Genomic DNA, 72,089 nt, shown 5'->3' with positions numbered 1-72,089 from the left:
CCTGACAAAGTCTTTTTGGGTTGAATGTATCTGCCGCCCTCTACCAGCTCCTTTCACCTGTGAATGTGGTTCTTAATGTTTTAAACAAAATATTAATTAAGAAACTCTGTAACATGCTACTGGAAACATGAATACTGCTAGTCCATACAGTGCCTTTGTGCAAAATTAGAAAAATATGTACCCTTTCTCATGACAAAAAAAAGGTTTTAATTAGATGATCTTTAAAAATAATAACAGTAATAATGAGACACGAAGATTTTTATATCAAAAATTTGAAATTAAATAATAGAAAATTCAAATTTTAATCACAGTAAATGAGTACTTTAAGTCATTTGGATTAAAATAATTTTTGTAAAATAATTACTAGACCTGTTAATTTTTAAGTTTCAATGAAATATAATTTATATATAAAAGTTCACCCATTATAACTACAATTTAGTGTTTTATTTAATAAATATATACAATTGTGCAATCATCATCACAATCCAATCTTAAGACATTTTCATCCCCAACAAGTTCCCTCTTGCATGTTTGTAGTCAATCCATGTCTCCACTCTCAGGCTCAGGCAACCACTGGTTTTCTTTCTGTCTTTCTGAAATATATAAATGCAATCATACAATATGTAGTTTTTTTGCAGGTGGCTACTTTCATGTAAGATAGATATCCACAAATTTTTCTCTAAAGGGCCAAATAATAATTTTTGTAGGCCTTGTAAGCTATATGGTTTCTGTTGGAACTCTGCCACTGTAATGCCAAATTTCAGGGTGAGAGCATTCAGGCACCATTAAGTAGGATTTTAGCTGTAGGTTTTTGACAGACACCCTTGATAAGATTGAGGAAATATCCTTCTATTTCTAGAATCTGAACATTTTTTCAGATGAATGAGTGCTGAATTTTATCAGACATTTTGTATTTGACTATTAAGATTATCATTTGGATTTTACCTATTTTTCTATTAATATTGATTATAATACTAATTGATTTGTTTAAGGTCATACCAATCTTGCATTCCTGGAATAAATTGAGCTTGGTCATGCTATATAATCTTTTTTATATGAAACTGAATTTAATTACTAATCCTTTGCTAAGGATTCTGTAGTATGTGTTCATGAGGGATATTGGGCTATTGTTTTGTTTTGTTTTCCCTTGTGATGGTTTTGTCAATATCAGGATAAAACTGGCCTTAAGGATTGGATTGGAAAATGATTCCTTCTCCTTTTTTATAGTGTTTATGGAGGATTAGTACTGCTTTAGTTTAGTTTTTAATACTTGATAGAAATTAACAGTGAAGCCATATGTTCCTCAGGTTTTCCTTATAGGAAGATTAAAAAAAAAACACAACTAGTTCAGTTTCTTTTCTTGCTTTAGGTCTATTCATTTTATTTTCTCTCCAGTCAGTTTTTGTTATTTGTGTATTTTCAAGGATTTGGATTTATTATCTAAATTTGTTAGAATAAATTCATTCATAGTGTTTCTTTATAATCCTTTTCATTTTGGTGGGATTAGTAGTGATGTATGTCTTTCAACCTTGATTTTAATATTTGTCTTCTCCTTCTTTTCCTCATCTGATTAGCTAAAAAACCTGTTAATTTATTTTGTCTTCTAAAGAACCATCTCTTAGTTTCATGATTTTTAAAATTGTTTTTCTTTTTGCTGTTTCTTTCATTTCAGTTTTGATCTTTACTATTTTTTTTTCCTTCTGGCTGCTTTTCTTCTGCTCGCTCCTCTTTTTTAGTTCCTTAAGAATCATAGGTTATTGATTTGAGACATTTCTTATTTTCTAATACAGACATTTAAATATCTAAATTGCTCTGTAAGGACTACATTAGCTGCAGCACATAAATTATGATATATTTTGTTTTTGTTTTAATTCAGTTCAAAATATTTTCTAAGTTCCCTTTATCTTTGACTGATTAATGGGCTATTTAGAAGTGTGTTACTTAATTTCAATGCAATCCCTACCAAACTACCAATGGCATTCTTCACAGAATTAGAACAAAAAAATTTTCAATCTGTATGGAAACACAAAAGACCCCGAATAACCAAAACAATCTTGAGAAAGAAAAACAGAGCTGGAGGAATCAGGCTACTTGACTTCAAACTATACTACAAAGCTACAGTAATCAAGGCAGTATGGTACTGGCACAAAAACAGAAATATAGATCAATGGTACAGGATAGAAAGCCCAGAGATAAACCCATGCACATATGGTCACCTAATTTATGATGAAGGAGGCAAGAACATGAAATGGATAAAAGACAGCCTCTTCAATAAGTGGTGCTGGGAAAACTGGACAGCTAAATGTAAAAGAATGAAATTAGAACACTATCTAACACCATACACAAAAATAAACTCAAAATGGATTAAAGACCTAAAGGTAAGACCAGACACTATAAAACTCTTAGAGGAAAACATAGGAAGAACACTCTTTGACATAAACCACAGCAAGATCTTTTTTGACCCTCCTCCTAGAGTAATGAAAATAAAAAAAATAAATAAACAAATGGGACCCAATGAAACTTAAAAGCTTTTGCACAACAAAGGAGACCATAAACAAGACCAAAATCAACCCTCAGAATGGGAGGAAATATTTTCAAATGAAGCAATGGACAAAGGATTAATCTCTAAAATATACAAACAGCTCATGGAGTTCAATATCAAAAAAACAAACAACACAATTAAAAAATGGGTGGAAGACCTACATAGACATTTCACCAAAGGAGACATACAGATGGCCAAGAGGCACATGAAAAGATGCTGAACTTCATTAATTATTAGAGAAATGCAAACAAAACTACAATGAGGTATCAACTCACACCAGTCAGAATGGCCATCAACAAAAAATCTATAAACAGGGCTTCCCTGGTGGCGCAGTGGTTGGGAGTCTACCTGCCGATACAGGGGACACGGATTCGTGCCCTGGTCCAGGAAGATCCCACATGCCGCAGCGGCTGGGCCCGTGCGCCATGGCCGCTGAGCCTGTGCGTCCGGAGCCTGTGCTCTGCAAAGGGAAAGGCCACAGCAGTGAGAGGCGCACGTACCGCAAAAAAAAAAAAAATCTATAAACAATAAATGCTAGAGAGGGTGTGGAGAAAAAGGAACCCTTTTGCACTGTTGGTGGGAATGTAAATTGATACAACCACTATGGAGAACAGTATGGAGGTTCCTTAAAAAACTAAAAATAGAACTACCATATGACCCAGCAATCCCACTACTGGGCATATACCCAGAGAAAACCATAATTCAAAAGGACATATGTACTGCAGTGTTCATTGCAGCACTATTTACAATAACCAGGACATGGAAACAACCTAAATGTTCAATGATAGATGAATGGATAAAGAAGATGTGGTACATATATACAATGGAATATTGCTCTGCCATAAAAGGGAATGAAATTGGGTTATTTGTAGATGTGGATGGACCTAGAGTCTGTTACACAGAATGAAGTAAGCCAGAAAGAGAAAAACAAATATCGTATATTATCACATATATGTGGAATCTAGAAAAATCATAAAGATGAACCTATTTGTAGAGCAGGAATAGAGATGTAGATGTAGAGACCAGACATGTGGTCACGGTGGGGCAGGGGAGGGTGGGATGAACTAGGTGATTAGGTTTGACATAAATACATTACCATGTGTAAAATAGCTAGTGAGAACCTGCTGTATAGCACAGGGACCTCAGCTTGGTGTTCTGTGTCGACCTTGATGGGTGGAGTGGAGGCCCAAGAGGAAGGGGATATAGGTATACATATAGCTGATTCACTTCATTGTACAACAGAAACTAACACAACCTTGTAAAGCAATTTTACTCCAATAAAAAAATATTGTTGGAGATTTATCAAGTTCCTTTCTGTTATATATATATATGTATATAATTTAATTCCACTGTGGTCAGAAAACATACTTTGTGTGCTTTAAATACTTCTGAATTTATCAAAACTAGCTGAGAATGTTGTTCAGTCTTCTAAGTACTTGATGATTTTCTGCTTAGGTTTTCTGTCAATTATTAAGAGTAGAGCAATGATATCTCCAATTATTATCATTGAATAATTTGTTTCTCCTTTCAATTTTGTCAATTTTTGATTTATGCATTTTGGAGCTCTGTTGTTAGGTGCATACATATTTATAATTATTATATCTTACTGATGAATTGACTCTTCTGTCATTAAGCAATGATCTTTGACTCTATTGATATTGCCTGTCTTAAAGTCTACCTTTCTGTGTTAAAAATATAGCCACTTCTGTTCACTTACCATTATCATTTGTATGATATAAATTTTTTAATCTTTTAAAAATTTTAACAATTTTTGTCATTGAATCTAAATTGTTGCTTGGACAAATAACATATAGTTGAGCTTATTAAAAAAATTAGTTTGATAATCTCTGCCTTTGGATGGTTTGGTGCATTTATATTTATTATAATTTTTGCTATTGTTGGATTTACATCTACCATTTTGCTATTTGTTTCCCATGTGTCTCATGTACTTTTTCTTTGTTCTTCCTTATTGCCTTTTTTGTGTGCTAAATAGATATATTATAATGTCTCATTTAATATTTTTACTATATTTTTAGAGTTAGTGGTTGTTCTGAGATTATAATATGCATTTTAATTTTGCACAAGCTACTTTAGGTTAATACTAAATTTTGGTAAAAATAGAGACTTTATTTCAAGCAAATTCCATTTCATCTCCCTACTTTGTGCTATTGTTTTCCAATATATCACATTTATCTAAAATTCCAACAAAACCATGGTATTTTATGCATTCAACAACATTATGTCAATATTTTTCCTTTTTATTGTGTAGTCTGATTTACAGCAATGATAGTTTTGTGTTTTCTTCAAATCATATTTTAACTTTGAATGTTAAATTATTAGTGATAAGCATTTAATTTTTAAAATATTTACTAAGCATATTTTATATGCTTAATTAGCAACCTTTATACCCATTTTTAATTTTTAGTTTTTGTTTTCCTTTCCATCTCTACATTAAAAAATACAGAAATATTTGGTGTAGAATAAACTAATCAAGACATCATAATTTTCTTTACCTTTGTCCATTCATTCAAAATAGTCCATTCATTGTTATTACATTTGTTAAAATTCCCAATCTTACTGTCTTTCAGAAAGGTAAAACATTTTACTTGAATGTCTCATCATTTAATATAAAAATTATATGGCTAGGTAATTGGACCTGCAAAAATAATTTTCCCTTTTATTTGATCATGTCATAACAGTAATTTAACACCTCTTCAAGTGTAATATATTTTATAAATATTTCTTAGTTTAGACTAGACCCATCAATTTCTCTCTTTCTGAATTTCTAAGAATTTTATTACTTTATTAACCTGGTTATTAACATGGTACATGTTATTAATTTTCCCTTTTATGCTCATTTTTCTAATTTTAATCATCATCCCCATCATCAGCACCATCATTATTATTAACAATTTTTCAACCTTTAAAAATTTTTTCACATGCATTACATTTTAAGACACTTTTCTTTGATATGGATATAAGTGATTTTCAAAATATTTAAGAATCTGTAAATCATGAACAGTGACCAAGCAGAATGGAGGCTGGCCATAAACAACTGAAAACCATACTAAGGGAACTGGTGGAATATCAGCCAGGGGGTCATTACTATTATAATTTTAATTTTGTAGATCTGTTTATTGAAAAAAATCTAGAGTCCTTTGTCTATGCCTGAGAGAAGATTGAAAGTGAAAAGATAAATAAGAAAAACATAGTCCTCACTCCCATGGGTCTGTATACTTGTTGTGAAGACATAAATAATGGTTAATACTCTCATTTTTATCTTATTTCCAGACTTGGTATAATGACTTCTAAATAATAGACAATAAAAATATTTGTGATTGCTGGCAGTAATGATAATGATGGCATTCTTAAGAGTTAGGTAGATCCTGAAGAAGACAGTGTCCGTATCAATAAGTGTTTTGAAAATGTACCATCTGAACCTGACACTTTCTCTGCATTTATAAAAATAGAAGAGAACAATAAAGATAAAGTCGCAAAAGTGAGATTTGTTTTCTCATTAAATGTCTCATCTCTGAGGAATTAGTAAAAAATAGAAATTTCATTAGAAAGAGCATGAAACCTTGTTTTCCCAAATGGATTCCACTTACCACCCACATTATTAGATAGGAATGCCTGCTGAGAAGTGGTATTACTTCCTCAGCTTCTATTCATATTTGTAAAGATAATTAAGCTGTGTCAAATATTTATGTAAGACCATTAGAATGCTCATTTTTGAAATATTGCCCTAAATAATCATTAAATATTGTTAGTAGGCATCTTCATTCTGATCCAAACTGAAGTGCTTTAAGTATTAATTAGATATTCAGTACCTAGTTAAACTAAATTAAAAATCCATTTCAAATTAAAATCTAGAGGTACTAAAAATATTGCAGAAGCACAAATATAATACTATTGTGGAAATGGGACAGCGAAGTGCTTTCTGGGGCAGGGACTTTAGTGTGGCAGATGGATTTTCTGGCAAATCTTTATCTTTTCATTCAATAAGCACCTTTTTTCATGAAAACTCTATTGTGCTAGGATCAGTGGTAGTCATTTCCAATCACAGGTGTTGTGTTACATGTGCCCCATTTCAGTGTTCAGGAGAGTGGTGCCTGCACATCTGGTATCAGCTCCAATTTATGAACGTTGTTGTGTCATCACAGTATGCCGTTAAACTTTAGGAAGATTTTTTGCTCTTTTTTCTATTTGAAGAATAAAGGCTCTATTCCAGGCCTGAGGGGGCAAGATTGTGGTATTTGGAGTCATAAGACCTTGTTTCAAGTGTTTGCTTTGCCATTTGATAGCTCTTGGACAAGACATTTGCTTGGAGTTTTTTTTTTTTTTTAACCAAGTGGGGAAAGCAGTCAAATCCACTTACTGCCAACTAAGAGGTGCTATGATGATGATATAACAAGTATTAAACCTAGGTAAATGTATTACATTACTTAAATGGCATTATTTATTATGTTATTAACTGCAATGATTACATGTTATTCAGTCACCTATCATCTCATTTAATTTTCATATTTCCCCGAAGTAGGCATTATCAATCATGGTCTAGAGATGGTGGAAACTGAAGCTCAGAGAGCTTAAGAGACTTGCTCAAGTGTAGCAGCAGAGCCAGGACTTAAAACCAGGGTTTTTAATCCTAAAATCCATCCCCTGCTCTACAGATGTATACTCGCCAAGACATTTATTGTCAATCCTGGCTGATGGCAGGAAGCAGAGATTGTGTTTGTGAGATTTAAAGAAGACTTGCTTTAAGGAAAATTAATTTCCTTAAAGAACTTTAGTTTCCTAAGGTATGGAAAAACAACAATTAGAGAATGAGAATGTTTTTGTGCTCAGATGACTAACATGACATGGGCTTGGGCATTTAAGAGGCTATTTTCTCATATAAAAAATTATGTGCATCTGTAAACATGGGTGCCATATTCTATTTTTTTGTGCATACTATGCTACCATAAGCCTGTGACAGATGAACTGATTTTACTGTTTTTCACTAGTTCATCTATACCCTCCTGAATGGGGAAGAAATATTTCTCAAAGTAGATTATAAGTTTTGTTTTCCCAGTATTGGGTATTGGGTGGTGAGGACAATATGAAAGCGTAGTTATATTAGTTTTCTATTGTTGCTGCAACAAATTGCCACAACCTTAGTGGCTTAAAACAATGCACCTTTATTCTCTTATACTTCTGGAGTTCAGATGTCCTCAAACAGGCTCATTGGTCTGAAGACATGGTGTTATCCAGGCTGGCTCCTCTTGGAGAACATTGGTAGAACACTAGGGGAGAACATGTTGCCTTGTCTTTTCCACTTTCTAGAGATCACCTACATTCCTTGGCTCATGACCCCTTCCTTCATCTTCAATGCCATCAGCATAGCATCTTCAGTTCTCTTTCTTTCCCAGTTCTTCTCTTGTTATTTCACCTTCTCTACTTCTGACCCTCTTGTATCCTTCTTTTTTTAAAAAAATACTTATTTATTTATTTTGGCTGCCCTGGGTCTTAGTTATGGCATGCGGTATCTTCGTTGTCATATGCAGGGAGTTAGTTGCGGAATACAGGATCTAGTTCCCTGACCAGGGATCAAACCTGGGTCCCCTGCATTAGGAGCATGGAGCCTTAACCACTGGACCTCCAGGGAAGGCCCCCTTTTGCATCCTTCTTATAAGTACCCATATGAGTACATCATTAGGCCCACCTGGAATATAATAGCTAACTCCCATCTCAAGACTCTTAATCACAGCTGCAAAGTCTCTTTTGCCATGTGAGGTAACATATTCACAGGTCCTGGTGATTAGGACATGGACATTTTTTTCTTCTTGGTGGAGGGGTGTATTATTCAGCCCAAAATAGTAGTTTTTATTTTTATTTTGAAATTGCTTTCAAAATCTTTTAGTTTGGGTATAGAATTTCCACTGTCCAACAGATAAGAATGTCAAGTGCTAAAATTGTTAATTACATATTGTTTTGTACTAGTAAAAAGAGGACTCAAGGTTACATCTCTCTGAAGGAAAAAGGAAAGTCTCTTTTCTAATGGGTCGCAGATCTTAGAAAATCTTTTCTTGCTATTTTGGTGAAATATGGCATAGATGCTGATGGATTAAATATAGTCATTTAGATATGATGAGTTTGGGCTTATTACATTTATTATTTGTAAATACACTATAAAAATGGATTTTCCATTCTTTTTAAAATTGAAGTATAATTGATTTACAATATTATATTAGTTGCAGGTATACAGGATAGTGATTTAGTATTTTTACAGAATACACTACATAAAAGTTATTGCAAGATAATGACTATAATTTCCTGTTACAAAATATATCCTTGTTGCTCTTTATACATAATAGTTTTATCTATTTTATACTTAATAGTTTGTATATCTTAATCCCATATCCCTATCTTGCCCCTCCCCCCACTTTTCTCTCCACACTGGTAATCACTACTTTGTTTTTTTATTAAGTTTTTTTTTTTTAACCTTTTTATTGGAATATAATTGCTTTACAATGGTATGTTAGTTTCAGCTTCACAACAAAATGAATCAGTCATATATATACATATATTCCCATATCTCCCCCCGCCTGCGTCTCGCTCCCTCCCACCCTCTCCATCCCACCCCTCCAGGCGGTCACAAAGCACCGAGCTGATCTCCCTGTGCTATGCGGCTGCTTCCCACTAGCTATCTACCTTACGTTTGGTAGTGTATATATGTCCATGCCTCTTTATCGCTTTGTCACCGTTTACCCTTCCCCCTCCCCATAGCCTCAAGTCCATTCTCTAGTAAGTCTGTGTCTTTATTCCTGTTTCACCCCTAGGTTTTTCATGACATTTTTTTTTTAAATTCCATATATATGTGTTAGCATATGGTATTTGTCTCTCTCTTTCTGACTTACTTCACTCTGTATGACAGACTCTAGGTCTATCCACCTCATTACAAATAGCTCAATTTCGTCTCTTTTTATGGCTGAGTAATATTCCATTGTATATATGTGCCACATCTTCTTTATCCATTCATCCGATGATGGACACTTAGGTTGTTTCCATCTCTGGGCTATTGTAAATAGAGCTGCAATGAACATTTTGGTACATGACTCTTTTTGAATTATGGTTTTCTCAGGGTATATGCCCAGTAGTGGGATTGCTGGGTCATATGGTAGTTCTATTTGTAGCTTTTTAAGGAACCTCCATACTGTTCTCCACAGTGGCTGTATCAATTTACATTCCCACCAACAGTGTAAGAGGGTTCCCTTTTCTCCACACCCTCTCCAGCATTTATTGTTTCTAGATTTTTTGATGATGGCCATTCTGACTGGTGTGAGATGATATCTCATTGTAGTTTTGATTTGCATTTCTCTCATGATTAGTGATGTTGAGCATTCTTTCATGTGTTTGTTGACAATCTGTATATCTTCTTTGGAGAAATGTCTATTTAGGTCTTCTGCCCATTTTTGGATTGGGTTGTTTGTTTTTTTGTTATTAAGCTGCATGAGCTGCTTATAAATTTTGGAGATCAATCCTTTGTCAGTTGCTTCATTTGCAAATATTTTCTCCCATTCTGAGGGTTGTCTTTTGGTCTTCTTTATGGTTTCCTTTGCTGCGCAAAAGTTTTTAAGTTTCATTAGGTCCCATTTGTTTACTCTTGTTTTTATTTCCATTTCTCTAGGAGGTGGGTCAAAAAGGACCTTGCTGTGATTTATGTCATAGAGTGTTCTGCCTATGTTTTCCTCTAAGAGTTTGATAGTTTCTGGCCTTACATTTAGGTCTTTAATCCATTTTGAGCTTATTTTTGTGTACGGTGTTAAGGAGTGATCTAATTTCATACTTTTACATGTAGCTGTCCAGTTTTCCCAGCACCACTTATTGAATAGGCTGTCCTTTCTCCACTGTACATTTCTGCCTCCTTTGTCAAAGATAAGGTGACCATATGTGCGTGGGTTTATCTCTGGGCTTTCTATCCTGTTCCATTGATCTATCTTTCTGTTTTTGTGCCAGTACCATACCGTCTTGATAACTGTAGCTTTGTAGTATAGTCTGAAGTCTGGGAGCCTGATTCCTCCAGTTCCTTCTTTCGTTCTCAAGATTGCTTTGGCTATTCGGGGTCTTTTGTGTTTCCATACAAATTGCAAAATTTTTTGTTCTAGTTCTGTGAAAAATGCCAGTGGTAGTTTGATAGGGATTGCATTGAATCTATAGATTGCTTTCGGTAGTAGAGTCATTTTCACAATGTTGATTCTTCCAATCCAAGAACATGGTATATCTCTCCATCTATTTGTATCATCTTTAATTTCTTTCATCAGTGTCTTATAATTTTCTGCATACAGGTCTTTTGTCTCCTTAGGTAGGTTTATTCCTAGATATTTTATTCTTTTTGTTGCAATGGTAAATGGGAGTGTTTTCTTGATTTCACTTTCAGATTTTTCATCATTAGTATATAGGAATGCCAGAGATTTCTGTGCATTAATTTTGTATCCTGCCACTTTACCAAATTCATTGATTAGCTCTAGTAGTTTTCTGGTAGCATCTTTAGGGTTCTCTATGTATAGGATCATGTCATCTGCAAACAGTGACAGCTTTACTTCTTCTTTTCCGATTTGGATTCCTTTTATTTCCTTTTCTTCTCTGATTGCTGTGGCTAAAACTTCCAAAACTATGTTGAATAAGAGTGGTGAGAGTGGGCAACCTTGTCTTGTTCCTGATCTTAGTGGAAATGCTTTCAGTTTTTCACCATTGAGGATGATGTTTGCTGTGGGCTTGTCATATATGGCCTTTATTATGTTGAGGAAAGTTCCCTCTATGCCTACTTTCTGCAGGGTTTTTATCATAAATGGGTGTTGAATTTTGTCAAAAGCTTTCTCTGCATCTATTGAGATGATCATATGGTTTTTCTCCTTCAGTTTGTTAATATGGTTTATCACATTGATAGATTTGCGTATATTGAAGAATCCTTGCATTCCTGGAATAAACCCCACTTGATCATGGTGTATGATCTTTTTAATGTGCTGTTGGATTCTGTTTGCTAGTATTTTGTTGAAGATTTTTGCATCTATGTTCATCAGTGATATTGGCCTGTAGTTTTCTTTCTTTGTGACCTCCTTGTCTGGTTTTGGTATCAAGGTGATGGTGGCCTCGTAGAAGGAGTTTGGGAGTGTTCCTCCCTCTGCTATATTTTGGAAGAGTTTGAGAAGGATAGGTGTTAGCTCTTCTCTAAATGTTTGATAGAATTCGCCTGTGAAGCCATCTGGTCCTGGGCTTTTGTTTGTTGGAAGATTTTTAATCACAGTTTCAATTTCAGTGCTTGTGATTGGTCTGTTCATATTTTCTATTTCTTCCTGATTCAGTCTTGGCAGGTTGTGCCTTTCTAAGAATTTGTCCATTTCTTCCAGATTGTCCATTTTATTGGCATAGAGTTGCTTGTAGTAATCTCTCATGATCTCTTTTATTTCTGCAGTGTCAGTTGTTACCTCTCCTTTTTCATTTCTAATTCTATTGATTTGGGTCTTCTCCCTTTTTTTCTTGATGAGTCTGGCTAGTGGTTTATCTATTTTGTTTATCTTCTCAAAGAACCAGCTTTTAGTTTTATTGATCTTTGCTATTGTTTCCTTCATTTCTTTTTCATTTATTTCTGATCTGATTTTTATGATTTCTTTCCTTCTGCTAGCTTTGGGGTTTTTTTGTTCTTCTTTCTCTAATTGCTTGAGGTGCAAGGTTAGGTTGTTTATTCGAGATGCTTCCTGCTTCTTAAGGTGGGCTTGTATTGCTATAAACTTCCCCCTTAGAACTGCTTTTGCTGCATCCCACAGGTTTTGGGTCGTTGTGTCTCCATTGTCATTTGTTTCTAGGTATTTTTTGATTTCCTCTTTGATTTCTTCAGTGATATCTTCATTATTAAGTAGTGTATTGTTTAGCCTCCATGTGTTTGTATTTTTTACAGATCTTTTCCTGTAATTGATATCTAGTCTCATGGCGTTGTGGTCAGAAAAGATACTTGATACAATTTCAATTTTCTTAAATTTACCAAGGCTTGATTTGTGACCCAAGATATGATCTATCCTGGAGAATGTTCCATGAGCACTTGAGAAAAATGTGTATTCTGTTGTTTTTGGATGGAATGTCCTATAAATATCAATTAACTCCATCTTGTTTAATGTATCATTTAAAGCTTGTGTTTCCTTATTTATTTTCATTTTGGATGATCTGTCCATTGGTGAAAGTGGGGTGTTAAAGTCCCCTACTATGAATGTGTTACTGTCGATTTCCCCTTTTATGGTTGTCAGTATTTGCCTTATGTATTGAGGTGCACCTATGTTGGGTGCATAAATATTTACAATTGTTATATCTTCCTCTTGGATTGATCCCTTGATCATTATGTAGTGTCCTTCTTTGTCTCTTCTAATAGTCTTTGTTTTAAAGTCTATTTTGTCTGATATGAGAATTGCTACTCCAGCTTTCTTTTGGTTTCCACTTGCATGAAATACCTTTTTCCATCCCCTTACTTTCAGTCTGTATGTGTCTCTAGGTCTGAAGTGGGTCTCTTGTAGACAGCAAATATATGGGTCTTGTTTTTGTATCCATTCAGCCAATCTGTGTCTTTTGGTGGGAGCATTTAGTCCATTTACATTTAAGGTAATTATCGATATGTGTGTTCCTATTCCCATTTTCTTCATTGTTTTGGGTTTGTTATTGTAGGTCCTTTCCTTCTTTTGTGTTTCTTGCCTAGAGAAGTTCCTTTAGCAGTTGTTGTAAACTTTGTTTTTTATATCTGTGAGTCTGCTTCTGTTTTGCTATATACACTCATTTGCTTTACTTTTTAGATTCCACATAAAAGTAATATCACACCATATTTGTTTTTCTCTGACTAACTTCCTAAGTATAATATTCTCTAGGTCCATCTACATTGCTGCAAATGGCAGAATTTCATTCTTTTTTATGGCTGAGGAATATTCCATTATATGTGTGTACATATATATATATATATATACACATACATATACACACACCCACACACACACACATATATATATATATATATGTATATGATGTATCACATTGATTGATTTGTGAATATTGAACCATCCTTGTGTCCCTGGAATAAATACAACTTTATCACTGTGTGGTGTCATTCTTTTTATATATTGTTGGATTCAGCTTGCTAATATTTTGTCACAGATATTTGTATCTATATTCATCACAGATATTGGCATGTAATTTTCTTTTTTTTTCTAGTGTTTTTGTCTAGATTTGGTATCAAGGTACTTTATGACCACCTAGAGGGGTGGGATAGGGAGGATGGGAGGGAGATGCAAGAGGGAGGAGATATGGGGATATATGTATAAATATAGCTGATTCACTTTGGTATCAGGGTAATGGTGGCCTTTTACAATGAACTGGGGAGTGTTCTATCCTCTTCAATTTTTTGTAATACTTTGAGAATGGTAGGTATTAATTTTTGTATATATGGTTGGTAGTATTCCCTTGTGAAGCCATCCAATCCTGCACTTTTGTTTCTTTTTTTTTGAAGGATTTTTTAATTACTAATTCAATTTCATTACTAGTGTTTGGTCTCTTCAAATTATCTATTTCTTCTTGATTCAGTCTTGGAAGGCTGTATATTTCTAGAAATTTGTCTATTTTTTCTAGGTTATCCAGTTTGTTGGCATTTAACTGTTCATAGTATCCTCTTATCAATTTTTGTATCTCTGTGGTATCAGTTGTTATTTCTCCTATTTCATTTCTTACTTTGTTTATTTGGGTCCTCTCTCTCATCTTCTTGGTGAGCCTAATTAAAAGTATATCAATTTTGGTTATCTTTACAAAAAAACATCTCTTAGTTTTATTGATCTTTTTTATAATTTTTTTTAAATCTCTATTTTATGCATTTCCTCTCTGATTTTACTATTTCCTTCCTTGTGCTGACTTTGGGCTATGCTTTTTCTCCTTTTTCTAATTCCTTTAGATGGTATGTTAGGTTGTTTGAGATTTTTCTTGTTTCTTGAGGGAGGACTTAGTCACCATAAACTTCCCTCTTAGAACTACTTTTGCTGCATTCCATAGATTTTAGGGTGTTTTGTTTCCACTTTCATTTGTCTTGAGGTATTTTCTGATTTCCTCTTTAATTTCTTCATTGACCCACTGGTTTTTTTAGTAGCATGTTTTTTATTCTCCACATGTTTTGTTCTTTTCCAATTTTTCTTTCTGTGGTTTATTTCTAGTTTCATAGTGCTGCCAGAAAACATGCTTGATATAACTTCTATCCTCTTAAATTTGTTGACACTTGTTTTGTGGCATAGCACATGATCTATCCTGGAGAGCATTCCATGTGCATTTGAAAATAATGTGCATTCTGTTGTTTTGGGGTGGAATATCCTATAGATATCTATTAAGTCTAACGGTGCTATTTTGCCATTTCAGACTACTCTTGCCTTATTGATCTTCCTTCTGGATGATCTGTCTCTCGATGTCAGTGCGATGTTAAAGTCTTCTAATATTTGTGTATTATTGTCAATTTCTCCCTTTATATTTGCTAGCATTTGCTATATATATTTAGGTACTCCTGTGTTAGGTGACAATGTTAACAAGTGTAATCCTCCTCTTGTATAAATCCCTTAATTGTTATATAATATCTTCTTTGTTTTTTGTTATAACCTGTGTTTTAAAGTCTGTTTTATCTGATATAAACATAGCTACCCCACTTTCTAGTCATCTCTCTTTGCATGAAATATTTTATATCCCCTCACTTTCAAACTCTGTGTGTCTTTAGTGAGTCTTTTGTAGGTAGTATATTGAAGGGTCCTGTTCTTTTTATCCAATTAGTCACCCTATGTCTTTTGCTTGCAGCATTTAATCTATTGACAGTTAAAGTAATTAATGATAGTTATGTACTTATAGCCAATTTATTACTTGTTTTCTGGTTGTTTTTATGGTTCTTCTCTGTTACTTCTTTTTGTTTCTTCCCTTGGAGTTTGATGATTTTCTTTAATAGTATGCTTATGTTCCTTTCATTTGGTTTTTGTGTATCTATTGTAGGTTTTTGATTTGTGTTTACCATGGGATTCATGTATGTTGACCTACAACTATATCTACTTGTTTTAAACTCATTGTCATTAAAGTTTAAACACACTCTAAGTGATCTACATTTTTTACTCCCCTCTCTCACATTTTGTTTTTGATGTCATATTTTACTTCTTCATGTTTAAACCTTAACTGTTTATTGCAATTATAGTTGCTTTTACAACTTTTGTCTTTCAGTCTTCGTACTTGCTTATAAACATGGTTGATTGATCCTCAGTCCTTACTTTATATTTGCTTTTCATAATAAGATTTTCACTGTCCTATAAATTCTTACTTCTTTTCCATTTAGAGAAGACCCTTTAACATTTCTCTTTTTTTTAAATATTTCTTTTAGGGTAGGTTTCATACCGATAATAATCTTTTAGTTTTTGCTTGTCTGAGAATATCTTTATCTCTCCTTCTATTCTAAATAATAATCTTTCTGGGTAGAGTATTTTAGGTTGCAGGTTTTTCCCTTTCAGTACTTTGAATAGATGGTCATGCCTCTCTCTTGTGACCTGCAAAGTTTCTGCAGAGAAATCAGCTGATAGCCTTATGAGGATTCCCTTGTATATGACTGTTTTCCTCTTACTGACTTCAGAATTCTCTAAATTTTGCCATTTTAATTATAATATATCTTGGTTTGGGTCTGTTTGGGTTTATCTTGTTTGGGGTCCTCTGTGTTTTCTGTACCTGGATATCTGTTTCCTTCTTCAGGTTTGGGAGTTTCAGTCATAATTTCCTCAAATAATTTTTGATCCCCTTCTCTCTCTCATCTCTTTCTGGAACTCCAATAATGGGAATGTTGGTACACAAAGTTATCACAGATATCTCTTAAATTGTTTTCATTAAAAAAAAATTGTTTTTCTTTTTTTGCTGTTCTGATTGGGTGATTTCCATTATTCTATCTTCCAGATCACTTATGCATTCTTCTGTATCACTTTGTATGTTATTCATTCCTTCTAGTATTTTTCTTTTTAATTTCAGTTAGTGAATTATTTATTTCTGATTGGGTATTTTTTATATTTTCTAGTTCCTTTTTAAAACTTTCACAGTGGACACCCATTCATTTTCCTATCTTGGTTAACATTTTTATTATTAATGCTTTGAATTTTTTTATCTGTTAAATTGTGTCTTTCTCTTTTACTATTATTTTTTTGGGGGGATTTTCTCTTGCTTTTTCAATTGAGAGCAATTCTTCTGCCTTTTCATTTTGCTTAACTTTCTCTGTCTCTATGAATTTACGTGAAACAGTTGCCTATTGCAACCTTCAAATAATGCTTTTACATGGGAACATCCCTATACATACTGTGTATGCCTAATGTGCTTGATGGTAGAGCTGGATTTGAAGTGGAAACAAGTCACACCTTACCTCAGGGTGTGCAGGCAGCTATCAACTTGGTAGGGGGTGAGGCTGGAGATAGAGGGAGCTAGTGCTGTCACCAGGTGTGAGGTGGGACTTCCCCTCTGCTTAGTGACCATCACTGCCCTTGGGAGGTGGGGTCTGATCTCAAGTTGCTGGAGCAGAAGCCCTGAGGGTCTGGCCTGAGCTGGTTCTGCTCCCTTTAAGTGTGTGCTTTCCCTTCTCCCAGCATCGGGATACTTGCCCCAGAAAGGAGGAGGTCTGAAGCACATGGACCTATGTGGGCTCTTGCTTCATGTTGGCTGCAGACTGAGGTCTGAGCTTTCTCTGATGCACTGCTTGTGCATTTGTTTCCACAGTTATGCCAACAATTGTTTCCATTGCTCCACTTAGACACAGCCTTGACTGCAACCGTCCTTTCTCACTCACATCTCATTATTGTCCTTAGCCTCTGTTGCCCCCATCCTATTGTGATGTCACACTGCAGAGCTGGTGGGGCCTGTGTGGACCCACAGTGAGAATCAGGATGAGGTGTGCTAAAGTGGCCAACTGCAGAGATCAGAGTTGCTTTTGATGCACTACTTGAGTAAGCACCAACAATGGCTGCTGCCTCCACACCCAGACTATGACCCAGCACCAGGTCACCTTTACATCCTATAGTTAAGTATTTTCCTCGATAGTGACTACCTCAGATTCAGTGCTGTCCTGTGCCATGGAGTGAGAAGGGCTGGAGTGTTCATTCAGGTCAGGCTTAGGTGCATGGCAAGGTGGTCACCGGAAACCTGTCAGCCTCCAGGGTGGACCTCTTTCCACCCTGACTCTGGGTCAAGCCAGCACGGGCACACACCTCACAAATGGAGTCCAGGATTCCCATGGCCCTCCTGTTAGTCTCAGTGGTATTCAACCATCCAAAGGGGCTTGTCTTCCCTGTGTAGGACACCAGGACTGGGGTGCCCAATCTGTAGTTCTCACTCCTCAATCCCCATGGCAGGTGTTCACTTAGGCATCCTCTCATTTCCCCTGAGTCACCTCCCAGGGGCACAGGTCCTGTCCCAATCTTCCCTTGTTACCTGATTACATGTGATATTTCTTATAGTCTTGATTGTACAGGAGTCCTTCTGCCAGTTTCCAGTTAGTTTTCAGTGTGAGTTGTTCCACATATAGATGTATTTTTTATGTGTTTGTGGTGGAGGTGAGCTCCTTGCCCTCTTACTCCACCATCTTGATTGATCTCTGATTTTCCATTCTTTACCACACACTCCAACAGTCTTAGATGATATTGAATTAATCACACAATGAATAAACAGCAAAGGTGTTTTTTAAAAATCATTATCAAAATACATTAAAGTTTTCAAGATTCCTTCACCATTGTCAAAGATTAAAGACAGATACAGAATTTTTAATCTATTTGTGTTGTAATAAGAGAAACAGAAAATATAATTTAAAATAAAAGTGTTACTAATTGACAATTGTGTAATGTTTTATTTTTTATTTTTTCTTTGTCCTTTAACTTAGTCCATCCTCAGGTAGCATATCTTTTCAGTTCTGGGTAACACTTTCAAATAAGAAAAAAACATAAGCATAACCTGACTTACAAGATATGCTGAGATCATGTTTCCTATTGAAATTTCTATTTTACAGGGTGTTTTTTTAAATCTTTAACTTACAAAGTATGGTTTTCCACCTCATGCCTTTGTTTCTGGTAATAACAAAGCTAAGATGTCTCCCAACATAAGGATACTTGTTCCTTCCTTACCTCTGCACTCTGTCTAAAAAGAATGGCTGGGTCAGGCTATTCACATGGAATCCTACTGACTTAGACAGAAGATGCTCCTATATCAAGGAAAGACTTTCCCTTTCCTGGAATTTTTCTACCTCAAATCCTGGTATACACATTCTCCAGTTTGTCATTTCTCCTTAGGGCTTCAACCATGGTCTGTACATATGTACATGCGGTTAATTTTCACCCATAAATGTTAATCCAGTTTATCTGTATTACTCTTAGCATAAATTAATTATCATTAATTTCAAACAGAATTTTTTAAATATTTATTTTTTTAATTTATTTTCTTTAAAAAAACTAGTCTTTGGCTGCATTGGGTCTTAGTTGCGGCATGTGGGATCTTTACTGAGGTGTGCAGTCTCTTCATGTCAGCACTCGGCCTTCTCTGTAGTTGTGGCATGTGGGTTTTCTCTCTCTAGTTGTGGTGCACAGGCTCCACAGTGCATGGGCTCTGTAGTTTGTGGCACACGGGCTCTCTCTTTGAGGCATGTGAGCTCAATAGTTGTGGTGTGCAGGCTTAGTTGCCCCACAGCATATGGGATCTTAATTCCCTAACCAGGGATTGAACCTGCATCCCCTGCATTGGAAGGTGGATTCTTTACCACTGGACCACCAGGGAAGTCCCTCAAACAGATTTTTAATAGTGACATACAATTTGTTTATATTGTCCTAGTCAGCACTCTTCATGTTTTATTAAAATATATATATACCATTTTTTTCCAAACTATGACCATTCATCAGCAGATAATTTGCTTAGAAAATAGAAGCAACCAGATGCAAACTGTACACAATGAGCTCACATACACCAGCTTCTTTTTGTCTCTTCATTTGTGAATTATGCCCCCTCATTTCTAGGCAATATTGTGTCATTGCTTATTTTGTCTTACTTCTGTAATTCATTATATTCCTATGATTTCCTTGTCTTTTATAATTTAGACTAGTCAAGTCTCAACCATCTTAAAAATCAAACAAAAAATAACAATATTGGAGATTAAGAACATGTGCTCATAAGTCAGGAAATCTAGATCTGAATCCAGACTCCACAATTGGGCAATTGATCTAACCTTGACAATTTTCTTAGCTCATCTGTGCCTCTGTTTCCTTTATCTGTAAAACTGGGTAATTATGCTATATTTTGTAAGAATCTTGAAAAGGATTAAATAAAATGATGTATATAAAGGGTCTGAGATGTGGTTAACACTCAGAAAGTTAGTAGTTTTAGATACTATCCTTATTACCCAGCCCATATTAAACACTCGGCAAATGTTTGCTGTGCTGTTGTCATCCTGCTCACCCAAATGCCCTCCTATAGTTAGAGTAATCTGTAAATAAAAGTCTATTCATGTTTCTCTTCATTAGTTTATTATTGCCCTTGGGAAACAGTCTCTGCATGATTTGATGCCTTACTACCTCTCAGGCTCATCTCATGCCACTCCATGCACTTGGATTCTATGCCCCAGCAGTACTGGAGCTTACTGAATCTGTTTCTTATTTTAGTATTTTTAAAGCATATAAACAGTGGAGTAAGGACTGATTCACTTCATGCAAACTGTTATTTGTATCTTTACTGTTATTAACATCACCAGGCTTTGCTACCTGTCACCTGTTTTCCTCAGTTGCAAGCCATTCCCTTCTCTTCTCTTCTCTTCTCTTCTCTTCTCTTCTCTCCCTTCTCTTCTCAGAATGCCCATTTAAAAAATATTTATTTATTTTCCTTATTTTTTTGGCTGCATCAGGTCTTTTTATTTAAAAATATTAATTAAGAGACTTTATTTTTTAGGGCAGGTCTAGGTTTATAGAAAATTGAGCAGATAGTACAGAAAATTCCTATATACCCCTCAGAGTTACCCTTATTATTAATATCTTGCATTAGTTTGGTACACTTGTTACAATTTATGAACCAATATTGATACGTTGTTATTAACTAAAATCCACAGTTTACATCAAGGTTTACTCTCTGTGTTGTACTGTTCTATGGATTTTGACAAATGCATGAAGTCATGTATCTGTAGTTAACAGTTTTTTTTTTAAACATCTTTATTGACGTATAATTGCTTTACAATGGTGTGTTCGTTTCTGCTTTATAACAAAGTGAATCAGTTATACATATACATATGCTCCCATAACTCTTCCCTCTTCTGTCTCCCTCCCTCCAACCCTCCCTATCCCACCCCTCTAGGTGGTCACAAACCACCGAGCTGATATCCCTGTGCTATGCAGCTGCTTCCCACTAGCTATCTATTTTATGTTTGGTAGTGTATATATGTCCATGCCACTCTCTAACTTTGTCACAGCTTACCCTTACCCCTCCCCATATCCTCAAGTCCATTCTCTAGTGGGTCTGTGTCTTTATTCCTGTCTTATCCCTAGGTTCTTCATGACCTTTTTTTTTTCTTAGATTCCATATATATGTGTTAGCATACGGTATTTTTTTTTTCTCTTTCTGACTTACTTCATTCTGTATGACAGACTCTAGGTTCATCCACCTCACTACAAGTATCTCAATTTCACTTCTTTTTATGGCTGAGTAATATTCCATTGTATATATGTGCCACATCTTCTTTATCCCCCAGAATGGGAGAAGATATTTGCAAATGAAGCAACTGACAAAGGATTAATCTCCAAAATTTACAAGCAGCTCATGCAGCTCAATAACAAAAAACAAACAACCCAATCCAAAAATGGGCAGAAGACTTAAATAGACATTCCTCCAAAGAAGATATACAGATTGTCAACAAACACATGAAAGAATGCTCAACATCATTAACCATTAGGGAAATGCAAATCAAAACTACAATGAGATATCATCTCACACCAGACAGAATGGCCATCATCAAAAAATCTAGAAACAATAAATGCTGGCAAGGGTGTGGAGAAAAGGGAACACTCTTGCACTGCTGGTGGGAATGTGAATTGGTACAACCACTATGGAGAACAGTATGGAGGTTCCTTAAAAAACTACAAATAGAACTACCATATGACCCATTAATCCCACTACTGGGCATATACCCTGAGAAAACCACAATTCAGAAAGAGTCATGTACCAAAATGTTCATTGCCGCTCTATTTACAATAGCCAGGACATGGAAGCAACCTAAGTGTCCATCATCGGATGAATGCATCAGGTCTTAGTTGCAGGCACACGGAATCTTTGGTGAGGCACATGGGATCTTTCCTTATTGCCTGTACTCTCTTCTTTGCAGCTCTCGGGCTTCTCTTTAGTTGTGGCGTGCGGGTTTTCTCTCTCTAGTTGTGGCACGTGGGCTCTGTAGTTAGAGCGTATGGGTGTAGTTTCCCTGTGGCATGTGGGATCTTAGTTCCCCAACCAGAGATTGAACCCACATACCCTGCTTTGGAAGGCAGATTCTTTACCACTGGACCACCAGGGAAGTCCCATGCCCATTGTTAAAATTAGGTTGATTTCAACTTCTGATAGTCTCCCCCACTGAAAAAAATCCTTGTATATTCTTAAAAAAGAAGAGAGAAGTGATCATCTGTTAAGGAATTATGTCTCCTACAGATTTCTGACATTTAAAATTTTTTTCCAGCTTTATTGAGATGTAATTGACAAATAACATAGTGTAAATTTAAGGTATATAATGTGATGATTTGATATACATATATACTGTGAAACGATTATTACAGTAAGATAAGTTAATGTATTCTTCACCTCACAAAGTTACTTGTTTTGCCCCTATGTCTGGTGTATCCCTCACTCCTTTGTTTGCTTGATTTACTGAATTACTACTTAATACTGGACTCAGGTATGAGCTCCTACCTGGAATCCTTCCTTGTCTCTCTCCCAATGGCTGTGACATATTCCTCTAAGTGCACCTATATCACTTTGTGTTTAACTAACAAAGCACACAGTCAGCCTCTGTATCCACAGGTTCTGCATTTGCAGATTCAACAAACCATGGGTCACAATATTTGGTAAAAAAGTTCCAGAAAGTTCCAAAAAGCAAAACTAGAATTTGCTACATTCAGGTGACTATTTACATAGTATTTACATTGCATTAAGCATTATAAGTAATCTAGAGATGATTTAAAGTATATGGGAGGATGTGTGTAAGTTATATGAATATACTACACCATTTTATATAAGGCACTTGAGCATAATGTATTTGGTATCTGTGGGGGGTCTCAGAACTAATCCCCCAAGGAAACTGAAGGATGACTGTATATCATATCATTTTGTGTCTGGATGCTTTCCTTACTAGACTGTAAGCAGACTGAAAAAAAAATTGTTTTTTCTCATCTTTGCACCCCCTGCTTCCAGAACTTTGTCTGTCATGCTTACAGAATGAAGTAAGTAATAATTCAGAATTATGATGAATGAATAAATGAGTCACTTGTGGGTAGGAAAGAACTCCAAGGAGGCTGAGTATAGAGTAAGGACTAAAGAGAACAGGAATTCTTCCATTTCTTAAGTGTCTATCCACCTTTTCTCTGAGTCACCCTGTGTCTGACAATTTCACAGTGGCCAAAAGGCATATGAAGGTTACTTGTGATTTCTAACTTAAAAGTGGTAAAAAGTATATGTTTCCTATAGCAGCAAATACTTTCTTTCCAGTGTAATAATATCACTTTGTGGTTTGCTACCAGGGATTTTATGCTGCTATGTGAATTCTTCATTCTCTTTTTTTTTTTTTTCTGGTTTAAAGTCTCATAAGGACACATATTTGTTGGGAAACATGAAATTGAGTTATAATTGCTTTCTCATGCTGCCAGATTCTCTTTAGGACCTTAAAACAGATCTATAATATTAACCTGAGGTGGAAAAAGGAAGCAATTATTCTGTTAGTCCAGGCTAAGAAACTGTAGCAGAAAACAAAGCCAGCTAAGCATTTTGAATTAACTCAAATTCCACTGAAGACCTCATAATAAGCAATGAGAGGGCACAATTTTATAAGTGTATTTGTGTAGCTTCTATCTATTCTAATTAAGGAAACCTAATCCTATGAGGACCTGTAAGATTGGGTTAAGTTGTGAAGCCAAAAATTCCTCTCTTTCTCTTTCTCTCTCATAAAGCATTTCCTAATGAATAAATATTCTCCTCCTCACCTTCATTTTTCTTTCTTCTTGTCTTTTAAATAATAAAACCCAAGGAAAACTCATTCAACTAATAAAATATGAATATGGAATGTTAGAAGTTATTTCTGGTGATTATCTCCTCATCTACCTCATGCAAAGATTCCTGCTGGCGTCAATTACACAGTGAAACCTCTGTGATGTTTGACCAATTGTGACTTCCATGGACTCTACTGGGAATAAAAAAAAAAGTTTAAGTTAAACTTAAAAGTTTAAAAAAATGCTGGTAATAATGTTCTAGTGTATGAAGACCTTTTTGTGGTAACTCTCTTTTGGGTCTTACAGTTTGTTGAAGAAACACAGGGAAAGAAAATGACAATGAATCTCCAGGGATGAAAGGAGATTTCTTACAACTTGGGATAGATGAGATTTTAGCACATGTCACTTTGCGAGTGTCGTCGCTGAAGAATGAGCTCATCCTTTATTGATGGTGAACTCTGAGGCACCTTTAATGGCTGAAGAACTTCTCTCCTGTCTTCTTCCTACTTGTCCTAGATTCTTGCTGCTATATTCTTTTCACAAGGAAACATTTATCTGGAACTAAAGAAAGTCAGCAGTTGTAGTTAAGAGAGACATTTAAGCTTTACATCAATAATTATTTGAATATCATTGGGTTGAATCTAACATTGTGCAGAAATTTTTCATTTTATTTTATGAGTTATCGTTAATCCCACTGTTGATGGAAATGTGTTCATATCTTTATTTCTTGCTAAGAGAGGGGGTAGATTTTAGCATTAAGTAGAGTAATTAAATAATCTATACAATAATTTTTGTATGTATGATGGTAAAACATGGATAAAAATTTAATGTGTAATATATCCTGTTACTCTATTGCTTTAAAACATCTAAACTGATTTTTAATAAATGCATTAATAAAATATTTTACTGTATTAGGTTTTTAATTTCAAAAAACTAAAATAATTATGATTTATTATTTTAAAATAAGTAGTACAACATATTAGAAATAACATAAGCTTGATTGCAAACACCTGGGTGTTAATCTGATTCTGCCACATGGCCAGTAACAAGTGACTTTTCTTTTGGAGCCTCATATTTCTTAAGGTAAAATGGAAACAATACTGATCATGCCTCAGACTGTTGCACAGGGCTGTGGTACAGACCAAATGCAATTGTGTGTGGCAAAAGTGTACTTATATTGAGTTATTATTATTATTCTTTCAAATAATAAAGATAAAATACTGGAGATATGTTTGTTTGAAGAATTGCAGTTGTATTTTCAGATAACAAAATTAAGCAGTGTCTCCAACAAGATTAGCTCCTAAAATGTGGCCTGAGAGGCCACCTGACATCCTACAATTGTGAATCAATGGCTGGTTCAATTTATTATAATGTATCTTAGGGAGAAGTATTTTTTCCCTTATTTTTATACCAGACTCTGTGGAGATTACAATCCCATTTCTCAAAGATTTTATGATAAAACCTGTTGCTGGGGAGTGATTTCTTTTCAGAAAATAGTGTAAGAAGATAAAATAATAATAGCACAGAAACTGGTTTTAAAACCAAACATCTTCATGGTTTAGTCTGTTTTTAAAATAAAACTGTAGTGTGATAAATACCAGTTTGGAAAATAAGAATAACTGAGAAATACCTCTAAGCCTTATTTAAAAAGCCAATTGTAGAATGTCAGAGAGGATCCAATTAACAGCCCTTAGCAAAATTTCTAACAATCTTTAATTATCTATCCCTTTTTCAGTTTCCCACAACCCCCCTAGTTCATCTCTCCTAAACTCTCTCTTTCAATCACAAATCTGCAAATCTTTGTCTCTGACATAAAGCATGAAGTTTCTCATCTGGCTTTCTTTTGTCTCCAACTCTCACATTTTTATTATGAATATCCATTTGGCAACTGTGATTTTTTATTTTCTCCTTTACCACCATCTTCATCTCTTTTTCTTCTCTCCCTCTCTCTTTCTCTCCCTCTCTGTCTCCCTTAAGACTTTTCCTTGCTAAATCAAATTGCTACTGAATACACAGATGTTCTCAATGCCCTCTTATGGATTTCTGAAGCTTTATACTTTAATGATGGAATTACCTCACATAATACGTCTAAACCAAAGTGGTTATATGATAGCCATCCCACTCCATTGCCATGACTCACTGTGATTAACCTTTTGTCTGATAAATTTGGAATTGCCTTGAAACAAATATAAAGATAGATGAGGATACAATCAAATTTAATCAAGTTATAGTGTCTTCCTAAATGATATTTTATTATATAATCAAATTATTTATATTTATTTATTTATTTTTATAATAATTATTATATTTTAAATGATATAAATCAAATTATTCTGAAAAATGAAGATGCTACACAGCCATATTTACTACCTAAGTGAGGCATCCTTTTCCAGGTCAGTGCAGAAAACTTTAAGAAAAACCATAGTGTATTTCATATTCCACACTGTTTGTTTTTAAACTTGCTTCATAAAAACATAAACACTATGTTTGAAATAAAAGTATGTTATATTTGCATAGTAAACCAAACAAAGCATTTGGTTTAATTATATATAAATGTAATAAATCACTAAAAATTATTTCTTTTATCTTTTAATTACCTACATGAGCCAGGCTCAAATTATTTTAACCTACCTAATATTGTTCAGTGTTCTGAGCGACTTACAATTTTACCTCTAAAAAACTATCTTTAATATCACTTTCAAAGACCTGAAATAAAAACTCATAGTTATTAATATATACATATGTATGATAAATGTATTTGTCACAGATACATACATATATGTTTGTCAAACACACACATACCCTCATATATATAGTCTTTTCAAAAATGATGCTGGGACAATTTGATGTCTGTTTGCAAATATATGAACTTCATCCTGCACCTCATGTGTTATGTAGATATAAACTCATAATGGATAATAGACCAAGATTTAAAACATTGAACCATAAAACTTGTAGAAGAAAAGAGTAGAAAATGTGTATGTTCTTAGGTTAGAGAATGAGTTTTTAGATACAATGCTAAAAGCATGAACCATTAAAAAAAAAGTAATTTGGAGTTTATAGAAATCTAAAACTTTTGCTTTGTAAAAGTCACCATGGAGACAATGAAAAAGACATGTCACAGACACTTACAAATCATATTTTGACAAATAATTTTTACCCAGAATCTATAAATAATATTCTCTATAATAAAACAACCCAATTTTATAAATGGACGAAGAGACATTTCACTAAAGAAGATATATGAATGGCAAGTAATTATATGAAAGTTTCTCAACATCATTAGTCACTAGGGAAATAGATATTAAAACCACACTAATATTTCACTACACATCTTTTAGAATGGCTAGTAAAAAACAAAAACAAACCCCCCAAATTTGACAATTCCAAGTGCTAGTAAGTATGTGAAACTAAAATTCTCACACTTTGCTGGTAGAAATGAAAATGGTACAGTCACTTCGGAAAAGAGCTTGACCGTTTTTTATAAAGTTAAGCAGCCACATACTGTATGACCCAGAAATCCCACTTTTATGTATTTATCCAAGAGAAATGAAAACTTATGTTTGCACAAAACCTGTGTATAAAGGTTTATAGCAGTTCAATTCATAAGACAAAATAAACAGGAACATTTCAGAACAACTCAGGTGTCATTCAATTGGTTAATGGATAAACAAACTGTGGTATGTCTATGAATGAACTACAACTCAGAAAAAAAATCTAGAGAATTGTGTGATGACAGAAAGTGAGGGAATTCTTGAACAACATAAAAAAGAGATATGAGTATGTTGAAAGGGCATAAAAGCCACACCTAATAGCCAAAGAACAATATGTGCAATAAAATAAGTAGTAATATTGGATTGTAACCCAAAGAATAATGTAAATATCTTTGAGTTCAAACTGATATAAAAGTAACTGAATAAATTAATTAGTGCAGGGTGGATAGTCTTTACAGAAAAAAAAATCTAATGAATAAATGCAGAAGGAATAAAGGAAATAGAAAATCTCCATTAGAACACCATGGAAACATCATGGCAGCAAACAAGATCCAAAAATGGATGCTAAAATTAGTGGACAAAAATTTAAGGACAAAGAGTATATTTGCATTATTTCAAAGTATTTTTCACAAAACAAATATTGATTGCAAGGGGAAACATAGTAATTTTACACTGGAAAAATATGCCAGACACTGCCTTAACCAAATGATCAAATTTAAAGTCAGCACAATTTAACATATCAACATCATGCACCTCCAGAAAACATGCACTAATAAAGGCACTTTGCATCAGTGTTATTCTTTCCAGTAATGCATAACCTCAGTCTAATTATGAGGGAACATAAGACAAACCTAAATTAAGAAAACTTTTACAAAATAATTGATCAGTACTCTTCAGAAGTCCCAAGATTATGAAAGACAAGGAAAGACTGAGGAACTGTCACAGATCAGATGAGACTAAGGAAACATGATGACTGGTTGCAAGAGAACATTAATAAAAAGCTGGTGAAATCCAAATAAAGCCTGTACTTTAATTCATAGTAATGTACTAATGTTAATTATTAGTTTTGACAACTGTGCTATGGTTATGTAAAGTGTTATCTTTAGGAAAGGCTGTTTCACCATTCAAACACTGTACTACTGTAATTGTTCTGTAAGTCTAAAATTATTTGTTTCAAAATTTAAAAGGAGTCAGAAAATATTCATAATCATTAAATTAGTATTTCCTTTTCTAAGATTGTCTTCAAAACAAATAACTTAAAGGATTATAATCTATTAGCAGAGATGCTGATAAATAATACAAATGTGCAATCAACAACATAGCAAGGCTATTTATGAAACTGCTTTAGAACTAAGAGAAAAATGAAATGAAAAATGTGAAAGAAACCATTTCACTTGATGGTGCCAAATAGAAGTATCCTCTTCCTTCTCCTAAATGTCAGCTGACATTTTGTATAACTCCTTGTTTCCTTCTACACTCTGACTGACACATAAACAATTAACTCAGCATAGAACACTGACCCCCAAACAACCAATCCATTAACTGGTTTGCGAAAATTAGATTATATCTTGAGGCTCTGAGTTGAGTCATTGGGAACTAACTTACAGTAAGGGGTCACCAGAAAAGGCATCTAGTGTGAAGACTTATACAGAGTGGAAGTGGGTGCCTCCTGGAAATGGCATTTGAAGTAGGTTGCTTCTCCAAATCTAAAGGGACAGGAAAAGACAAATACAAAAGAGCCTTGGAGGAGCTTCAAGATGGCGGAAGACTAAGACTCGGAGATCACCTTCCTCCCCACAAGTACATCAGAAATACATCTACATGTAGAACAACTCCTACAGTACACCCACTGAACTCTGGCAGAAGACCTCAGACCTCCCAAAAGGAGAGAAACTCCCCACGTACCTGGGTAGGGCAAAAGAAAAAAGAATAAACAGAGACAAAAGAATAGGGACGGGACCTGCACCAGTGGGAGGGAGCTGTGAAGGAGGAAAGGTTTCCACACACTAGGAAGCCCCTTCGCGGGCGGAGACTGGGGGTGGCAGAGCGGGGAAGGTTCGGAGTCATGGAGGAGAGTTTGGCAACAGGGGTGCGGAGGGCAAAGCTGAGAGATTCCCGCACAGAGGATCAGTGCCGACCTGCACTCACAAGTCCGAGAAGCTTGTATGCTCATCCGCCGGGACGGGTCAGGGCTGCGAGCTGAGGCTCAGGCTTCAGAGGTCAGATCCCAGGGAGAGGACTGGAGTTGGCTGTGTGAACACAGTCTGAAGGGGCTGGTGCACCGCGACTAGCCGGGAGGGAGTCCGGGAAAAAGTCTGGAGCTGCCAAAGAGGCAAGAGACTTTTTCTTGCCTCTTTGTTTCCTGGTGCACAAGGAGAGGGGATTAATAGCACAGCTTAAAGGAGCTCCAGAGATGGGCGCAAGACGTGGCTATCAGCATGGACCCCAGAGAGGGCATGAGATGCTAAGGCTGCTGCTGCCACCACCAAGAAGGCTGTGTACAAGCACAGGTCACTATCCACACCTCCGCTCCCGGGAGCCTGTGCAGCCCGCCACTGCCAGGGTCCTGTGATCCAGGGACAACTTCCCCTGGAGAACGCATGGCACATCTCAGGCTGGTGCAATGTCACACTGGCCTCTGCCACCGCAGGCTCGCTCCGCATCCGTACCCCTCCCTTATCCCGGCCTGAGAGAGCCAGAGCCCCCAAATCAGCTGCTTCCTTAACCCTGCCCTGTCTGAGCGAGGAACAGACACCCTCAGGCAACCTACATGCAGAGGCAGGTCCAAATTCAAAGCTGAAAACTGGGAGCTGTGCGAACAAAGAAGAGAAAGGAAAATCTCTCCCAGCAGCCTCAGGAGCAGTGGATTAAATCTCCACAATCAACTTGATGTACCTGCATCTGTGGATTACCTGAATAGACAACGAATCATCCCAAATTGAGGAGGTGGACTTGGGAACAAGGATACATATATGTTTCTCCCTTTTTCTCTTTTTGTGAGTGTATATGTATATGCTTCTGTGTGTGATTTTGTCTGTATAGCTTTTCTTTTAACATTTGTCCTAGGGCTCTGTCCGTTTTTTTATTACTTAAAATTTTTTTTCTTAATAATTATTTTTTATTTTAATAAATTTATTTTATTTTACCTTCTTCTTTCTTTCCTTCCTTTTTTCCTGCATTTTATTCTGAACCATGTGGAGGACAGGCTCTTGGTGCTGCAGCCAGGCATCAGGGCTGTGCCCCTGAGGTGGGAGAGCCAAGTTCAGGACACTGGTCCACAGGAGACCTACCAGCTCCACATAATATCAAATGGGGAAAATATTCCAGAGATCTCCATCTCAACGCCAAGACCCAATCCACTCAATGACCAGCAAGGTATAGTGCTGGACACCCTATGCCAAACAACTAGCAGGACAGGAACACAACCCCATCCATTAGCACAGAGTCTGCCTAAAATCATAATAAGTCCACAGACACCCCAAAACACACCACCAGATGTGGACTTGCCCACCAGAAAGACAAGATCCAGCCTCATCCACCAGAACAAAGGTACTAGTCGCCTCAACCAGGAAGCCTACACAACCCACTGAACCAACCTTAGCCACTGGGGACAGACACCAAAAACTACAGGAACTATGAACCTGCAGCCTGTTAACAGGGGACCCCAAACATGTAAGTTAAGCAAAATGAAAAGACAGAGAAACACATAGCAGATGAAGGAGCAAGGCAAAAACCCACCAGACCTTAAAAATGAAGAGGAAATAGGCAGTCTACCTGAAAAAGAATTCAGAGTAATGATAGTAAAGATGAACCAAAATCTTTGAAAAAGAGTGGAGAAAATACAAGAAATGTTTAACAGGAACCTAGAAGAACTAAACAGCAAACAAACAGTGATGAGCAACACAATAAATGAAATTAAAAATTCTCTAGAAGTGATCAATAGCAGAATAACTGAGGCAGAAGCACGGATAAGTGATCTGGAAGATAAAATAGTGGAAATAACTACCACAGAGCAGAATGAAGGAAAAAGAATGAAAAGAATTGAGGACAGTCTCAGAGACCTCTTGAACAACATTATATGCACCAACATTCGAATTATAGGGGCTCCAGAAGAAGAAGAGACAAAGAAAGGGATTGAGAAAACATTTGAAGAGGTTCTAGTTGAAAACTTCCCTAAAATGAGAAAGGAAATAGTTAATCAAGTCCGGGAAACACAGACAGTCCCATACAGGATAAAACCAAGGAGAAACACACAAAGAAACATATTAATCAAAATAACAAAAATTAAATACAAAGAAAACATATTAAAGCAGCAAAGGAAAAACAACAAATAACATACAAGGGCATCCCCATAAGGTTAACAGCTGACCTTTCAGCAGAAACTCTGCAAGCCAGAAGGGACTGGCAGGACATATTTAAAGTGATGAGGGAGAAAACGTACACCAAAGATTACTCTACCCAGCAAGGATGTCATTCACATTTGACAGAGAAATTAAGAACTTTACAGACAAGCAAAAGCTCAGAGAATTCAGCACCACCAAACCAGCTCTACAACAAATGCTAAAGGAACTTCTCTAGGCAGGAAACACAAGAGAATGGAAAGACCTACAATAATAAACTCAAAACAATTAAGAAAATGGTAAAAGGAATATACATATCGATAATTACCTTAAATGTAAATGGATTAAATGCTCCAACCAAAAGACATAGATTGGCTGAATGGATACAGAAACAAGACCCATATATGTGCTGTCTACAAGAGACCCACTTCAGACCTAGGGACACATACAGATTGAAAGTGATAGGATGGAAAAAGATATTCCGTGCAAATGGAGATCAAAAGAAAGTTGGAGTAGCAATTCTCATATCAAACAAAATAGACTTTAAAACAAAGACTATTAGAAGAGACAAACAAGGACACTATATAATGATCAAGGGCTCAACCCAAGAAGAATATATAAACATTGTAAATACTTATGCACCCAACATAGGAGCACTTCAATATATAAGGCAAATACTAACAGCCATATAAGGGGAAATCGACAGTAACACAATCACAGTAGGGGACTTAAACACCCCACTTTCACCAATGGACAGATCATCCAAAATGAAAATAAATAAGGAAACACAAGCTTTAAATGATACATTAAACAAGATGAACTTAATTGACATTTATAGGACATTCTATCCAAAAACAACAGATTACACATTCTTCTCAAGTGCTCATGGAACATTCTCCAGTATAGATCATATTGTGGGTCACAAATCAAGCCTTGGTAAAATTAAGAAAAGTGAAATCATATCAGGTATCTTTTCTGACCGCAATGCTATGACACTAGATGTCAATTACAGAAAAAATCTGTAAGAAATACAAACACATGGAGGCTAAACAACACACTACTTAATAACCAAATGATCACTGAAGAAATCAAAGTGGAAATCAAAAAATGCCTAGAAAAAAATGACAATGAAAACACGACAACCCAAAACCTATGGGTTGTAGCAAAAACAGTTCTAAGAAGGAAGCTTATAGCTATACAATCCTACCTTACGAAACAAGAAACGTCTCAAATAAACAACCTAACATTACACCTAAAGCAATTAGAGAAAGAAGAGCAAGAAAATCCCCAAAGTTATCAGAAGGAAAGAAATCATAAAGCTCAGATCAGAAATATATGAAAAATAAATGAAGGAAATGATAGCAAAGATCAATAAAACTAAAAGCTGGTTCTTTGAGAAGAAAAACAAAATACATAAACCATTAGCCAGACTCATCAAGAAAAAAGGGGAGAAGACTCAAATCAATAGAATTAGAAATGAAAAAGGAGAAGTAACAACTGACATGGCAGAAATACAAAAGATCATGAGAAATTACTAAAAGCAACTCTATGCCAATAAAATAGACAACTTGGAAGAAATGTACAAATTCTTAGAAATGCACAACCTTCTGAGACTGAACCAGGAAGAAATAGAAAATATGAACAGACCAATCACAAGCACTGAAATTGAAACTGTGATTAAAAATCTTCCAACGAACAAAAGACCAGGACAAAATGGCTTCACAGGCGAATTCTATCAAACATTTAGAGAAGAGCTAACATGTGTCTCTCTCAAACTCTTTCAAAATATAGCAGAGGGAGGAATACTCCCAAACTCATTCTACGAGGCCACCATCACCTTGATACCAAAACCAGACAGAGATGTTACAAAGAAAGAAAAATTCAGGCCAATATCACTGATGAACATAGAAGCAAAAATCCTCAACAAAATAGTAGCAAACAGAATCCAACAGCACATTAAAAGGATCACACACTATGATCAAGTGGGGTTTATCCCAGGAATGCAAGGATTCTTCAATATACGCAAATCAATCAATGTGATACACCATATTATAAAAATGAAGGAAAAAAACCATAGATCATCTCAATAAATGCAGAGAAAGCTTTCAACAAAATTCAACACCAATTTATGATAAAAACCCTCCAGAAAGTAGGCATAGAGGGAACTTTCCTCAACATAATAAAGGCCATCAATGACAAACCCACAGCCAACATCATCCTCAATGGTGAAAAACTGAAAGCATTTCCACTAAGATCAGGAACAAGGTTGCCCACTCTCACCACTATTATTTAACATAGTTTTGGAAATTTTAGCAACAGCAATCAGAGAAGAAAAAGAAACAAAAGGAAACCAAATTGGAAAAGAAGAAGTAAAGCTGTCACTGTTTGCAGATGACATGATACTACACATAGAGAATCCTAAAGATGCTACCAGAAAACTACTATGCTAATTAATGAATTTGCTAAAGTAGCAGGATACAAAATTAATGCACAGTAATCTCTTGCATTCGTTTACATTAATGATGAAAAATCTGAAAGGGAAATTAAGAAAACACTCCCATTTACCATTGCAACAGAAAGAATAAAATATCTAGGAATAAACCTACCTAAGGAGACAAAAGACCTGTATGCAGAAAATTTTAAGACACTGATGAAAGAAATTAAAGATGAAACATACAGATGGAGAGATATACCATGTTTTTGGATTGGAAGAATCAACATTGTGAAAATGACTCTACTACCCAAAGCAATCTACAGATACAATGCAATCTGTATCAAACTACCACTGGCATTTTTCACAGAAGTAGAAGAAAAAATTTCACAATTTGTATGGAAACACAAAAGACCCCGAATAGTCAAAGCAATCTTGAGAAAGAAAAACAGAGCTGGAGGAATCAGGCTCCCTGACTTCAGACTATACTACAAAGCTACAGTAATCAAGACAGTATGGTACTGGCACAGAAACAGAAATATAGAGCAATGGCACAGGATAGAAAGCACAGAAATAAACCCATGCACATATGGTCACCTTATCTATGATAAAGGAGGCAAGAATATACAGTGGAGAAAAGACAGCCTCTTCAATAAGTGGTGCTGGGAAAACTGGACAGGTACATGTAAAAGTATGAGATTAGAACACTCCCTAACACCATACACCAAAATAAACTGAAAATTGATTAAAGACCTAAATGTAAGGCCAGTCACCATAGAACTCTTAGAGGAAAACATAGGCAGAACACCCTATGACATAAAAAAACAGCAAGATCCTTTTTGACCCACCTCCTAGAGAAATGGAAATAAAAACAAAAATAAAGAAATGGGGACCTAATGAAACTTAAAAGCTTTTGCACAGCAAAGGAAACCATAAACAAGACGAAAAGACCCTCAGAATGGGAGAAAATATTTGCAAATGAAGCCACTGACAAAGGATTAATCTCCAAAATTCACAAGCAGCTCAATATTAAAAAAACAAACAACCCAATCCAAAAATGGGCAGAAGACCTAAATAGACATTTCTTCAAAGAAGATATACAAATTGCCAACAGACACATGAAGGAATGCTCAACATCATTAACCATTAGGGAAATGCAAATCAAAACTACAATGAGATATCATCTCACACCGGTCAGAATGGCCATTATAAAAATATCTACAAACAATAAATGCTGGAGAGGGTGTGGAGAAAAGTGAACCCTCTTGCACTGTTGGTAGGAATGTAAATTGATACAACCACTATGGTGAACAGTATGGACGTTCCTTAAAAAACTGAAAATAGGGCTTCCCTGGTGGTGCAGTTGTTGAGAATCTGCCTACTAATGCAGGGGACACGGGTTCGAGCCCTGGTCTGGGAAGATCCCACATGCCATGGAGCAGCTAGGCCCGTGAGCCACAACTACTGAGCCTGCGTGTCTGGAGCCTGTGCTCTGCAACAAGAGAAGCCACGACAGTGAGAGACCCGTGCACTGCGATGAAGAGTTGCCCCCGCTTGCCACAACTAGAGAAAGCCCTGGCACAGAAACAAAGACCCAACACAGCCAAAAATAAAAATAAATAAATTAAAAAGAAAGCTCAACATATAAGAAGAAAACAAAAAAACTGAAAATAGAACTACCATATGACACAGCAATCCCACTACTGGGCATATATCCTGAGAAAACCATAATTCAAAAAGAGTCATGTTCTAAAATGTTCATTTCAGCTCTATTTACAATAGTCAGGACATGGAAGCAACCGAAGTGTCCATCAACAGATGAATGGATAAATGGAATGTGGCAAATATATACAATGGAATATTACTCAGCCATAAAAAGGAACAACACTGAGTTATTTTTAGTGAGGTGGATGGACCTAGAGACTGTCATACAGAGTGAAGTTAGTCAGAAAGAGAGAAACAAATACCGTATGCTAACACATATATATATGGAATCTAAAAAAAACCAAAATGGTCATGAAGAACCTAGGGGCAAGATGGGAATAAAGATGCAGGCCTACTAGAGCATGGACTTGAGGATACAGGGAGGGGTAAGGGTAAGATGGGACAAAGTGAGAGAGTTGCATGGACATATATACACTACCAAACTTAAAATAGATAGCTAGTGGGAAGTAGCCGCATAGTACAGGGAGATCAGCTCGGTGCTTTGTGACCACCTAGTGGGGTGGGATGGGGAGGGTGGGAAGGAGGGAGATGCAGGAGGTATGAGATATGAGGACATATGTATATGTGTAGCTGATTCACTTTGTTATAAAGCAGAAACTAACACACCATTGTAAAGCAATTATTCTCCAATAAAGATGTTAAAAAAACCAAAAGAGCCTTGAGGTCAGCTGGAGAATAAACATTCCTAGCATTGGACAGTGAGACTGTATAATCCTTGTGAAAGGATGAGAGTCCTTGTTGACTAGAAAGTCTGGCCTATTGGTTAGAATTGCCTGGTAGTTGGGAAGGACAATTCAAAGAGCTGCCATTGCTTGATTAAAATATCTTGTAAATCTTCAAATTCCCTTTGCTTTGGTTTTATATTTGCTGAGCAACCTTCTGATCTTAATTTGCTTTCCCATGGAGGCTTCTCTTACAGGTGGTGAATGTTCTTTTTGGCTGACAGAAACATTACTCATGGTAAATTAACAAATTGTCATTCTGATTTATTGATTAATCTCTACTCAGCTTGGTCAGTGTGAATCATTAGCTTTGATCGCCTCTACCTAAACTAATGGTTAAGGACTCTGAATTCCGTGAGATGAATAGCCAGATCCAATTCACCATCTTGGAGGCCTGCACTGACAACCAGATAGGAACACACCTGTTAGGCTGCTAATTAATTCTTCAGCAAATGTTTGATGGGTACTTCCTACATGTTAAGAACTACTCTCAATGCCAGATACTCTGCTGTAAACAAAGCAGAAATGCACCTTGGCTCAGAAAACTTATATTTTAGAAGAAAAGAGACAGACAATAATTTGTAAAAGTAAAGAAATATATATATATATATATATACACAGAAATAAATAGATATGAAAAACATCATATGGTGATAGGTGCTCTCAAGAAAATTAAAATAAGGTGATATGGTAGAAAGTAACTGGGTGGCAATTTTCTGAAAGGCAGAATCATGAAGGAGTTAATAATGAACTTCGGATATGGGATCAAATTTATTTCCATTATTTACAAGTGTCTGACCATAGGCAGTTTTCTTAGACTCTGTGCCTTAGTCTCTTCATCTGAAAATGAGGTTGATAGCTATAGGATCTGCTTGCAATTTTTATTTATTTATTTATTTGATTTTTTTTTTGCAATACACGTGCCTCTCACTGTTGTGGCCTCTCCTGTTGCTGAGCACAGGCTCCATACACGCAGGCTCAGCGGCCATGGCTCACAGGCCTAGCCGCTCCGCAGCATGTGGGATCTTCCCAGACCAGGGCACAAACCCGTGTCCCCTGCATCGGCAGGCAGACTCTCAACCACTGCGCCACCAGGGAATCCCACAATTTTTAAATTAATGTTAAATGAGTTAAAAATTAAAAATAGAACTACCATATGATCCAGCAATTCCACTTTTGGGTATTTATCCAAAGAAAATGACGACACCAACTTGATAAGCTATCTGCACCCCCATGTTCATTGCAGCATTATTCACAATAGCCAAGATATGGAAACAGCCTAACTGTCCATTGAGAGATAAATGGATAAAAAAGATGTAATACATATATATGTAAAGTATAACTATCTATCTATCTATAAATATATATGTATATCTATATATCTACAGGTATATAGATACATAGATGTGAGATATCATATATATAAAAGATTTCATTTTATATATATTCCATTCCATATATGGAATATTATTAAGCCATAAAAAAGAATGAAATCTTGTCATTTGCAACACCATGGACAGACCTCCAGATCTTATGCCGAGTAAAATAAATCAGACAGGGAAAAGAGAGATACCATGTGATCTCTCTTATATGTGGAAAAAAAAAAACAACTCATAGATACAGTGAACAGATTGGTGGTTGCCAGAGGCAGGGGTTAGGGAGATGGGAGAAATGGGTGAAAAGGTTATAAATTTATGAATAAAAATGTGTGTAAAGCACTTCGATGCTAGGCACTTGGTACGTGCTGTAAAAGTGTTGGTTGCCATTTTGTTCCTATTTTTATTTAAAGACATTTTGTTGAGATTTAAATGAGCAGAAAGGCCAACCACCTGAACAAAGTGGGACATTCCAGAGGAGAAAGCTGGTGCAAAGGCCCAAAGACAAAAGTGCCCTTGACCCAGTTAAGAATTGGATTAAAGGCTGGAGTGGCTGGAGGGCCATAGAGGATGGCGGAGTGGTCAAAGGGAAAGTCTCTGTCGTAGGCAGAGCTGGGTCAAGAAGGGCTCCTAAGCAGAGGAAGGGATTTGTTTTGTAAAAAAAATTGCACTTGTGTTGCTTGGAGACTAGGTAGAGAATTGCAGAGTGAATATAAGAGCAAAGAGACCAGTCAGGGGACTATGCTAATAGCCAGGTGGGAGGATGTATTATGTTCACTTCAAAACCAACACGTGTAGGGAAATTTACCGTGAAGCACCTCTGCATGTAAGTTATTTAGCAATGAAAAGGGAAAAACAGAAACAGACAAAATCTCTGCTCTCCTGGAGCATTCATTACATTATAAATCTTAACTTCGGGCAAGAAAACTTTCTTTTCTTTATCTCTCCCCTTTTCCTGAGGCCCATCCAAAACTAAACAAGTGATATTTTAGGTTAACCCAGGCTTGTAATTTCTATCTCCCTCAGAGATGCTTATAACATATTGATGCCATTCTTCCCATTTGAAAGGATTTTTAATCATCTCTTCAATCTGTAGAATGATTGCATAGGGATCAGTTCTGGATTTTGTCACATCAATCACTCTGGTGATCTATAAAAATGTGTGCATTTATGTCTGGATCAAGAGTTGGCTGTGTGTATACAATATGCCATTACTAATATAAGGTAGAAATGTATAGGCTCTCTACTCCATGGCTCATCTGTTCTTGTGCACTATAGCTACAATTTGCATAGCTTACTTGAGTTGGAAAGACTTCTAACAAAATAAAATCTAGTTGGCATAGGTATCTTTAGGTATGTTTAACAGGGAGTCAAGGTGATCTTGCTTTTTCTTTAAATGATCATACCTGGAACCTAGACTCATTCTACTAATGATTTCTAATGTTGTTCTGACATCTAAAACCAGAATTTTTAAACGCTTGGCCTGTCTGCCTGATTATTTCCATCCCACCAAACTGTGCATTCAACTCTGGTGGTTTTCTTTGCACTTACACCAGAAAAAAAACTCTCTCTATATATCTATATATAGATATATTTCTGGGGACTTTTTTCCCTGTTAGATGTAATTTTTCAAGAGTCTGAACATTTCCTAAATATTTGAAAAATATATTTAATGTATAAGAAGAGAGTCATAAACACATTACTTTCCTCTCTGGGGAGAGATGGTATAAGCTAGAAAATGCTGAGATTGCCTTGTCTCCCTGAATTCTCTTCTTCACACAGATCTTACAGGTTCTACATCTTCTGAATTTAAAAACATATATTGTATGACATCACTTATATGTGGGATCTAAAAAAAATGACACAAATGAACTTATTTACAAAGCAGAAATAGACTCACAGACAGAGGGCAGGCTTGTGGTTACCAAGGGAGAAAAGCGGGGAGTGAATTGGGATTTGGGGATTGACATTTACACACTACTATATATGGAGTGGATGGGCAGCAGGATCCTACTGTATAGCACAGGGAACTGTGTTCAATATCTTGTAATGATGTACGGTGGAAAAGAATCTGAAAAAATGTGTGTGTGTATATATATATGTGTATATATATATATATATATATATATATATATATATACACTTTTCTGTACACCTGAAACTAACACAAAATTGTAAATCAAGTATACTTCAATAAAAAATAAATAGAAAAGAAAAACACAAGTAGAGATGATTTGGTTTGTCTCTCTTTTGAGGTTTTCTTTAAAAAGTAATTAGTGCCATAAATAGCTAGTTCTTACTAGCCTAATACATGACCTTATTCTGACAAATAGAGACAAGCATTATAAAGAAGCCTTGATTGGAGCATGGATCTGAGTAAGTAGCATTCAAAGAAAAAGAAAATGGCAAAATAAAGCAAGGGCAAGAGAAAGAAACACTCATCCTCCTTTGTCATGAAAATGATTATTTCCCCAAATCACAGCCATCGTGTACCCACCCAACCTGTGCAGTCCACAGCCTTGAGCTGAGCAATGTATATGAATTTCTTTGTTATTGAACAGGATTCCAGCATAGTCAGATAAAGTTTGGATCATTACCATGTTATCTGTCATGACCACTGCTCTCACAAAGATGTAGTTGACTCTCCAGAAAAAACAAAACCGAAACTAAAACTTTGGTGTATATTTTCACTATTCTGGGTAGCTGAGAAAACAAACAAATAAGCAGAAAAGTGGATAGCATGTGAGCAGAAAGGCCATTTGATCCTATACATATTTAAGTAAGAATTGCCCACTGTGATTTGCCAGCACCTGCAGTAAATGCTGCTGAGTACACTGAGGGAAACTCTGAAATGTTTTATCAAAACATGCAAAATTCTGGACAAATCTTTTGCCTTTAAGTCAAATCAACCCCGCAATCCATAAGCTTTAAGCTTCTGTAAATTGTTTACTGCTGTCAGAGCTAATGGATCAGAGGATGCAAATATAGTTTGCTGTTTTAAGGCATGCAGGCCTGTGCACACGCACGTGCAGACACTCACTCACACACACACCATATGGCACTGCCTATTGACCTTTGAAACATCAAGCTACTAAAATGTTATATGCTTATTTTAGGTATAAGACTCATTTGCTGTACTTCTAATGAGAATTCTTATCATACTCAAAAATCTGTTTTAACTTTTGGTTTGATTCTGAGCCCAGTCTTATATGTTTGTACAACCTGAGTATCCTAAAATAGCCCAAAAACTTTCTCCCTAGAAGGTATTCTACTTACATCCAGAGAGGCAGTAAAATATGGCTCCAATTCTGTTCTTTCTTCCATCCTTCTGTAGAACATGCACTAATCTAGCTGGATTGCAACTTTGGATTCATATCAAATTTTGAGATGAACCAGGTGTCATCTGTTGGCTCTCCAAGACTCAGGCAAAGGAGGTTTATTGAACCCTAGAAACGTTAGGCAGCAACTTTATTGGACTACTGTAGTTGGGCCAAGGGAAGACAATATTTTGATAATTAGGTCAACATGACAAATATGGCAGCTGTGGTATGTCTTCATAAAATCCTTAGCCTGACTTTATACAAATTCTTTCCATGTCATAAAAAAGCATCCACTTATTATTACTGCCTTCTAAACAATCTTGTAAAATTAGGAAGATGATCCCTATTATTCTGGCTTACATGAATAATCTTGAATTCTGTGTTCTGAAGAGTATCTTTTTGGATAACAAATCCCTATGGCTGGGAAGACTCAAGAACTTGGATTACTCTCTCTACATAAAGCAATACTGGGTGGAAACAGAGGCACGGAGCAATTAGTTTCTGTAGATGATGTAGTTAATGAGCACCCTGGATTAGTCTGGCTTGAGCCCTCCTTGCTGTTGCGCCTAAGAATTTGCAGGTGAAATTCAAAGAAAATGGGGGTCCAGGCAATTTCAGCTGCTTTGAAGACACTCCAAAAGAGCCCACCTTTGAAGACTTAGGAATTCAGAACATAAAGGAAATTTACTCATATCCTATACCACCACTGTCTGCTTCATCTTTTTTACTGTTGGGAAAGCTAATGTCCAGTGCTCTTTGCTGTCTAATTCAGTTTATGTCTAGTCTGCCTCTATTTTTCCTCCTGTTCTTCCTGCCTTCTCTCTGACCACTCTTCCACTTGAAAGGATATGTATAGAGTGGCAGAAAACTCCATTTTAGAATTAAAATTAGAGTCATGACACTTGGCCAACATAAATCTCAGTGTCAAAAGGAAAACAGAGGCTCATGGCATTCATTCATAAATGATTCAAGGACTTGAATTCAGTTACTCAGCAAATACATACAAAACATTTAGTGGAAACAGGAAATAACAAAAGAGTGAAACCAATAACATATTTGACACTAATATGTGTGGCAAAGGACTCTGACAGGTTTCTATGACAGCCATATAGACAGATGTTGCACCAACCTTGGCTGGGCTTATATTGGGTGAATACATGGTATTTGATATTTGATATCAAGAAGCTCAGAGTCTGAAAGAATAAGACTTATACATAAGTAACCACAAAGCTATGTGGTACAGGCACCACATGAGCTCAGAAAAGCTAGAAAGAGTCATAGGGATTTGGGGGGAAGGTAGTGGGGGTAGTGGTGGCATGATCTGACCTGAGCTCTGAAGTGCTGGACTGACTCATAACATGTTAGGGTTGGAAGGAGAAAACTCTCAGTGGGGGTATAGGCATGTACAAAATTCTAAATCTAAGACACCACAGAAAGTATCTTCTCATTTTAGTGGGAACAGAAGGCCTAGGCAAGAAAGCAGTGGGAGAGTAGTAACTTAATTCATATGATTAACAGGTGATTACTCTGTAGCCAGACATTGTTCTACGCTCTGGTATATAGCAGTAAAAATAATATGAACCTTATATTCTAGTAGAGGATGTGGTTGGTAGCCTATAAAGTGGACCCCAATGAGCTCTACCTCCTGGAAGTTATCTGATTATGTTATCAATTCACCCATTTATTTTTCCCACATCTTTATTGGAATATAAATGCTTTACAAAATTGTGTTAGTTTCTGCTGTACAACAAAGTGAATCAGCTATATGTATACATATATCCCCATGTCTCCTCCCTCTTGAGCTTCCCTCCCACCCTCCTTATCCCATCCCTCTAGATCATCACAAAGCACCGAGCTGATCTCCCTATGCTATGCAGCTGTTTCCCAATAGCCATCCATTTTACATTTGGTAGTGTATATACATCAATACTACTCTCTTACTTCATCCCAGCTTCCCCTTCCCCTCATGCCCTCAAGTCCATTCTCTACTTCTGTGTCTTTATTCCTGCCCTGTCCCTAGGTTCATCAGTGCTGCTTTTTAAAATTCCATATATATGCTTTAGCATACAGTATTTGTTTAACTCTTTCTGACTTACTTCACTCTGTATGACAGATTCTAGGTTCTTCCACCTCATTACAAATAACTTAATTTCCTTCCTTTTATGGCTAAGATTCCATTGTATATATGTGCCATATCTTCTATATCCAGCCATCTGTTGATGGACATTTAGATAGCTTCCATGTCTTGGCTATTGTAAATAGTGCTGCAATGAGCATTGTGGTACATGTCTCTTTTTGAATTATGCTTTTCTCAGGGTATATGCCGAGTAGTGGTATTGCTGGGTCATACGGTAGTTCTGTTTTTAGTTTTTTAAGAAACATCCATACTGTTCTCCATAGTGACTGGATCAATTTACATTCCCTCCAACAGTGTAGGAAGGTTCCCCTTTCTCCACACCCTCTCTAGCATTTATTGTTTGTAGATTTTTTGATGATGGCCATTCTGACCAGTGTGAGGTGATACCTCATTGTGATTTTCATTTGCATTTCTCTAATGATTAGTGATGTTGAGCTTCTTTTCATGCATTTGTTGGCCATCTGTATGTCTTATTTGGAGAAATGTCTATTTAGGTCTTCTGCCCATTTTTGGATTGGGTTTTTGTTTTTTGTGATATTGAGCTGCATGAGCTGCTTGTATATTTTGGAGATTGATCCTTTGTCAGTTGTTTCTTTGCAAACATTTTCTCCCATGCTGAAGGTTGTCTTTTCATCTTGTTTATGGTTTTCTTTGCTGTGTCAAAGCTTTTAATTTTTATTTGGTCCCATTTATTTTTGTTTTTATTTCCCTTACTCTAGGAGGGGGCGTGGTCAAAAAAGATCTTGCTGTGATTTATATCATAGAGTGTTCTACCTATGTTTTCCTCTAAGAATTTTATAGTGTCTGGCCTTACGCTTAGGTCTTTAATCCATTCTGAGTTTATTTTTGTGTATGGTGTTAGGGTGTGTTCTAATTTCATTCTTTTACCTGTAGCTGTCCAGTTTTCTCAGCACCACTTGTTGAAGGGGCTGTCTTTTCTCTATTGTATATTCTTCCCTCCTTTGTCAAAGATAAGGTGAACATATGTGTATAGGTTTATCTCTGAGCTTTCTAACCTGTTAGATTGATCTATATTTCTGTTTTTCTGCCAGTACCATACTGTCTTGATTACGGTAGCTTTGTAGTATAGTCTGAAGTTAGGGCGTCTGATTCCTTCAGCTCTGTTTTTCTTTCTCAGGATTGCTTTGGCTATTCGGGGTCTTTTGTGTTTCCATACAAATTGTAAAATTTTTTGTTTTAGTTCTGTGAAAAATGCCACTGGGAACTTGATAGGGATTGCATTGAACCTGTAGATTGCTTTGGGTAGTAGAGTCATTTTCACAATATTGATTCTTCCAATCCTGGAGCATGGTATATCTCTCCATTTGTTTATGTTATCTTTGATTTTTTAATCAGTGTTCTGTAGTTTTCTGAGCACAGGTCTTTTGCCTCCTTAGGTAGGTTTATTCCTATGTATTTATTCTATTAGTTGCAAAAATGGGATTGTTTCCTTAATTTCTCTTTCAGATCTTTCATTGTTAGTGTATAGGAAGGCAAGCAATTTTGGTGCATTAATATTGTACCCTGCAACTTTACCAAATTCACTGATTAGTTCTAGTAGTTTTCTGGTGGCATCTTTAGGATTTTCTATGTATAGTGTCATGTCATCTGCAAACAGTGACAGTTTTACTTATTTTGCAATTTGTATTCCTTTTATATCTTTTTCTTCTCTGATTGCTGTGGCTAGGACTTCCAATACTATGTTGAATAATAGTGGGAAGAGTGGATATCCTTGTATTGCTCCTGATCTTAGATGAAATGCTTTCAGTTTTTCACCATTGAGAATGATGTTTGCTGTGGGTTTGTTGTATATGGCTTTTATTATGTTGAGGTAGGTTCCCTCTATGCCCAATTTCTGGAGAGTTTTTATTATAAATCAGTGTTGAATTTTGTCAAAAGCTTTTTCTGCATTTATTGAGATGATCATATTGTTTTTATTCTTTAATGTAATATGGTGTTTCCCATTGACTGTTTTGCATATATTGAAGAATACTTGCATCCCTGGGATAAATCCCATTCGATCATGGTGTATGATCCTTTTAATGTGTTGTTGTATTTTGTTTGCTGGTATTTTGTTGCAGATGTTTGCATCTATTTTCATCAGTGATATTAGTCTATAATTTTCTTTTTTTGTTATATCTTTAGCTGGTTTTGGTATCAGGGTGATGGTGGCCGCATAGAAGGAGTTTGGGAGTGTTCTTCCCTCTGCTATATTTTGGAAGAGTTTGAGAAGGATAGGTGTTAACTCTTCTCTAAATGGTTGATAGTATTCACCTATGAAGCCATCTGGTTCTGGACTTTTGTTTGTTGGAAGATTTTTAATTACAGTTTTAATTTCATTACCTGTAATTAGTCTATTTATATTTTCTAATTCTTCCTGGTCCAATCATGGAAGGTTGTACTTTTCCAAGAATTTGTCCATTTCTTCAAGGTTGTCTGTCTTAATTGTATATTGTTGCTTGTAGTGTAGTAGTCTCTTATGATCTTTTGTATTTCTGTGGTGTCAGTTGTAATCTCTTTTTTTTCATTTCTAATTTTATTGATTTGAGTCCTCTCCCTTTTTTTCTTGATGAATCTGGCTAAAGGTTTATCAATTTTGTTTATCTTCTCAAAGAACTAGGTTTTAGTTTTATTGATCTTTGTTATTGTTTTCTTTGTTTCTATTTCATTTCTTTCTTTTTTTAAAATTTTATTTTATTTTATTATTTTTTTAACATCTTTATTGGGGTATAATTTCTTTACAATGGTGTGTTAATTTCTGCTTTATAACAAAGTGAATCAGTTATACATATACATATGTTCCCATATCTCTTCCCTCTTGCATCTCCCTCCCTCCCACCCTCCCTATCCCACCCCTCCAGGCAGTCACAAAGCACCGAGCTGATCTCCCTGTGCTGTGCGACTGCTTCCCACTAGCTATCTACCTTATGTTTAGTAGTGTATATATGTCCATGCCTCTCTCTCGCTTTGTCACAGCTCACTCTTCCCCCTCCCCATATCCTCAAGTCCGTTCTCCAGTAGGTCTGTGTCTTTATTCCTGTCTTACCCCTAGGTTCTTCATGACATTTTTTTTTCTTAAATTCCGTATATATGTGCTAGCATACACTATTTGTCTTTCTATTTCTGACTTATTTCACTCTGTATGACAGACTCGAGGTCTATCCACCTCATTACAAATAGCTCAATTTCGTTTCTTTTTATGGCTGAGTAATATTCCATTGTATATATGTGCCACATCTTCTTTATCCATTCATCCGTTGATGGGCACTTAGGTTGTCTCCATCTCTGGGCTATCATAAATAGAGCTGCAAGGAACATTTTGGTACATTGTAGTTTTGATTTGCATTTCTCTAATGATTAATGATGTTGAGCATTGTTTGCATGTGTTTGTTGGCAGTCTGTATATCTCCTTTGGAGAAAAGTCTATTTAGGTCTTCTGCCCATTTTTGGATTGGGTTGTTTGTTTTTCTGTTATTGAGCTGCATGAGCTGCTTGTAAATTTTGGAAATTAATCTTTTGTCAGTTGCTTCATTTGCAAATATTTTCTCCCATTCTGAGGGTTGTCTTTTGGTCTTGCTTATGGTTTCTTTTGCTGTGCAAAACCTTTGAAGTTTCATTAGGTACCAATTGTTTATTTTTGTTTTTATTTCCATTTCTCTAGGAGGTGGGTCAAAAAGGATCTTGCTGTGATTTATATCATAGAGCATTCTGCTTATGTTTTCCTCTAAGAGTTTGACAGTTTCTGGCCTTACATATAGGTCTTTAATCCTTTTTGAGTTTATTTTTGTTTATGGTGTTAGGGAGTGTTCTAATCTCATACTTTTACATGTACCAGTCCAGTTTTCCCAGCACCACTTATTGAAGAGGCTGTCCTTTCTCCACTGCACATTCCTGACTCCTTTATCAAAGATAATGTGACCATATGTGCGTGGGTTTATCTCTGGGCTTTCTTTCCTGTTCCATTCACTTACATTTCTGTTTTTGTACCAGTATCATACTGTCTTGATTACTGTAGCTTTGTAGTATAGTCTGAAGTCAAGGAGCCTGATTCCTCCAGCTCTGTTTTTCATTCTCAAGATTGCTTTGGCTATTCGAGGTCTTTTGTGTTTACATACATATTGTGAAATTTTTTGTTCTAGTCTGAAAAATGCCAGTGGTAGTTTGATACGGATTGCATTGAATCTGTAGATTGCTTTGGGTAGTAGAGTCATTTTCACAATGTTGATTCCTCCAATCCAAGAACATTGTATATCTCTCCATCTATTTGTATCATCTTTAGTTTCTTTCATCAGTGTCTTATAATTTTCTGCATACATGTCTTTTGTCTCCTTAGGTAGGTTTATTCCTAGATATTTTATTTTTTTTGTTGCAATGGTAAATGGGAGTGTTTTCTTGATTTCACTTTCAGATTTTTCATCATTAGTGTATAGGAATGCCAGAGATTTCTGTGCATTAATTTTGTATCCTGCAACTTTACCAAATTCATTGATTAGCTCTAGTAGTTTTCTGGTAGCATCTTTAGGATTCTCTATGTATAGTATCTTGCCATCTGCAAACAGTTACAGCTTTACTTCTTCTTTTCTGATTTGGATTCCTTTTATTTCCTTTTCTTCTCTGATTGCTGTGGCTAAAACTTCCAAAACTATATTGAATAAGAGTGGTGAGAGTGGGCAACCTTGTCTTGTTCCTGATCTTAGTGGAAATACATTCAGTTTTTCACCATTGAGGATGATGTTGGCTGTGGGTTTGTCATCTATGGCCTTTATTATGTTGAGGAAAGTTCCCTCTATGCCTACTTTCTGCAGCGTTTTTATCATAAATAGGCATTGAATTTTGTCAAAAGCTTTCTCTTCATCTATTGAGATGATCATATGGTTTTTCTCCTTCAATTTATTAATATGGCTTATCACATTGATTGATTTGCATATATTGAAGAATTCTTGCATTCCTGGAATAAACCCCACTTGATCATAGTGTGTGAACCTTTTATTGTGCTGTTGGATTCTGTTTGCTAGTATTTTGTTGAGGATTTTTGCATCTATGTTCATCAGTGATATTGGCCTGTAGTTTTCTTTCTTTGTGACATCCTTTTCTGGTTTTGGTATTAAGGTGATGGTGACCTCATAGAATGAATTTGGGAGTGTTCCTCCCTCTGCTATATTTTGGAAGACTTTGAGAAGCATAGGTGTTAGCTCTTCTCTAAATGTTTGATAGAATTCGCCTGTGAAGCCATCTGGTCCTGGGCTTTTGTTTGTTGGAAGATTTTTAATCACAGTTTCAATTTCAGTGCTTGTATTTGTCTGTTCATACTTTCTATTTCTTCTTGATTCAGTCTTGGCAGGTTGTGAATTTCTAAGAATTTGTCCATTTCTTCCATGTTGTCCATTTTATTGGCATAAAGTTGCTTGTAGTAATCTCTCATAATCTTTTGTATTTCTGCAGTGTCAGTTGTTACTTCTCCTTTTGCATTTGTAATTCTATTGATTTGAGTCTTCTCCCTTTTCTTCTTGATGAGTCTGGCTAATGGTTTATGTATTTTGTTTATCTTCTCAAAGAAACAGCTTTTAGTTGTATTGATCTTTGCTATTGTTTCCTTCATTTCTTTTGCATTTATTTCTGATCTTATCTTTATGATTTCTCTCCTTCTACTAATTTTGGGTTTTCTTTGTTCTTTTTTTCCAGTTGTTTTAGGTGTAAGGTTAGATTGTTTATTTGAGATTTTTCTTGTTTCTTGAGGTGAGTTTGAATTGTTATGAATGTCCCTGTTAGAACTGCTTTTGCTATATCCCATAGGTTTTGGATTATCATGTTTTTGTTGTCCTTTGTTTCTAGGTATTTTTGGATTTCCTCTTTGATTTCTTCAGTGATCTTTTGGTTATTTAGCAGCACACTGTTTAGCTTCCATGTTTTTGTGTTTTTTACTGTTGTTTTCCTATAATTGATTTCTAATCTCATAGTGTGTTTTTCTGAAAAGATACTTGATATGATTTCAGTTTTCTTAAATTTTCCAAGGTTTCATTTGTGACCCAAGGTGTGATCTATTCTGGAGAATGATCCATTTGCACTTGAGAAGAAAGTGTATTCTTCCTCTTTCTGGTGCAATATTCTAAAAATATCAATTAAGTCTATCTGGTCTATTGTTTCATTTAATACTTGTGTTTCCTTAGTTATTTTCATTTTGGTTGATTTGTCTATTGGTGTAAGTGAGGTGTTAAATTACCCCACCATTATTGTGTTACTGTCAATTTCTCCTTTTTTGGCTGTTAGCATTTGCCTTATGTATTTAGGTGCTTCTATGTTAAGTGCATAAATATTTATAATTGCTATGTTTTTGTCTTGGCTTGATCCTTTGATCATTATGTAGTGTCCTTCCTTATCTCTTGTAACAGTCTTTATTTCAAAGTCTATTTCATCTGATATAAGTATTGCTACTCCAGCTTTCTTGTGATTTCCATTTGCATGGAATATATTTTTCCATCCCCTCACTTTCTGTATGTATGTGTCCCTAGGTCTGAAGTGGGTTTCTTGTAGACAGCATATATAAGGGTTTTGTTTTTGTATCCATTCAGCCAGTCTGTATCTTTTGGTTGGAGCATTTAATCCTTTTACATTCAAGATGATTATCACTATGTATGTTCCTATTACCATTTTTTAAATTGATTTGGGCTTGTTCTTGTGCATCTTTTTCTTCTCTTGTATTTCCTGCTTAGAGAAGTTTCTTTAGCATTTGTTTTATAGCTGGTTTGGTGGTGCTGAATTCTCATAGCTTTTGCTTGTCTGTAAAGTTTTTGATTTCTCCATTGAATCTGAATGAGATCCTTGCTTGTGTAGAGTAATCTTGGTTGTAGGTTTTTCTCTTTCATCACTTTAAATATGTCTTGTTACTCCCTTCTGGCTTTCAGAGTTTCTGTTGAAAGATCAGCTGTTAACCTTATGGGGATTCACTTGTATGTTATTTGTTGTTTTTCCCTTGTTGCTTTTAATATTTTTTCTTTGTATTTAATTTTTGATAATTTGATTAATATGTGTTTTGGCATGTTTCTCTTTAGTTTTATCCTGTATGGGACTCTGCGCTTCCTGGACTTGACTATTTTCGTTCCCTTGTTAGGGAAGTTTTTGACTATGATCTCTTCAAATATTTTCTCTTACTCTTTCTTTTTCTCTTCTTCTTCTGGGACACCTATAATTCGAATGTTGGTGCATTTAATATTGTCCCAGAGGTCTCTGAGACTGTCCTCAATTATTTTCATTCAGTTTTCTTTATTCTGCTCCCTGGCAGTTATTTCCACAATTTTATATTCCAGCTCACTTATCCATTCTTCTCCCTCAGTTATTCTGCTACTGATTCTTTCTAGAGTATTTTTAATTTCATTTATTTTGTTGTTCATCACAGTTTGTTTGCTCTTTAGTTCTTTGTGATCCTTGTTAAATATTTCTTGTATTTTCTTCATTCTTCTTCTGAGATTTTGAATCATCTTTACTGTTATTACTCTGAATTCTTTTTCAGGTAGTTTGTCTATTTCATCTTCATTTATTTGGTCTTGTAGGTTTTTACCTTGATCCTTTGCCTGTAACATATTTTTTTGCCATTTCTTTTTTTTTGATGGGTGGGGCTGTATTTCTGTCTTTCTGGTTGTTTGGTCTAAGGCAACCAGCACTGGAGTTTGGAGGCAGTTGGATAGAGCTGGGTCTTGGTGCCAAGATGAGGACCTCCGGGAGGCTTCACTCCAATTAATATTCCCTGGAGTCTATTGGAAGTGGAAAGGCAGCATGTCCAAAGGAGGGTCTCCAGAGTGTAGAGTCCCAGAGTTTGGAGCTAAGGCCCTGGATGAGGTTGTGTAGGTGGGGTTTAGGCCCAGCATGTCAGAGGGGGTCTCCGAGTGTAGACATAGGGCCCTAGGTGGAGGTGTAGAGGCAGGGCTTGGGTTCTGTGCAGCAGGAGGGAGGCTCTGAGGGCAAGGGTTAGGCAAGAGCCCAACAGGCTCCCCTGTGCCTAAGTGGACAGGGAAAGTGCTGGCTGCATTCCCTTCTGTTCCTCTGTGCCCCACCCCCATCTCCCCGAGGGTCTCCCTAATCCCCACTGGACACCTAACCATGGGTGGGTCCTGCTGGGTAGGAACTCCTCCCCTCCCCCAGCCGCCCCTCAGGAGTGCTGGTCCCAAGGGCTGGGCTTTACTTTTGGTTCCCCTTCCCTCCCTCCCACTCCGTCAGGACCCACATGGCTATAGGGGGCCGAGGTGGACAGAGTATCAGGCCTGGGATCTCAGCAGGCTCCTGGCAGCCCATGTGAGCAGGGGAAACCTAGCCATGCTCCCATTTGATTCTCTGCCCTCCCAATGGTCCCCCAATTTCCCCTTTAGGGCATGGGATTCCTTACCCTCCCCCAGCCAGCCCTCAGGGGCGCCAGTCCCATCCCATCTCCATTTTCCTTCCCCCTCACTCCCCCACATGCCCCACATCCTACCCAGTCACTGGGGGCTCCTCCTATTTTTTTAGGTGTCCTAGTTTTGCAGAGACATGAATTCTGTGTCCTCCTAGCCCGCCATCTTGACTCCACCCATCCCTTCACCCTTGAGTGTGGGCTGGACTTAGTCATTTGCTTCTAACGATAGAATATGGCAAAAGTGATGGGGTGTCACATCAAAGGTTAGGTTACAAAAATACTGTGATTTCCATCTTGCTTATTTTCTCTCATTTTCTTTCTCAGTGTGAGATAAGCTAGCTGTCTTGTGGTAAGTTTTACTATAAAGAAGCCCATGTGGTAAGGAACTGGCCAGTGAAAACCTGAGGCCAGCCAGCAGTGACTGAGTTTAGAAATGGCTCCTCCTCCAGTTAAGCCTTGAGATGACCATTGTCCTCACCAAAAATTTGATTACAGACTCTGAGGATCCCTGAGCCTGAGACACTAGAAACAATGCTTGGATTCCTATCTCATATAACCTACGAGATAATAAAATGTTTGTTATTTTAAACTGCTAAATTTTGGTGTATTTAGTTATAGAGAAATGTATAACTAATCTAGGGGAGATAAAGAATTCATTTTCTCTACCCCCATACATGCATGCAACAACTTAGAAGAAAAATTATGTAAGATAAAGGGGTCCATTTGGGAACTGGGAGTTCCAGGGAGCAGGCTGGAGGAACTGTATTACAATTTTGCAAGGCCACCAACATAATGTGATATTTGAGCCAGATTTTGATGGAAGGAGGGAGAGTAGGCTGTGTGGATTGCTGGAGGAAGATGTACTAGGTAAAGAAGGTCTCAGGTACTAATGTCCTTAGACAGGAGTTTGTGGAGTTTATGTGGGGAAGAGCAAGAAGGCCAGTGTGGCTGTAGTGTAGTAATGGGAGAGGAAGGGGGTGGTTTTACAAGAGGTCAGAGAAGTAGTAGGGGTAAAGAATATATAGGGCTTTAGAGGATGTGGTAAGACCATTATATTTAATACTGAGTAAACTGGAGAGCTTTCGAAGAGTTTGAGTGAAGGATTGATATTATCTGATTTATATATATAAGCAGTCATTTATATATGACTGCTTTATTAAAAGTACTATAAGAAGGCAAGAGAGGAAGTAAAGGATTATTAGGAGACCATTATAAAAATCTCGATGATAGGTGTTTCAGACCAGGGTGGTAGCAGGTGGTAGGGTAAGAAGTAAATATATGCTGAAGATAGAGAAGACATGTTTATTGAAGGATTAGATGCATAGTGGGGGAGACTCGAGAGAGGTGTCAAGAATGACTCCAATACTCTGGCCTGAACATCTGTCAGTGGAATTTCCATTTACTCTGATGGAGAAGACTCTGTAAAAAGTAGGATTTAGGGATCAGGCGGGGCATATGGTGGGGTGCTGTGCAATCAGGCTTTTGCTATTTTTGCATATAGAGTTTGAATTACTTCTTAGATAGCCAAATAAAGATGGCAAATAAGTTTTGGACAAGTAATGAGTTTAGCAGTCAGGGAACTCAGGCTGAATTTATTCATTTGGGAACTGTCAAGGTGCAGGTGACATTGTGAAACAAGTTCCTCCACACTGCATACTTTTAAGAGGTACCACTTACTTTTAGTTCCTCAGAATAGTATTCACATGGAATATCATAATAATTAAAACCACTGGAATTGTGAAAGACAGTAACCCTGTGAGAGACTGGATGATGTACCTCAGACATAAATGGTAAAAAAGAAGGAAAGAGGTACATAGACTGAACTCTGGGAAGTTTAACATTTGGATGTTGTGAAGTTTATGAAGGACTAATAAGGGAGGCTTAAAAGAGGAAGCCAGCAATGTAAGCAGAAGGTATCAAGAGAGCCAAGTAAAGAAGTTATGTCAAGAAGAATAGAGTAATCAACTGTGTTAAATTTTGCTGAAAGATTAAATATGATTAATTTATTAGACAACATGCAGATCCTTGATAACTTGGTAAAAGCTGGTTTGTACAGTGGTATAATGATAGCCTAATTGGAGTAGATTCAACAAAGAATGAGAAGATAAGAAGTGGAGAATTCAGTACTGACTACTCTTTCCAGGTGTTTTCTGTGAAGGGGAATAAAGAAGTTGAGTGACAGCTGCAAGGAAAATAAGGTCAAAAGTGTGAGTGTGTGCATTTTAATTTTTAAGATAGATGAAATAACAATATGTTTGTATACTGATAGGAATAATCCAGTAGAAAGAGGAAGAAATTGGATATGCAGAGAAAATGACAGTAGATTGTTGGAGTGATACCCTTGATTATGTGAGAAGTGATGTTTTAAATCCATTGCACAGATATTGTGGTTAGCATTGGATTAGAAAATGGAGTGTTTATGTACAGAAAAAGGAATGACTGCACAGTAGGTATAAATCCTTGTGGGCGGATATGTGGTTGTGGGGATCTTGTGGAATTTCTCTTTTGATTACTACTATTTTCTCAGTGAAAGCAAAAACATAATTATTATTTGAGAATGAGGCTCTTAGAGGAGGAGATGTATGAAGTATTTGGAGACATAAGAAGATATTTAATTCTCATCTTGGAGAGTGGAAAATTGACTGAACTACTAGCATGATTACTGAATAACACTAGGGGCCCACTTGGTGTTCATTTGGTCTCATGTAGGATTCCTATTTGAAGTGAGACCAATGAGCATAATTATGTTTTTCTGCAATATTTCCACTGCCCTGGAGCAAACAAAGATTAAATGGAAAGTTGTATTTAACCAGGGGTTGGGCTATTACCAAGTTAACATAACAAAAGAGAGAGAAACAAGAGATGGAATCTTAGCTGTACAAGGAGAGAAACAAGGATGGGAGAAGGATGAGGGATAGTTAAAGAATAGTAGCATTAATGGGTTATACATCTTTGTTAAAAGGAGGAGGCTCAAAAACTTGTTGGTGTACAAGGAGGAGCAAGCAGGAAGATAGAAGATGCTATTTAGGGGATGGGATGTGTGAAACTGAGAGAATGAGGAGTAGACATCATAAAAAAAATTATAGCGTGGCCTAGGCTATAGAGGCAGTAAGTCCAGTCTCCATGAAGTTTTCTTCTCTGAGGAAGGATATGTCTAAACTAGTGTTTTTGTAGTCCCAACCTAATAGTAAAATACATGACAGGAAGCACAGAGATGTGTGTAAAGGCCATTATAATAGCAAACATAATTTTTTGACAAAATGTTTGTAATTTCCATTGTTTTACACCTATCTCATCACCTGGGAAAGACTCTTAATTCAGTTAATCTCTGAAAAAGACAAAGATAGATTTCTTTCTGTAGAGAACCTGCAGCTGGTCTGTCTTGTCAGTTGTTCAAGCATCATTTGCCAGCTGGTGATGAGACAAAGAAAATAGCACCTCCAGGGTGTGCAGTGACATCTCACACCTGTAGGCTACAGAGTCAACTGAATCAGTAGACTCACACAAACTTTGGATTGTGTTTTTCTTTATCAGCTCTGACAGCAGACAGGTTGACCCCAATGAAAGCTGTTGGAAAGCTATGTAAATCAAGCCATATGTTTAATGTCCGTTAAAAAAATCATTGAAGAAAACTTGAAAATCACCATTTTATTAATATATATATATTTTTTCAGAAACGGTTTTGCTATGGTATAACTTATAACTTTAATTTCAATATTAGCATTTGAACATGTCAGAAAATCATAGTGTTAGGAAAAAAATTAGATAATTTCTCTCTTGATTGTTCACACTATAGAGATAAAGGCATCCCTTGCTATCTAATCTCAAGAGCCTAGTAGTTTTAGCTTCTGAGATAAGATTCTGTGGAGGAAAAGGACTCACCAAGTTTTTGTTACTGGTTCTCTGACACTTAGGAAGAAACACATGGGGAACTATAGTTTTTCTCACAGTACAAACTTGCTCTATCCAGATTCAGAACAACAGGCATTTAAATAGTAAGAGATATTTGTATTTCCTCTGAAGTAATCTAAGAGATAATTTTTAGGTCATTGATATTTCATAAGCAATAATGTAACTTGCCATGGGATCTTGGAAAAGATTTTCCACACATCCCTTTTTTTAAAAAAAATATTATATTTTGGCTTCTCTATGAAACAGTGGGCATAAGAGAAAAAAGAACTTTACTAGGTGTGAGTAGTTCTCCAAGGCAACAGAACATCTGGCCAACCTCAGTGTGAAGATTCCAAAGGACTGGAATAAACTGAATTTGTGCTGTCCTACTCCTTGGAATAGTGTGAAGAATTACAAATAAATACCTCTGTCAAGAAACTGTTACACTCTTCTATAGCCCACAATTCCACAAGAGTTAATGGATGCAACAGAAAAAAAAAAAAAAGAGAGAGAGAGAGAGAGAACTGGAAGAAGTGAAAGAGAAGCTAGGTGATTGAGAACATTCATGACCTAGTTATCAGGAATGCCTTAGTACCCTGATTTTCAGTGTCTTGAATAAAATATAGTAAAAGTACTAATGCTGACAAATACTGTAGTACCCTTGAGCTGATCCAATCAATTGGAGTATGTTGAATTATATTTCATTTATTATTTTTCCCTAAGGATGGAGATTCAGGAATTTATTTCATCTCAGATCACATCCAGGAAGTTATTCTTTTTTTTTTTTTTTGTGGTACACGGGCCTCTCACTGTTGTGGCCTCTCCCTTTGTGAAGCACAGGCTCCGGACACCCAGGCTCAGCAGCCATGGCTCATGGGCCCAGCCACTCCGCAGCATGTGGGATCTTCCCGGACCGGGGCAAGAACCCACGTCCCATGCATCGGCAGGGGGACCCTCAACCACTGCGCCACCAGGGAAGCCCCAGGAAGTCATTCCTTTTACCAAAAGGAACAGAAAATAATTGCCCATCTCTGAATATGAATGCAAGGAAAAACTGGTATAATGAAACTGCATAAGTAATTGATATTGGAATATGTAAGAGAAAATCTCAGTGCTGTCAGTATAGGAGAAGAAGAGAAGATTAATAGAACTTGAGCATATAGTACAACTACAAATATTGCTTGTCATGCTACCATTGCTATTGCCTACAGATAGTTAGTACTTATGAGGCAAGCACTGTCATAATATTTACATGTGTTAATTATTTAAATGAAAAAGACTAGAAACTTCATGAGGAGAGAGACTAAACATTTTTCAGTTTGTAATCAAAGCCATCAAGTACAGTACTTGACATATAGTAAGCACTCAATAGATGCTCTTGAACCAAACTAAAAATTAATCCAGGCTAGATTAAGACTTAATTTATTCTGTCCAAGGGCTTTCACCAGTACTTTAGTAAGGAAAAACAGAATAGTGTTATTAGAATATCAATATATACTTCTTCAGAATATCAATATACATTGATACGTATATCAATATATAACACTTCTAATAGTGTTATTAGAATATCAATATATACTTCAGATGAGCCCGTTCTTTCATTAAAAAGCATGGCCAAGTGTGTTCCATATTTTATCTCCTAAACTTGTGGCAATTCAAACTCATTTATTTTAGTTCTTAAATACATCCTCAGTTACTTTCCCAAATGTTAACTTTTTCCAAGAGAACTAGGTTAACCCTGGCTCTGTTATCTGTTCTTTAAGACCCATTATGGGGAAAGGGAGCTTTGTAATACACAAGACATCAATTAGAGTACTTAGAAGATATTGTCTCAACAGTGTAACAAAATTAACCCTGGAATAAAAATTGTTGTGGTTTAGCTTAATGACTCTTAAAAGAAAGCCTTGAAAAAACAAGATTTCCACATAGCTTTATTTCATAACAAAGCTGAAGAATATTTAAAGGAACACAAGAAATGTCCAGCATCAACAAAGTAAAATTCATAATAACTAGCATCCAGTGAAAAATTACAAGGCATGCAAAGAAAGAAAAATACATTAATAATGAGGAAATCAAGAAATGACATAGATCTACCTCACACTTATTATAATGGTTATTATAAAAAAAAGAACAACACTGGCAAGGATGTGGAGAAACGGGAGCTGTTGTGCACAGTTGGTAGGATTGCAAACTGGTGCAGCCACTATGGAAAACAGTATGGAGGTTTCTCAAAAAATTAAAAATAAGAGCCAGTTTATGAGCCAACAATTCCACTTCTGGATATATATCTCAAGGAAATAAAATCAGTATGTCAAAGAGATATCTGTACCCCCATTTTCATATTATTTATGATAGCCAAGACATGGAAACAACCTAAGTGTCCACTGACACACAAATAGATATAGAAAGCTGTGATATAATAAAATATTATTCAACCATGAAAAAGAAGGAAATCCTGCCATTTGTGACAACATGGATGGACTTTGAGGGCACTATGCTAAGTGAAATAAATCAGACAGAGAAAAACAAATAGTAAATGATCTCACTTAAATGTGGAATTAAAAAAATATTCACAGAAAATGAGATCAGATATGTGGTTACCAAAGGCAGGGGTGTATGGGAGGTGGTATTAAATAAAGGAGGTCAAAAGGTACAAACTTCCAGTTTATAACTACAAGATAATTAAGTACTATGGATGTAATGTACAACATGATGACTATACTTCATACTGCTGTATGGCATATTTGAAAATTGTTAACAGAGTAGATCCTAGAAGTTCTCATCACAAGGAAAACAACTTTCTTTTTCTATTTTTTAGTATCTATATGAGATGATGGACGTTAACTAAACTTAATGTGGTAATCAGTTCACAATATATGTAACCCAGGTAATTTTGCCATACACCTTACACTTACACAATGACATGTGCCAAATAAAACTTAAAAATCATATCATATTAAAAAATGATACAGATAATAAAATTAGGTGGCAAGGATATTCAAGCAATTATAAATATATTCCAGGCACTCAGGTAAAAAAAAAAGCATGAGTTTGTTAAGGAAAGGTATAGAAGATTTTAAAAAGGGTCAAAAGATTCGTGAGTCTATGAAGACTCATATGCCTATGCTTGTAGACATAACAATAGGTATGATTCAAAATTAAACACAGATACAAAAATACTTTAAAAAATGAGAAAGTCTCATTGAGCTTCAGAGAACCCTCAAGCAGTCTAATGTACATGACTGGAGTCCAAGAACAGGAAAACTAGAAAAAATACTTGGAGAAACAGTAACTGAAAATTTGATTCACCACATAATCTCATGGATTCAAGAAGTTCAAAGAAACTCAAGCAAAAAGAAAATGGAACATGTTACTCAAATTACTCTAAACCACTGATAAAGAGAAAATCTTGAAGTCAGCCACAAGAAAAAAGATACATTGCACAGTGTACAGAGGAATAAAGATAAGAATGACAAAAGGTATTCAGTACTAAAAGTTTATACATGGTGGAAGAAAAACAAAGGGTTTGAAATCTATGTATCAGAAGCTGGTCTACGGAAAATTCTTTCAATCAACAGATGGGTAAAATATAAGCTCAGGATAACCAAGACAAACCAGAAACCAGAGTAGCAATATGACAAAAGAGAAATAAAAGAGTTTATTTTTGCAAGCTAGAATAATTTACCCAGTGAAATCTTCAAAAAATAAAGATTTAAAAAGACTTTTTTAGACATCTAAAGGTGAAAGAATTTGTCACTAGCAGAACTTCACTATGAGAAATGTTAAGGGAGATCCCTCCAGCAGAAGGAAAATGATATCAGATAGAAAGCTGGATCTACACAAAAGAAGTATAAATGTGTGGGTAACTTATAATTGGTTTTCTATTGTAATAATAGTTTCATTCTGATATCATGTCTGGATTTATGACAAGAAATCATAGAGCCAGATGCTATATCTTGACTCAAGTATGTCTCATGACACTTAGTACCAGAAGGTTATTGGTAGTAGAAGTGAAACAAGGTTTAAAAATGTTTGTGCCAGAAGCTGGGCTACAGAAAATTTCCCCAATCATCAGATGTGTAAAATATATGTGGAAAGTTTCTCATTGACAACTACTCAAATGGAAATTTCCTGCTTTTATCCATGTATTTGATACAGTAGTGTTTATAAAAGTAAGAGAGACTGGTCAAGATGGAGGAATAAAAAGACACTGAGCTCAACTCCTCTTATGGGCACACCAAAATGATAAATATTTACAGAACAATTGTTGAAGAAGAAATTGGAACCTATGAGGAAATGTCTTCTACAACTAAAGATGTAAAGAATACAACAAGATGGGTAGGAGGGGCAGAGTCACAATATAGTCAAGTCCTATGTCTCCAGGTGGGTGACCCACAAATGGGAGAATAACTACAATTGCAGAACTTCTCTCAAAGGAGTGAGAGAACTAAGCTCCACATTGTGCGGCCCAGTCTTGGGGTCTTGCATCAGGAAGGTGAGCCCCCAGATCATTTGACTTTGAAGGCCAGTGGGGCTTACATTCAAGAGAACCAGAGGGCCATGGGAAATAGAAACTCCATTCTTAAAGGGTGCACACAAAATCTCACATGCTGTGGGACCCAGGGCAGAAGCAGTAAAATTTGAAAGGAGCCTGGGTCAAACCCACCTGTTGATCTTAGAGCATCTCCCAGAGAAGCAAGAGTCAACTAGAGCTCATCTGGGGACATAGACACTAGTGGAAACCAATTTTTGGAGCTTGTTGTAGCATGTGGACACTGACTGTTGGCAACCATTATCTTGGAATCCTCTCTCTAGCTTATTAGCTTCAGGACCCACCACTGCCCCTCTTCCCCAATATCCTGTAGATACCAGTACTAAGGCACCTCTGACCAAACAACAAACTGGGCAGGGACAGAGTCCCTCCCACCAGTAGACAAGCTCCTTTAAGACCCACCAAGACTACGGCTGCCCCTGGACATGGCCCTGTCCACTAGAAGGCCCAGGACCTGACCCCACACACTGGTGTTGGACCCTGCCCCAAGGTTCTACAGCCATAAACCCCAGTGGACAGACACAAGCCCTAGGATCCCTGGCTCTGCCAGTCAATGAGCCTGTCCTAGACTCAGGACCAGTCTTACCTACCAGCAGGCAGACACCAACCCCCAGGCAACCACAACCCCACAGACTGTGGACCCTGCACACCCACCAGAAAGTCAACAGCAGCCCTGAAACAAGCTGGGCCACACCTTCCCTGAACCAGTAGGCCAACACAAGCTTCAGGATACTCCAGACCCTGCAGCTTGCTATGTCAGGAATCGGCCCAACCACCAGCTCTGGGAACCCTAGGCCTAGCAGCCAGACCCCAGGACACAAATCATCATACCAGTGGACAGTTACAAACCCCAGGACCTGGCTTTATCCACTGGTGGGAAAGCACTAGCCCTGGGACCTCCTGGGCCTCAACTCTGTCCACCAGTGAATCAGCACTAGCCCCATGACTTCTTCTGATCTGCGGCCAGCTGCCTCATGGCCTAGCCCTGACAACCACTGGCCAACAGCCTTGCACAAGGCAGGGGCTGGCAACAAACTGGACTGAGGGTTATCCAGACCTACAAGACTACCCACAGTGGTCAGCCTGCCACAAGAAGGAACCATGCAGCCTACATAGGGAGCACCCCTATAGCATATAGCTCTGGTGACAAGAGGGGAGTGTACTGCTGTTGTGCATGGGACGTCACCTACAAAAGGGCACTTATCCAAGATTGAAAACAGTAACCAACCTACAAGATACATAAAAATAAAACCATCAAGTTAAGTAAAATGAGGCAACAGAGGAACATGTTCCAAACAAAGGAACAAGATAAAACCACAGAAGAAGAACTAAGTGAAGTGGAGATAGGGGATTTACCTAAGAAAGAGTTTAAAGTAATAATCTTAAAGATGACCAAAGATTTAGGGAGAAGATGTATAAAGAGGATAAGAATTAAGAAGTTTTTAACAAGGGTTAGAAAAGATAAAGAACAACCAAACAAAGATGAAGAATACAGTAACTACAATGAAAAGTACACTAGAAGGACTCAATAGTCATCTAAATGATACAGAGGAACAGATCAGCAAGGTAGAAGATAAGAGTAGTGGAAATCAGTGAAGATAAACAGAATAAAAAGAAAAGAATAAAAAGAAACAGGGACAATTTAAGAGACCTCTGAGAAAACATCAAGCACTGTAAGGGTTAGAAGGAGAAAAGAAAGATAAAGGGACAGAGAACATATTTGAAGATATAATAGCTGAAAAGTTCCCTAACCTGGGAAAGGAAACTGACATCTAAGAGGACCAGAGCAAGAAACACTGTAATTTAAACGGTCAAAATTAAAGATAAAGAGAGAAAATATTAAAAGCAGCAAAGTAAAAGCAAAAAGTTAGATACAAGGGAACTCTCACAAGGCTATCAGCTGAACTTTCATCCGAAACTCTGCAGTCTAGAAGCTAGTGGCACAATATTTAAAGTGAAAGGGAAAAACTTACAACCAAGAATACTCTACTCAGCAAGACCTTCATTCAGATTTGATGGAAACATCAGAAGTTTTACAGCTAACTTCAGCACCACCAAACCAGCTTTACAAGAAATATTAAAAAGACTGGGACTTCCCTGGAAGTCCAGTGGTTAAGATTTCACCTTCCAATGCAAGGGATGTGGGTTCAATCCCTGGTTGGAGAGTTAAGATCCTACATGCCTCGTGGCCAAAAAACCAAAACATAAAACAGAAGTAATATTGTAACAAATTCAATAAAGACTTTAAAAATGGTCTACATCAAAAAAAAAATTTTAAAGGAAATTCTTGAAATGAAAAAAAAGGCCACAACTAGAAACATGCAAATTATGAAAGGAAGACCCTCATGGGTAAAAGCAAATATATAGTAAAGGTAATAAATTAAACACGTACAAAGTGAGTAGGAATGTTAAAAGACAAAAAAGTAAGATCATTGATATCCACAATAAGAAGTTAAGAGATACACAAAACAATTAGATGTAAAATTTGATGTCAAAAACAGAAATCATGAGGGGAGGAGAGTACAAATACAGAGTTCTTGAAATACATTTGAAATTTAGACACCAGCAACTTAAACCAATCATGTATTTATATGGATTGCTATAAACACACCTCATGGTGACCAAAAATCAAAAATATATAATAGATACACATACGAAAAAGAGAAAGAAATACAAACATAACACTAAAGATAGTCATCAAATCACAAGTGAAGAGAACAAAAGAAGAAGGAAAAAAAAACCCTACAAAATCACAAGACAATTAACAAAATGGCAATAAGTAGATACACATCAGTAGTTACCTAAGATATAAATGGAATAAAAGCTCCATTCAAAAGACATAAAGTAGCTGAATGAATACAAAAATGAGACCTATATATATACTACTTTCCAAAGACTCACTTCAGACCTAGAGACACATTCAGACTGAAAGTGAGGGGATGGAATAAAGGTATTCCATGCAAATGGAAATCAAAAGAAAGCCAGTGTAGCAATACTTATACCACAAAAAATAAACTTTAAAACAGACTGCTACTAGAGACAAATAAGGACATTACATAATGATCAAGGGATCAATCTAAGAAGACATAACAATTGTAAATATATATGTATCCAACATAGGGGTACTGAAATACATAAAGCAAATATTAACAGACAGAAAGGGAGAAATTGACAGTAACACAAGAATAGTAGGGGACTTTAACACCCCACTTACATTGAAGGACAGAGCATCCAGAAAGAAAATTAATAAGACAAGAGTGGCTTTAAATGACACATTAGATAAAAATGGATATGCACACACATACATATAGAACATTATATACATATAATGTTTTATAATTTCTATAATGCACTTTAAAAAAGTGTGTATTCTTCTGGTTTTGGAACATTCCATCCAAAACCAGCAGAATACACACTTTTTTCAAGCGCATATGGAACATTCTCCAGGAAAGATCACATGCTAGGCCAAAAAACAAGCCTAGGTAAATTTAAGAAAATTGAAATCACACCAAATATCTTTTCTGACCACAATTCTACGAGACTAGAAATCAACTACAAAAAAATAAAACGCTGAAATACACACACATGGAAGCTAAATAATATGCTACTAAACCATCAATGGATCACTGAAGAAATCAAAGAGGAAATCAAAACGTACCTGGAGACAAATGAAAATGAAAACACAACATCTAAAATCTATGAGACATAGCAAAAGCAGTTCTAAAAGGGAAGTTTATAGTGATACAAACTTACGTCAGAAAACATGAAAGATCTCAAATAAACCACCTATCCTTACCCATAGAAAAAATAAAAAACAAAACCTAAAGTCAGTAGAAGGAAGGAAATCATAAAGATCAGAGCAAAAATAAATGAAATAGAAACAAAGAAAACAATAGCAATGATCAGTAAAACTAAAAGCTGGTTATTTGAGAAGATAAACAAAATTGATAAACCATTAGTCAGACTCATCAGGAAAAAGAGGGAGAGGACTCAATAAAATTAGAAAGGAAAAAGGAGAAGTTACAACAGGCAATGCAGAAATACAAAGTATCCTAAGAGACTACTACAGCAACTCTATGACAATAAAATGGACAACCTGGAAGAAATGGAAAAATTCTTAGAAAGGTATAACCTTCCAAGAGTGTACCAGGAAGAAATAGAAAATATGAACAGACCAATCACAAGTATTGGAATTGAAACTGTGACTAAAACTCTTCCAACCAATAAAATTCCAGGACCAGTTGACTTCACAGGTGAATTGTATCAAACATTTAGAGAAGAGCAAACACTCATCCTTCTCAAATTCTTCCAAAAATATTCAGGGGAAAGAACACTCCCAAACTATTCTATGAGGCCACCATTACCCTGACACCAAAACCAGAAAAAGATACTACAAAAAAAGAGAAAATTACAGACCAATAACACTGATGAATATAGATGCAAAAATCCTCAACAAAATACTAGCAAACAGAATCCAACAGCACAGTAAAAGGATCATACACCATGAACAAGTGGGATTTATCCCAGGGATGCAAGGATTTTTCAATATACACAAATCAATCAATGTGATACAACATATTAACAAATTGAAGAATAAAAACCATATGATCATCTCAATAAATGCAGAAAAACATTTGACAAATTCAACCTTATTTATGATAAAAAACTCTCCAGAAAGTGGGCATAGAGGGAAACTTCCTCAACATAATAAAGACTGTATACAACAAACCCACAGCAAACATCATTCTCAATGGTGAAAAACTGAATGCATTTCATCTAAGACCAGGAGAAAGACAAGGATGCCCACTCTCACCACTATTATTCAACATAGTTATGGAATTCCTAGCCATGACAATCAGAGAAGAAAAAGAAATAAAAGGAATACAGAGTGGAAAAAGAAAAAGTAGAACTGTCACTGTTTGCAGATGACATGATACTATACATACAGAATCCTAAAGATGACACCAGAAAACTGCTAGAGCTAATCAATGTATTTGGTAAAGATGCAGGATACAAAATTAATGCACAGGAATCTCTTGCATTCCTATACACTAACAATGAAAATCTGAAAGAGAAAAAAGGAAACATTCCCATCTACAATTGCAACAAAAAGAATAAATACCTAGGAATAAACCTACCTAGGGAGACAAAAGACCTGTATGAAGAAAACTATAAGACACTGATGAAAAAAATTAAAGATGATACCAACAGATGGAGAGATATACCATGTTCTTGGATTGGAGGAATCAATATTGTGAAAATGACTATACTACCCAAAGAAATCTACAGATTCAAGGCAATCCCTATCAAATTCCCAGTGGCATTTTTTACGGAACTAGAGCAAAAAATCTTAAAATTTGTATGGAGACACAAATGACCCTGAATAGCCAAAGCAGTCTTGAGGGAAAAAAATGGAGCTGGAGGAGTCAGACTCCCTCACTTTAGACTATACTACAAAGCTACAGTAATCAAGACAATATTGTACTGGCACAAAAACAGAAACATAGGTGAATGGAACAAGATAGAAAGCCCAGAGATAAACCCACACAACTATGGTCAACTAATCTATGGCAAAGGAGGCAAGGATATACAATGGAGAAAAGAGTCTCTTCAATAAGTGGTGCTGGGAAAACTGGACAGTTACATGTAAAAGAATGAAATTAGAACACACCCTAACACCATACACAAAAATAAACTAAAAATGGATTAGAGACCTAAATGTAAGACCGGACACTATAAGACTCTTAGAGGAAAACATAGGAAGAACATTCTTTGACATAAATCACAGCAAGATCTTTTTTGATCCACCTCCTAGAGTAATGGAAATAAAAACAAAAATAAATAAATGAGACCTAATGAAATCTAAAAGTTTTTGCACAGCAAAGGAAACCATCAACAAGATGAAAAGACAACACTCAGAATGGGAGAAAATATTTGTAAATGAATGAATAGACAAAGGATTAATCTCCAAAAAATATAAACAGCTCATGCAGGTCAATATTAAAAAAAACAAACAACCAATGGAAAAATGGGCAGAAGACCTAAATAGACATTTCTCCAAAGAAGACATACAGATAGCCAAAAAGCAAATGAAAAGCTGTTCAACATCACTAATTATTATAGAAATGCAAATCAAAGCTACAATGAGCTATCACCTCACACCAGTTAGAATGGGCATCATCAGATAATCTATAAATAACAAAGGCTGGAGAAGGTGTGGAGAAAAGGGAACCCTCTTGCACTGTTGGTGGGAATGTGAATTGATACAGCCACTATGGAGAACAGTATGGAAGTTACTTAAAAAACTAAAATTGAATTACCATATGACCCAGTAATCCCACTATTAGGCATATACACAGAGAAAACCATACTTCAAAAAGATACATGCACCCCAATATTCATTGCAGCACTATTTACAATAGCCAGGTCATGGAAACAACCTAAATGCCCATCAACAGACGAATGGATAAAGAAGATGTGGTACTTATATACAATGGAATATTACTCTTAGGCTTAAAAAGGAACAAATATTAGCCTTAAAAAGGAACGAAATTGGGTCATTTGTTGAGATATGGATGGATTTAGAGACTGTCATACAGAGTGAAGTAAGTCAGAAAGAGAAAAACAAATATCGTATATTAACGCATATATGTGGATCCTAGAAAAATGGTACAGATAACTGGTTTGCAGGGCAGAAATTGAGACACAGATGTAGAGAAGAAACGTATGTACACTAAGTGGGGAAAGCGGTGGGGTGGTGGGGTGGTGGTGTAATGAATTGGGCGATTGGGATTGACATGTATACACTGATGTGTATAAAATTGATGACTAATAAGTACCTGCTGTATAAAAATTAAATAAAATAAGATTTAAAAATTAAGAAAAAAAGAAAAAGAAATTTGTTGCATTTCTTTCCACTAACAATGAACTGTCATAGAGGGATATAAAGGAAACGACCCCTTTATAATCACATCAAAATCATGAAATACTTAAGAATAAACCTACTCAGGGAGATAAAAAACTTGTACTCTGAAAAGTAAATATAAGACTGATAAAAGTAATTGAAGACAACACAAACACATGGAAAGATAGACCCTGTTCATGCTTTGAAGAATTAATATTGTTAAAATGACCATACTACCCAAGGTAATCTTACATGTTCAATGCAATCCCTATCAAAATACCAGTGGCATTTTTCACAAAAAAAAAATATAAATTTCTATGGAAAAACAAAAGACCCCAAATATCCAAAACATTCTTGAGAAAGAACAAAACTGGAGGTATCATGCTCCATGTTATTGGACTATACTGCAAAGCTATAGTAATCAAAACAGCATGGTACTGGCACAAAAACTGACATAGATAAATGGAACTGAATATATAGCCCGGAAGTAAACCCATGCACTTATGGTCAACTAATATATGACCAATAATAATATATGACCATATATGTCATAATATATGACAACTCTTCAGTAAGTTGTCCCAGGAAAACTGGACAGCTACATGAAAAAGAATGAAATTAGAACAGTTTTTCACCTGACATATAAAAATAAACTCAGAATGGATTAAAGATGTAAATGTAAGACCAGAAACCATAAAATTCCTATAAGAAAACATAGGCAGAACTCTCTTTGACATAACTCAAGCAATATTTTTCTTTGATCTGCCTACTGAGGCAAAAAAAACAAAGGCAAAAATAAACAAATGGGACTTAATTAAACTTAAGAGTTTCTGCACAGCAACAGAAACCATCAACAAAATGAAATGACAACTTACTGAATGAGAGAAAGTATTTGCAAATGATATGACTGATGAGGGTTTAGTATCAAAATATATAAACAGCCCCTCCTAATCAATATCAAAAAAACAAACAACCCTATTAAAAACTGGGCAGTTTTTAAAACTGAATAGACATTTTTCCAAAGAAGACATACAAGTGGCCAACAGGTATATGAAAAGGTGCTCAACATCCCTAATCATCAGGGAAATGCAATTCAAAACCACCATGAGATATTACCTCACACTTGTCAGAATGGCTACTATCAAAAACACTATGAATAAAAAATGTGTGAGGATGTGGAGTAAAGGGAACATGTGCTCACTTGTGGTGGGAATGTAAATATTTGTAGCCACTGTGGAAAACAATATGGAGGTTCATCAAAAACTGAAAATAAAACTACCATATGATCCAGCAATTACAGTTCTAGGTATATATTTGAAGAAAATGAAAACACAAATTTGAAAAGATACATGCACCCAATGTTCATAGCAGCATTATTTTCAATAGCCAAAATATGGAAGCAACCCTAGTGTCCATGAACAGACAAATGAATAATGAATGTTTTGTTTGTATATATATATAATGCCATACTACTCAGCCACAAAAAAGAATGAAATTTTGTCATTTGCAGCAACATGGATGGACTTGAAGGGTATTATATTATTTAAATAAGTCAGACAGAGAAAGACAAATACTATATGTTATCTATATGTGGAATCTAAAAAATAAAACAAACTTGTGAATATAACAAAAAAGAAACAGACTCACAAATACAGAGAACAGCCTAGTGGTTACCAGTGAGGTTGGGAAGGGTGGTGGAGCAAAATTTGATTACAGGATTAAGATGTACAACTTACTATGTATAAAATAAATAAACTACAAGGATATATTGTACAGCACAGGGAATATAGTTAATATTTTATAATACTATAAATGAAGTATAATCTTTAAAAATTGTGAATCACTATGTTGTACACCTGAAACTTATATAGCATTGTAGATCAATTGTACCTCAATAAAAAATTAATAAAAAATATAAATGTATCATACTTTTTATATGGGCATTTTTGAAAGAAAGTATAATTTTGTTTCTAGAGCACAAACTCTGTATTTGTACAGAGCAATACAAATTGCTTCTGTATATCTGAATATACAGAATTGCTTCTTAGTATATCTGACACATTTTTTTTTTCGTGAGGAAGCCTGGTACTTCCAGAAAAAACAGGCATGCAAAATCACCATGAAATTAAATTATCTTAAGAAGCAAGAGTTCTAGTAATAAAACTCTCACACGTAATCATCAATAAATCAATATATGTAGCATAGGAGTAATTTCCATATTATGTAGTTCAATACACTGCAGCAGGAATTTGAAATGCTTTTGAATTACTCTTGTTTATGTCTTAATTTCAGGCTAATGTTCTAAATTATTAATAACTAAAAACAAATGACAATTAGCCATACTGAAGAATAGCTAAATTATCTTTCTTATTTTCTCTATAGAAAACTATATTGTGATATCATCATTTTCGAAGAGAAGATCAAGAGTGTTCAGCCAGAAAACTGTAGGAAAGAAAGAGTAGTATAGAGGGTATTAGACAACTAACTAATAAAATATTATATTATTTCCTGGAATTTTTGATGATATATTTGTCAGCTTTTAAAATAGATAATTTGCTGTTATCTTTTTTCCTAAATGTACATATATATATATATATATATATATATATAATTTTGCATTTGTAATTTTATTTATATTTTTTAGAACTCCACCCTGAGTGGATAATCTTTCAGTCCCACAAAACCTCTATTTCTGGACCACAACATAGCCCCGGTAGACATTAAACTTTGGTGTGGTATCTCCCTATACATATTGTAAAATGTAGCTTTTATTTTAGACACTCTTGGTAGAGGTTTTATTCTTTCTTCTTAAGGTAATTAATTGGGATAGTATAATGTAATCTGTTCAAAAGGTAGATATGAAAAGAATTATCTATTAGAGAAAGGAAGATGAATTAACAAGAGATCCTGGTTCTCATTAAACTGAGTGGTAATTATTGCTGAACTAATCATACTGATGTAATTTAACATCTACATACTCAGGAATCAAAGCAGAACTCTGTGACTCAAAGTCTATTTTTATTTTCCTGCCACCCATGAATCATGCTCTCCTCAGATAACCCAGGTGTTGTCCATAATCTCTGTGGCCTTTGGAAATGTAGGCTTTCTCCAACCACCCCTCCTCCCTTACCTATGGTTTCTCTGACTTGGTAGATTTGTCCTCCTGCCAGTAGTCTCAGCTTATCTCAAAGGGCTCCTTTGCAAATTTCCACAAAATGGCCATTCATCCCATAAATCTAATGAATCACCTTGGAGAAAGTTGAGACATTGCCTAGCCGTAATTCTAGTCCTTTCTTTCACTTAAGTGTTATTAAATGGGATTTCTTTGACTTATAGTTTGTGTATGCATTTCTCATGAACACATATCTACAGAAGTGAATAGTTATATCATAACTTTTTAAAAACCAGATATAACAGTTTTAGGCTATTTTTCAATACTCTTGAAATGTGTTGTTTCAAAGTAACACCTTAGTTTTTTTAGACATACAAATTAAATGGAATATTAAAGAGACTGCATTTATATTTCATTTATCTGGAACTAAGAATTTATGTGGGTGGCATACAGCTAAATAAGTTAGTTTGTTGTTTATACTGTATAATAAGATAATTTCTCCTGCTCCTTATTGTCAACTGAATGTTATTTGGGGAATGAGGTAACCCTTGGTGAGGTGAAAACAGAGCCAAGAGAGAAAGCAGTTCTCATGTGGTTTATATAGATTTCTTGATCTTCTCTTAGTAAGTCAATTTATTTAGTGTGGTTTTAAATCAACATTAGGTAATGTTTACTGTATACTCTACTATTCTACTCTTCCCATCCCAACCTACGTGGCTTAAGTGACTATGGGGGAATTTGACACCCAGAGAGAACTACTACTTTCCAACCTATGATGTGCAGATTTTTAAGGATGGAAAATCTCATTTACCCCAAAATTTCTTCACCATCTGCTTACCTTTGTGCTTGAAATTACTTCAATGAACATTACTTAGTAAGGGTTCAAATATATATATTTATGTCTAAGTGAAATATCCATCATCAACACAACTTTTTATCAGATCAGCCAGCAGAAACTAGAATGATTCCATACTTTCTAAACTAAGTGTCTTAACTTTGTTTTTTAAGGAGGTTGGAACAGATCCTCTACTTTTAACAGGTCATGATTTAGTCTGCAGACCTAACCTTATATATACTTGTACTCTTTCTTCTGATTAAATTATTTTTTATCAATACTGTCTGTCTTTGGCTTTGATTACTCTACTCCATCTGACTTTGGATTCTGTCTTGGCACATTTTTGCCTAATGTCTCTAATTTCCTCTGTCCTGAAAGTCAATTCTCCAAGAACATTTTGACTTGTTTTCTGGCCTTGAATTTGATGACTTGGTTCTCTTTTCTATAATCCCAGGGAGAAAATAACTGTAGCAAGTACTGTTTAATTCTCTCACACCTCCTGGAATTTTGAAAGGTTGCTGAAGCTATGAGAAGTGAAGAGAGGGATTTTAATTTAGAAAAAGTCAGGGAAAATGCATGGCCTTGGGGAGCACTACTGGTATACAGATGAAGAAAGAGTATTCATCCTTGGTTCTAACAAAGATAGGAATCCAGAATACATTTTGTCAATTTGGTTATTGATAGTTAAAATAGGTATTGACCCTGCATAGTCAGAACTCACCCATGTGCTAAGCCCATAGCTCATGAGCACATTGCCCAGTCTTACAAGATTTCCATAGGGTTAGCCAAATGTTTCCAGCTGTAGACTAGACCTACATGTAGATCCCACAGATTTGTCTGGACTACTTGTAAGGGAGTCACCACCTCCGTTTACCCCCTTTTTAGTTTGCTAAGAGAGTCTAACCTCCCTAAAGTACTCATTCCTCACTGGTAGCCTCTGGACTTTGGGAGCCTCTGGAGTATTTCACAGTTTTCATAATTTTGAAGAAAGTGTGAGAGTCATTTTTGTTCTTTTCTCCTGTCAGCTCAACTATCTTCTCTTTTGTAAGAATCCTG

Source organism: Leucopleurus acutus (genome assembly GCF_964270905.1).
Source record: "Leucopleurus acutus genome assembly, chromosome: 8".
NCBI classification, from domain to species: domain Eukaryota; kingdom Metazoa; phylum Chordata; class Mammalia; order Artiodactyla; family Delphinidae; genus Leucopleurus; species Leucopleurus acutus.
Note: the sequence above shows the minus strand (reverse complement) of the source record.